Below are 65,992 nucleotides of genomic sequence, written 5' to 3'. Positions count from 1 at the left end.
ATCAGATCTCTGCCATGTTGGTATCCTATGCGAATGTCAGCATTTCGTTCCCCTTGCCGGGCAACCAAAGCAACGGGTGAGTCCTGACCGGCCCTCAGCAGGACCTGGAATGAGAAGCAGTTTCCGCGGGCTCCTAGCCCCGGGCCAGGGAAGTTCCGGGAGCCAGAACTCGGCCGCTCCGTGCTCAGTGTAAGCTCCTATAAGAGTAGGCTCCAAGATGCAGTCCCCGTGGGCTCAGTTCCGGGAGCCAGAATTCGGCCGCTTAGTGCTTGGTGTATGCTCTGATAGGAGCAGGGTCCAAGAAGCAGCCTCCGCAGGCTCTGCAGCCCTGGGCCAGGGCGGTTCCGGGACAGTTCTGGGAGCCAGAACTCCACCGCCCCGCACTCGGTGTTCGCTCTGATAAGATCAGGTTCTAAGAAGCACCCAGGCACTGAACCCTAGCAATCTGTCTGCAAGCCGCAGGCGAATGGTAGCCTGAAATTACCTGTTCTATGGCTGAATGAGCTGCGGTCAGTTGAAAACAGGGATGGTGACGTCAGCTTTCCAACATGGTGGCTGCTGGCCTCCTCTGTGGTCTGACCGGTGTGGAGAACCGAGATGGACCGCTTCCTTCCCCCGTCTCGAACCCAGAATTCAGCCCTGAGTACGGTGCTTGCACGGCTGGCAGAAACTGCAGCGCTGTATCCCTGCGTCGCTATCTCCTCGTTTCCCAGCACGCGCTGCAGACTCTAGCTGCAGGGCGATTTGCTGAATAAGCAGTGTTACCCTCCGTGCGACAAACCTCTCGTGTTTGAGTCCCCGTAGCCGATCCTCGTGCGATGGAAATCCTTCCTCCAGGTTCCGGAGCACTCCACTATTGCTGGAAATTCCTAACAAGATATCCTTTAGCCGTCCTGACTTGTCATACTCCCACACAGTGAAGCAGCACACGGGGGCAATGCACTCCCCTCGCCGCCATCTTCCTCGATCCCCTGCCATTTATTATTTCTATATACAATTAAATGCGTCTAATACCATAGTTTCTTTCTGATGTATGTTTGTACTCATTGCCTTATTTATCTACTCTCTTTTTAGTTACAAAGTAACATATTTTGAAACAATTTTTTACCATTGAGATTTTTAAAAGTCTCCTTTTTATTTTTTGGAAGACTGTAGGAATATATTATAGAAAGAAGAACATGGATTGTTCTATAATTTTCATCTGTATTAAATGATTATTGCAGAATTTTTTATACCACTAAGCATCAGTGTGCTTTAATCACCATGAATTATGTCCTTTTATCTATTATTTTAAGAACTTCTAGAATCCAGTTGAGTAATAAAAAATGTCTATAATTTGCAAGGCTAATTTGTATCAGAGATGACATTTTATACATTATGAAATGTATAAAAAAGAGCTATAAAATAGACACATTGTATACAATATTTTGAATTCTCCAGAATTCTCTTCAAAGTAATTTTTGTTCCATTTGGCATATAAAGAAGCAACAATAAACATATTGCCCATAATATTCTGCCTACTGTGCAACAGAATTGGAACACTTGTTCTTTTGTCTCCTGAATTCTTTAATATGTACTGTCACTACTTTGTTCCAGGTAATAAATTTGACCTTTTCTTGTGAGAAGTTTATATCTTAAATTGAATTTCTCTTTCATTCTGACCCATTTTAGGAGGATCTTTGAAACAGACTGGCTTTACCAAACTTTAGTGAAATATTTCCTTATAAGAACACTTGGCATGGTTCGATATTTCTACAGGTACGTGGTTCTTCCTAGCAGGGATTTTGAAGCTAATAAATTTGAACTGCTTTAAATTCATAACCCACCTGGCCACCCTACCCCTTCTGCCAGACTAGGCTAGTGGGCCACAAGTAGCTTCAGGATACTCTTTAATACATAAAAAAAATGTAAATTGTTTCAGTTTTAATTATGTGGTGGCTAACACCAGTGGCAGGGCAGGGAAAGACAGAAAAAGTGAGAGATTGATTTGATTTATTAAGGCAAGATACTTTAAAATACAAATGATCTGGCATTCATTAAACCTGTGTATTCCCAAAGAAATGAGAAAATTTTATTTTGGTATTTTTTTCAGTATTCTGAAATTTTACAAAAAACCTGTGGCATCTCATAAGAAATGAGGCTCACATGTAACAAGAGCATTTAAATATTGGTTTTCAAGTGGCTTCTAATGCTGTGTCAGATCTTGACATCTTCTATTTCATAGTGCTGAAAACTCCTTCATGAAATAGAGACAAGGAATTGATATAAGTGTCCTGCATAGTTGTTATTATCCCCTTGGATATTCATATGAATACAACATGTTATTCCATAGAAGTTTGTCAGAACCATATGTTAACATTATAGTTACTCTCTACCCTTTGTGAACTGTGCTTCCACGCTGAGAGCTTTAAAGTCTTATTGAGCAGCCTCAGAAAAATGTTCATAAATGTGATTACTGGCAAAAGTGTGATGATTCTCTTGACTATTCTCACTTTTTCTCATTCTTTGAAATATAGAATATAGGAAGCCTGTATTTATTAACCTTTTCTACTCAATTTTAGTCTATTTAATCCAGGTCCACTGAAATTGGGGTTAGAAAAACAAAGTTTTCTACTTTCTACCTGTGGGGCATTTGATTTCCCAATGTATTAGTTTCTTCTTCACTGGAGTGAAGACAGAAATATTAATACTTCCCACCTTACAGGTTTAGTAGGCAGTCCAATATAATGGTCAAATACAGACTTCTTAGTCAGAAATTTTACATATGTGACTTTGGCAAACTATTTAATGCATTTGAGCCACAACCACTTTATCAAAAAAAAAAAAAAAACAAAAACAAAAAAACCAAAAAACAATAAATAAAAATGTGTAGCACCCTTGAGAAAAATCAAAATGAAATTTGTATAGTACTTAACAAAGAGCCTTTATAAACAGTAACATTTTTTATAAGTATATAATATGTAATCTTAATTTTTATAATTTATAACTGGATTATTTTTTAAAATTATGGCATTTAAACTCATGTATAAAAAAGAGCTATAAAATTAGTTGAATATTTCTGACAGATAAAGTAGATATGTAGTTGACATATTGGTACTTCTGGATGAAGAAAATCTAAAGCAACCATCAAAAATGAAGTGGAAGAATTTGAGATTTTGGAAATGCATATGAAGTGGGGCACGTAGGTGAAGAAGCTCATTTCACATTTGGATCTCAGTAATATCTGTCATTTCAAGGATAGAATTGACAACTCCAAGGGTCAGTTTGTGGATTAAATGAGATAATATACACAAGCATCCCTCATATTTTTGCCTTTTATTAGCGGCTCAATAAATGTTGTTGCTTTTGTCTATAAGTTGCTTGAGGGGAAAGACCATGACTTTTTCTCTTTACTTCTCAAACCCAGTGCCTTTACAGACTAGATGTTTAATACAGTTTCCTAGCAGTTGCAGTTTATTCACCACTAAATGGATTGTACTTGTTCAGACAGTATAGTTGATTTCTTTGTTCTATTCTATTTATTCAGTCAAGCCACACCAAGCAGCTACTGTGTGATGGGTACTGTGCTAAATATTAGATACTCTAAAATGAATATGTCAAAACAGAGTTCCCACCTTTGAGAAAGTAATAATAGCGTAGTATGAGAAACACATATCTACACAAATACTTGCAATATACTTGCAAACACTGCATGTTATAGATGGCTCTCTTGGGGCTATAATCATTTATTGTATTGCTGTTACTTTAATAGAGCTCCAAGTTGTTTGTTACTATTTAATATATGTATTATAACTTCTTGGCCCTTTTGACTTTGGCAGAATAGAAAGTAATGGTTAGTTTTGATTTATCTTTCTCATTTACAAACTCTATCTTTTCCCCACAGGCATTTTTATAAATATTTTTAGGAATAATTCAGATACACTATTTTTTTTTTGAGATACTGGTTTTCCAATTTGTAATAAAATGCCATAGACAAGCTTTTTGGTATAAATGAACATTTTCTTAAGACAGATGTCTTGATTCATAATTATACAAATAATATTTGTGCCTAATATTCATATTGTATTTAAGCAATCCAAGCACAATTTCCTTTTGAAAATCAAAGTGCATAAAGTTTTATAATGTAATGCACTCATTCCCTGCCTCAACCTTGGCATTTCTCAAAATCTGCTTCTGAGGCAAATCTTTTCATGTCTTATTAGTTGTCTCTAATAATTTTCTCTGTATTTATAAGTAAAATGCTTGTTTTGCTTCTTAATTTATCAACTTAAAAATTACTTTCTGACTTCTTCCTTCAAAAGTTGAAGATTAAACTCTTGAATCCACACATGTTATGGTAGATGTCAGTTTAGTGCTTTAGCCTATAGTATTTGTGGACTCAGATTTTACACCTTGCTATGTTCACACACAAAAAACTATCATCCTTAACTGACTCTGAGGTTGTCCATATAGCTTGCTTTTACATGATATTCTGGCACAATTGGTGCAAGGAGAGGCTTATAAAAGCATTGGGACAATTCTATATGACCTCTCTTGGATTCCTGCCAATTCCTTGAGAATGAGTTCAATACAGCCTACTGAGAGATGAGCGACTTTGTGAACTGAGTGGTGTGAACTACATCCTTTTTTCAACCTTCAGGCTCTTAGATCATCAGACAACTGACTGAAGACATGAGTGAATCCATTTGTTATAAGCAGAAAAGTTCCACCTACCTGTGTTAGCATAAAATGTTTTTAGAAATGTGTTTTGGGATGAAATATATTCCATCATTTCACTCTCCAAATATGTTTTTATTAGATGATTTATTCTATCTCCTTCCTCTTCCCCCACCTTGTCTCCTGCTCTAACCCCCAATTGTTACTTTCTATATATGTGCTTCATTCTGGGACTTCTAGATTTACTATTCTACCATTACCAGGAATCTATGAATTTTTATTTTTGATTCACTCCTTTGATTTGGAATTTGGAATTTCTGTCCAAGTGTGCATGTGAGATATATACTCTGATGGCTCAAAAGTTCAGAATTATATTTATTATATATCAACTGACTTCTTATTTTGATTTCCTTAGTTGGATTTTTTTCTAAAATATTTGAAAGCATTTTTTAAGCACTCATAAAGCTTTTTAGACATCCTACTATTATTCTTAGTCTTATTTTTTTTAATACAACATTTTCTCCAAATATTTGAATGAATTTAGATTTTTTTCCTCTGGATTTATTCATTGTACCATCCTTGAAAAAGGATGTACCTTCCTTTGAAAAAGTATCCATGGTGAAAGGTAGAATGGACTGATACCAACACGACAGCAAAAGTAGAATACTTTTGCACAAAAGAGTAACAGAAAAGTAAAAATAAAGTTATTTAAAAAATATATAAAAGAAATACTTTTGTCACATATGGGTTAGAAATAACTTCTTAAGCAAAATTTTAAAAGCATAAACTTTTACATAAAAATAATGATTTGCGGATGTCTCTTGCGGCTGCAGCGGCTGGAGGAGGCGCGCTGTGGAGGGCCCTCAAAGCTGGCTCTCAGGACAGCCCGGGCCAGCTGTGCAGGGCAGGTGGGGGCAGCGCTGTTCTGCCTCATGCTGCTTGGCCTTGAGCTGTACCTGGTGCTGGTGGCGGCTGCCTGGTCTGGCTGGCCAAGGGGCTACTGCAGCCTGGGGCATGGCAATCCTTTGCTGTCAGCACGCCGGGAGGCAGCCTACACTGCTCCTCTCACCTCTGGCCAGGTCAACAGTAAACGAAACCTCCTACAGATTCGGACCCTGCTCCAACGACCCGACCCCGCCAAACTGCTCCTCATAGGCAGCAACCCGGGCAAGCCTGGCCCTCAGCAGTCTGCCGCCACACCTGTTGAAGCGCCCGGGTGCCACCTGCCCGCCTGCACCTCGCTGCCCACGGCCCAGTGGGTCCAGCAGGCTTAACCCTGACTCCTCTCCTCTGATCCTCCAGTAGGCCTTCGCACTGGGATGGTGGGAATTTATCCGATGCCTTTGTAAAATAACCCCTTGAGGAAGCTATCCAATCCAGCAGGGCCAATATTCCTTGCTAGGAGTACTGCCCACAGTATACTAGAGTCGTTGTCACAAGAAGACTGACCTCTCTCCTGGGAACTCACAGATGGTGTGTAACCCAGTCAAGGTGAAGATGGCCCCTCCAGATTGCAAGCTAACTCATTTTCCAATACCAGAGCGGTTAATAATGCAACACTGCCCTCACCATTAAGTAACGTCCAGACCCATGTGCTGGGAGGGAGACTGTAACTGAACGTCCTCAAAGAGAGGAAGAATAGGATTGTGGAAGAGGAAAACCAAATATTTATTGGTGGTCAGAGAAGGCAAATCTGATAGCAGTGGGAGTGGATGTTCATTTTTTGAGCTCCTGGGGACCAATGGAGTCCCTGCTTCTTTTGAGCCTAAGCCTGGGTCTCTAAAGAGAGGTCTTACTTCCCAGAGCTCAGAACACCACTTGAACAACCAATCACTTGCACCTCTTCTGTGGTCTCCCTGACAAGCTTGTGTACAGGTGGCATTCTTAGCTCCACCCCCAATGTTCCTATAGTTCTTCCCTAGGCATCTTACAGATCTAGAAGAGGAGTGGTTCCACTTTCTCCCCCTTCTCTAGCCCAGCTTCCTCCTGCTCCCAGACACTTGGAGAAGCCAGCCAAGAAAACAAGAGGAGCCATGTCAGCATTCCAGTTCCTGGACTCCACTGGTGGCAGAGAAGGAGTCCCAGGGAGAGAGGGTTGTAGACATAACCCCTCGGAAGCAATAGAGCTCGTGGACTTCCCCATCTACACCTGGCAGCTCTAGACAGTAGAAACAGAAGGTCCGGCTGCTACCTTCTAGATGAGCGGAACAGCTGACCTTGCCTCCATCTCCTCAGCTTGGTTATTCACTCACTGCTGAGGACCTTGACCTAGAAAAGAAAGCTTCGCTCCAGTGGTTCAACAAGGTCTTGGAGGACAGGCTGATGTTCCTCCAACCTCCATCAATGAGAACCCACTCAGAATCGTCCCCTCCAGCCTCAGGTACCAACCACAAGCCTAAAGAAGATGCAGAGTCCCTCAGGCCATCCCTCCCAGAATCTGATGGAATGGCAACCACCATGGCCCCTTCATCTCTGAAGACACCCAGCCTTTTGGCCTCTCTTGGATCTTCATCACCAGCCACTTTCTTGGGGCTGGCCCCTGCTTCCTTCACAGCACCTGCCGCTGACACTAAGTCACCTCCATCCCTTCAAGCCCATACATCTGCCAAAGAGAGGGGGGTTCCTGCCCTGTCCTCCACCCCCAAGCAAGTCATGATGTTTGGCATGTCCATCAGCTGCCCTCTGATCCTTCTCTGGCCTCCCCAGCTATGTCTTCAGATTCTCCCCTGTTCAAACCCATTTTTGTGACACTACCTAAAAGTTAGAGCCAGAGCAAAGACCCCTTACCATTCTGCTCCTTCATCACAGCCATGCTTCTTCCAACTCCATCTTCCCCAGAATGACCAACACTGCCATCCCAACTTTTAAGCCCATCTTTGGTGACCTGGAGCCACCCATGCTGTGCCCTTGCCTTCTCCCTTTTCCTTCAAGCCAACAACTGCTGCGACTGCTAATATAGCCCTAGCTGCTTGTCTCTTTTCTGGCCTGGCCACAGCCACCTCTGCCATGGCTTCTGCCACCGCTGCCAGTGAGTTCACAAACTCTGCTTCCAAACCTGCTTTTTGCTTTGGGGTCAGCAGTGTGGCCAGCACTGGGAGCAGAATGACTGGCAGGCTCCTACCTCTCAACTCTTCCCCTTTGAGGTGTCCCCTGCCTCTGCTGCCAGTTTTTCCTCAGCCATGGGCTCTATATTCCAGTTTGGCAATCCTCCCATGCCAATGTCCACAGCAGTCACCACCTTTGGCCAGTCCCTGCCTTGTGCTGTTGAGAGTGCTTGCTTCGGCAGTAGCAGCAGGAGCAGCAGCAGCAGCACTGATTACTTCAGTGGCTTTAGCAGCTCCCTGGCAAGCTCAGTCCCAGCCACCACCAACCAGCCCACACTGACTTTCAATAACACGACCACTGACCACTCCTGCATTCAATATTCCCTTTGTCTGGAATGCCAAGCCCCATGTCCCAGCATACCCATCAACCACCCCTTTCCCCCTAGCCCATATTCAAGGCTGCGGATGGGCAGCAACAGAAGTCCTCCAAGCTAGGTCTTTTTTTTATCTTTGCCTTAGTTTCTTTATTATTATTATTATTATTAGTTGTTCAAAACATTATAAACCTCTTGACATATAATATTTCATAATTTGATTCAAGCGGATTATGAACTCCCATTTTTACCCCATATACATATTGCAGAATCACATCGGTTACACATCCACTTTTTTACATACTGCCATACTAGTGTATGTTGTATTCTGCTGCCTTTCCTATCCTCTACTATCCCCCCTCCCCTCTCCTCCCCTTCCCTCCCCTCCCATCTTCTCTCTCTACCCCATCTACTGTAATTCATTTCTCTCTCTTGTTTTTTTTTCCTGTCCCCTCACTTCCTCTTATAATTAATTTTGTATAACAATGAGGGTCTCCTTCCATTATGATGCATTTTCCCTTCTCTCTCCCTTTCCCTTCCCCCTCTTGTCCCTGTTTAATGGTGATCTCCTTTTCATGCTCTTCCTCCCTGCTCTGTTCTTAGTTGCTCTCCTTATATCAAAGATGACATTTGGCATTTGTTTTCTAGGGATTGGCTAGCTTCACTTAGCATAATCTGCTCTAGTGCCATCCATTTCCCTGCAAATGCCATGATTTTGTCATTTTTTAGTGCTGAGTAGTACTCCATTGTGTATAAATGCCACATTTTTTTTAATACATTCATCTATTGAAGGGTATCTAGGTTGGTTCCACAGTCTAACTATTGTGAATTGTGCTGCTATGAACATCCTTGTAGCAGTATCCCTATAGTACGCTCTTTTAAGGTCTTTAGGGAATAGTCCAAGAAGGGGAATAGCTGGGTCAAATGGTGGTTCCATTCCCAGCTTTCCAAGGAATCTCCATACTGCTTTCCAAAGTGGCCGCACCAATTTGCAGTCCCACCAGCAATGTATAAGTGTACCCTTTTCCCCACATCCTTGCCAGCACTTGTTGTTGTTTGACTTCATAATGGCTGCCAATCTTACTGGAGTTAAATGGTACCTTAGGGTGGTTTTGATTTGCATTTCTCTGACTGCTAGATATGGTGAGCATTTTTTCATGTACTTGTTGATTGATTGTATGTTCTCCTCTGAGAAGTGTCTGTTCAGGTACTTGGCCCATTTGTTGATTGGGTTATTGTTATCTTATTGTTTAATTTTTTGAGTTCTTTGTATACTCTGGATATTAGGGCTCTATCTGAAGTGTGAGGGGTAAAAATTTGTTCCTAGGATGTAGGCTCCCTATTTACCTCTCTTATTGTTTCTTTTGCTGAGAAAAAAACTTTTTAGTTTAAGTAAGTCCCATTTGTTTATTCCTGTTATTGACTCTTGTGCTATGGGTGTCCTATTAAGGAATTTGGAGCCCAACCCCACAATATGTAGATCGGAGCCAACTTTTTCTTCTATCAGACGCAGAGTCTCTGATTTGATATCAAGCTCCTTGATCCATTTTGAGTTAACTTTTGTGCATAGCGAGAGAAGGGGATTCAGTTTCATTTTGTTGCATATGGATTTCCAGTTTTCCCAGCACCATTTGTTGAAGATACTATCCTTCCTCCATTGCATGCTTTTAGTCCCTTTATCTAATATAAGATAGTTGTAATTTTGTGGATTGGTCTCTGTGTCCTCTATTCTGTACCACTGGTCCACCGCCTGTTTTGGTACCAGTACCATGCTGTTTTTGTTACTATTGCTCTGTAGTATAGTTTGAAATCTGGTATTGCTATACCGCCTGATTCACACTTCCTGCTTAGAGTTGCTCTTGCTATTCTGGGTCTTTTATTTTTCCATATGAATTTCATGATTGCTTTATCTATTTCTACAAGAAATGCCATTGGGATTTTGATTGGCATTGCATTAAACCTATAGAGAACTTTTGGTAATATTGCCATTTTGATGATGTTAGTTCTGCCTATCCATGAACAGCGTATATTTTTCCATCTTCTAATATCTTCTTCTATTTCTCTCTTTAGGGTTCTGTAGTTTTCATTCTATAAATCTTTCACCTCTTTTGTTAGGTTGATTCCCAAGTATCTTATTTTCTTTGAGGATATTGTGAATGGGGTGTTTTTCCTCATTTCCATTTCAGAAGTTTTGTCGCTGATATACAGAAATGCCTTTGATTTATGCGTGTTGATTTTATATCCTGCCACTTTGCTGAATTCATTTATTAGTTCTAGTAGTTTCTTTGTAGACCCTTTTGGGTCTTCTAGGTATAGAATCATGTCAATTGCAAATAATGATAATTTAAGTTCTTCTTTTCCTATTTTTATGCCTTTAATTTCTTTCGTCTGTCTAATTGCTCTGGCCAGTGTTTCGAGAACTATATTGAATAGAAGTGGTGATAGAGGGCATCCCTTTCTTGTTCCAGATTTTAGAGGGAATGCCTTCAATTTTTCTCCATTCAGAATGATGCTAGCCTGAGGCTTAGCATAGATAGCTTTTACAATGTTGAGGTAAGTTCCTGTTATCCCTAGTTTTTCTAGTGTTTTGAACATAACGGGATGCTGTACTTTGTAGAATGCTTTTTCTGCATCTATCGAGATGATCATATGGTTCTTTTCTTTAAGTCTATTGATGTGGTGAATAACGTTTATTGATTTCCGTATATTGAACCATCCTTGCATCCCAAGGATGAATCCTACTTGATCATGGTGCATAATTTTTTTTGATGTGTTTTTGTATCCAATTCGTCAGAATTTTATTGAGGATTTTTGCATCTAGGTTCATTATGGATATTGGTCCCAGCATACCCATCAACCACCCCATCACCCCTAGCCCATATTCAAGGCTGCAGATGGGCAGCAACAGAAGTCCTCCAAGCTAGGTCTTGCCCCAAACTTTGGCAGCTTGTTCACTTTTGGGAACTACATGGCCCCTGACCCATCTGTAGTGCCAGCACCAGCACCTGCCCAGCTGGCTTTTGGCAGCTCAGCACAGTCAGTTTTGGGCTTAAAAACCATGGCCTTTGGCACCCCTGGCAGCATGCAGCAAGCCTTTGGCAGCACCATGGCAGTTTTGGTGCAGCCACCACCTCTGAGCTACCACCCAGACCACCTTCAGTGGCTCCAGTGTCTCAGTGTTTGGACACTCAACTCCGTTCCCTTTCATGTTCAGGGAATGGGCAACCCCAGCTGCCAGTGGGGGCTTCGGGCTCAGTGTGGCTGCCCCAGAACCCAGCTCTACATCTGGGGCATTCACTTTTGGAGCTGGACACAGTGATACCACAGGCACCACCACCCGCTTTGGGGGACAGGGCTTGAGTCAGAATGCTCTGGGCACACCCAACCATAGCACATCCTTTAGCTTCAATGTGGCTGGCACACCTCAGAGCAAACCTTTGTTTGAAGGCACCCCTCCACACCTACCTTTGGGCAGCGCACTCCAAGTGGTGGACTCTGCACAGTGGGCAGCAGCCTCTTCTTTGGGGCTTCCTCAATACCCACCCAAGTCTTTGTTGGAGTCAGGACTTTTGGATCAGCAGCTCCTTTATTTTCCTTTAGTATGGAATCCAAGATCCCAGGGACTCCACCTCCACTGCAGGCCCAAAGGTAGCACATCCACAAGAAATAGCCCCTGTCTTCCTTTTCCCTGCTCTTGCCAAAATCTGGACCTTAGCACCTGCTAGGAAGTGTCTCTGACTCTTTGTGCTATAAAACAGAACTACCCTAGATCTCTGGCTTCAGCCACCAGGGTAGTGGTAGCAGCCCTGGGGACCTTTCCCTTCTGGAGGAAGTGGGAACATCTGGGCGGGGCAGGCCGGGGCAAGGCCAAAGCCCAATACCTGTACTTGAACAGTTGCACTGGTGAGGCTAGAGAACTAAAGAGACATTGTAAATACTGTCTGCTCACTTCCCTGACTCCTTTAGTGTGTCACTTAGTCAGGTGGCCTCGCTTCCCACCTTTTCCCCTATAGTCATCCTTGCCAGAGGGTGTGCAATTGCACTCACTTAAATCTCTGTTACATTTGGTGTGACTGGGGAAAATGGATTATCTTTAGGCTTTACCTGCTTGGTTAGTGTATGAGAAGTGCTTCTCTTTCTCTCATCCCTTTTGGGGACTCTTATTTCCCCATTGCTTGCTGCTTTGTCCCTTACTCCCCTGCAGGATTTATTCCTTTTTAAATGAACTTGAATTTAGCTTCACCTTGGAGACTCCAGTAGGTGATGCTCCTGCTGCCTCCTTTCACCCTGCCAAGTCTGAGTGAAGTTTTATCCTTCTCCCTCTTCCAATTTGGCCCCTATAAAGCTTTATGGCTCAAGACTGTTAGTCTGGCAGAGCCATGAGCAAAACCCATGCTCCAGGAGAAAAACTCATGCTTTCAGCTGCCTTCTCCAACCTTCTGGCTTCACTGGCTATTGTCTGCCTCCAAGATTTTATGCCCCACACCTTGTCCTGTGTTACTTTGTTTGAAGCCCATGTCTGTTGCTCTTTGAATAGAGTTTGGAGGAAAAATTGTGTGTGTGGCAGCAAGCTGGTAGTGCCGGACTTAACTGTCTTAAGTCTCCCGGCCTGCCTAATCAAAATGGCACCACTTGAGGGCCACATTGCTGACGCCTGAGTTTTCCAGTGGTGTTTGGATTTTAAGGGATGGCAACCCAGGGGATGGGGCCTTGGGGAAGCAAAGACCCTTTCCTACCACCATTTCTCTTCCACCACTAATCTTCTACCTCCCTGACCTCACTAGGCAAGGTGACTCCCCCCTCATATGTCCAAACTATGCCAATGAACCCTTCCTTGAACTCGTACCTTAGTTTTTTCCCAAACAGGGCCTTCTCCAGCCCTTCCCTTCCCTTTTCTCCCCTGGTTCCAAAACCACACTCCCCAGGGCCCAGAGCCTTGCTGCCATGCCCATCTTCTTTGGGAGAAATATGAATGTGTGTGTCCAAATTAGAATAAAATATGTAAACATTTTTTCACAAAATACAATTTTTTTTTGTATTTAAATAAAATCACTGATTTGCATTTCTCTGATGCTTAGTGATATTGAGCATTTTTTAAAATGTATTCATTAGTCATTTTTATATATTATTCTGGGCACTGTGTATTCAGTTGATTAGTCCTTTTTGGGTTGGATTTTTTGTTTGTTTTTAGTGATCTTAGAGTTCCTTTTTTTATTCTATAGATAAAACTTTTAATAATGTGCAGCAGAAATCAGACAGGCTCATTCTTCATTCTTGCATTAAAATAAAAGAGTTCCAATATTACAATTTATTTACATTTGCATAGTGAAGAGCTAAAGTGTCTAAGTGGCTATTTCACAGTCATTTCTAATAAAATGTACAAAAAACAAACAGAAGTACCAAGAATATAGGTTGGGGGCCTTTATGGCATAAGAATGGGCTTGGACTTAGTCTGTAATCCAGAATCCAGAGGTGCAGGATGCCCTATGGATCAGGGAGTGAAAAACTCAGCTTCAGTTTCTCCCTAACTTTCACTTAGGTTAACAGAGGTGGGTGAGGAAATTTCCCAACAAACTACTGTCTTCCCCAGAGGTACAGGAGCTAGACTGCATGTGTGGTGACAGCAGAAAGGACCCCTGGGGAGTGTGTTAGTGGCTTGGGAGACACAGGGTGAATGTGTGTTGGCAGATCCCAAAGGCTAATTGTGACTTGGGGTACAGTAGCCTAAGTTCCATCATCACCTGTAACTACCACATTTCTGCTGCAGGGCAGATAAGAAGGACACAGCAGAGGTAGGGAAATAAGGACCCCCGGATGACCCAACTGGTATTTAAGGAATATTTATTAGTGGCCAGTAAATTTGCCCAAGGATTAGAAGAAGATATCCTTTAAGGCAAGAAAAGAAGCAATACATCAGGAAAATAAATGGAAAAAACAGTAGCATAGGGAGACCAAGAACAGGGAGAAGGCTCTCCCTCCTCCCCAGGCTTTGGCCCAGAATTGCTGAGTTGGAGGCAGGTATGCTTTATGGCTGCATACATAATGTGACTCCCCTGGGGCAAGAAGGGACCTCAGAATGAAAGCAGTGCTTTGGGATCCCACCTGTGGTTCTAAACCCCCAGGCCTCACTACACACCAGTAGTCTCTCTTTGCAAAAGAGTTGGGATTTCCTTAGAGTTCTTTAAAATTCTGAATGTCAACACCTTTTTGGTTATACCATTTATAAATATTTTCTCCTATTTTGTAGATTATCTCATTGTCTTGTTTCCTTTGCTGTGCAAAAACTTCTTAGTTTGATGTAATTCCATTTGTGTATTTTTACTTTTATTACCTCTATTTTTGGGGTCTAATCTGAAAAATCATTGCCTACACCAATGTCTTGAAGTGTCTTCCCTGTGTTTTCTTGTAGTAATTTAATATCTTCCCATTTAAGATGTTTTCCTTTGACCCATTTTATTTTTTTGAATGTGAAACCAGACAAACACAGATGCATACCACATGTTATCACTCATTTATGGAACCCAATAAATCAACCTTATAGAACTATAACAGAATAGTGGCTCTATAGATGAGAAAGGGTAGGAGGAGGGAGGACAGAAAGAAATTCAGTAAGCTCCACAAAAACCATAGAATCACTCTTGGCTATTTTTTAGTGCAGTAGGGTAATTATTGGCCAAGAAAACCTATAATATATTTCAAAATGACTAGAAAAAAAGATAAAATTCTCCAAACATAAAAATGATTAATGATTGAAGACACAGAAATCCTCATTACCCTGATTCAGTTGACAACACATTTTATACTTGTATTGAATTACTTTAACATGTACCCCATTAAGATATACAGATTTTTTTAAAGGTTTAATTTGGTTAAATTAGAAGTTTTTGTTCACTAAAAGATGTTATAGAAAAATTAATAAATGACACATGTGAATAAGATTTTTGTAATGTTCAAAAGGAAATGAAATTAGAATATCAAATATTTAAGAAGTCATGCATTCAACATGAAAAATCAGTAATATCATCAGGACAAGGGATAAGTGATGTGAAAAGATTTAATGACAAAATAAAAATCTATAGACAGATTAAGAGATGCTCAAAATTGTTAGTAAAAAAATTTGAATTTTACAACTTCAGTGCAATATTCCCTGCTACTATTAGATCCTCCGAATTAAAAAGCTGAATAATGCTAAGCATAGGTCAAGATTTTGGGGTACAGAATTATCACACCCTGATAATGTAAGTTCAGACTGTGTAGTCATGTAGTGTAAGTTCAGATTCTGTAGTCATGGAAGCAGTCAAGACAAGTATACCAATACGATTTGATCCAGCAATGGTGGTCATTAGAGTGACAGGAATTCTAAATAGATTGATAGAGGCATGTAAAAACATGCTCATGGAAGAATATAGAGACAATGTTTACAGTGGTCCACAAGTGTAGCTGGATAAATAAAATGTGGGAGATGCTCAACATAGAATATTATGCATAAGATAGAAGTAATAGATTGCATGTTCATATTGTTGCATATGCAAAATTTAGAAGCATAGTGCCCAGAGTTAAAAGAAATCAAGTTAAATATACAACAAAATTAACTTTTTATAAAACTATCTCATGTAACCTAATCTCATCTCATCTCTATCTCTCCATTGTATGAACTCATTCCTTCTTATGCCTCCAAAGAAATAGGTACCTGTAACTAACAAATCACTTAAAGGCTTGGCATGACTTTTGATTCATCTCTTTTTCTTAATGAACTTTAGATTATTAGTTAGTGAACTTTTGATATAAACAAAATTTACTTTTTGTATGCTTCATAAAATTAAATTTTATGTTTGATGTTGCAATATACCATAAACTAAGACCATGAAAATTTCAGTAAATATTTACTGAACATCTATTATGTCCTAAGCACTATGGCAAATTCTGAGAATATAACAAAGAATAAGACAGGCAAAAACCTTGGCTTCTTGAAGGTTACATAAAAATTGTGTGTGTGTGTGTGTGTGTGTGTGTTGGGAGGATATGTAAATATTTACTCATGCTATGAGTACTTTTGACTATTTACTTTGGTTCTGGCACTGGGATTATAATGAGAAAAAGTGACATGGTCCTTGCACACTGAGTTTGCATAATTAATTGTTTACAATTTTGCTTGATATCAGTGAAAGTAATCATCTCTTTCATGAGATCTTTTAGAATTTTATTGGCAATTTTGATATTTCACTTATATTTATTCTCTAGTTGTTTGTCTGTTGAAACGTATCTTGTGATAAACTTAATGTACATCTATCTTAGGTTGAGACTTGTCTGGACACATTTGGGTATATTTGGTGGACTGTGGGCTGCTGCACAGCAAGTCTTTGAATATAATCTTAAAGATCTTTGAGAAAGAGAAATCAGCTTAAATATGTAGAGAAACTCAGTCAAATAGATAAGCCACCAAACAAATATTAATTTGTCTTTTTATAAATTTTTAGATGCAGATTTGTATAATCACATGAGAATACAGGCTATAAGCATTTTTCATTCAAAAAATTTGAGATATTGACTGAGGCATCCATAGGTTTTTTTTTTTTATTGTCAGGGTTCAAAGTATGTCATCAAGTGGGGGAGTCACTCTCCCCATGTCTAATCAGAACATAGGCTTTTGAAAAAGTTGTGGACTCTAGAGAAACAGTTTGTCACAGAATTACACATTGAACATCAGCTGAAACAAAAATGGTATCCAGTGAGGGCCAGAAGCTCCTTACTGGAAGCAGCTCAATGACAGTTCCCAGAGGCACTATGAGTCCATCTGTCCCTTCCTTCCTTAGCAGGGGTTACCACACTAGATGGTGCAGCATAGGAGGAGAGGAAGAATTTGGGCAGTGTCAAGTGGATTTAGACAGGATTTATTCCTAAGTACATACGAAACATCCCAGGATATAGATTCTTCTTGTCTTCTGTCTAGTTTTGAAAAACTTGTTTAGAAGTTAGAAGTCCTTGATCAGCAGGTAGCAGGCAGAAGAACAAACAATTCTAGAGATATATGAAGATTCTTATTTTTCCTTGTTGACTAAGGTTCATCAGTAGCAGCTGCTGGGAGTAGTACCAACTTTTCGATCTTCTACTATAGTATATACTAAGTATTCAAATAATTGTTAATGAGGGTATTTTCAAGGAAAAAAAGATTGGCTGTTTTGTGAAAATTTTAAGAAATACATAGAAAAATTTTTGAAAAGAGTATTTGATTTAATGTGAGGATTTGAAACTTTAAGAGAAAAACAAGACAAAGAGTTACCCTCCAGACAAGCCAAGGAAGTAGGTGACATTCTAACATAGTCTCCAAGGAAATTTCAGAATTATACTATATATGGCTGCAAGTGAGTATTAGAATCGTTAAACATAATAAATAAAGGAGAATACTCCTTCCATTTTATTCTAGGTCATAATGTCAGATCATAGTTTCAGTAAGTAGGATGGGCTTGTTTCAAATACACTTAACATAAGAAAAGGAAATTCATTTTGAGACAGAGGTAGTCAATACTGAGATTGCACTGTGACACCTCAGAGGGTAAAGTATGATGACATTTTTTTTTATAGGAGATAAAACTTTAAAGACTGAACTTCGAGTTCATAATGTCACAAAGACAATAAATGACACCTTTCATTAGAATGAAAGATTGAGGATTATAATAATTTTCATTATTTACTCCATACACAGTCTATTTGGCAATCTCCCTTTGTGTTTGATTGCCATGTTTCATGATTACAACCTGAGGAATGATGGTGCTATGTAGTAAGAGACAATAGGTAAATGTACTTTTACCCTTTTCTTAAAAAATAGCTATAATGTAATTGAGATTAATTTAGAAAACTTATTTTGAAACATACATGTATGTATAAATGCAAGTGATGAGGTTTCAAGGCCTCTTTAACCTCAATGACATCTCTACAGAGAATGTGACTCTGAAAGTCATATCCCTTTTATTGGATCTTTATTTTACAATGAAACATCACTTCCTTGTAATATGATAATAGACAACATTTTAAGCTAAAATTGGGTGCTTATATAAGTCCTTATTCAGGTCCTTCTTTCAGAAAAAAAATAAAGGAGGATAATTTGCAGGAGTTAGGAAGGTTAGGGAGTACAACACAGAGAATGAAATTAGGTCTTTAATGACTGGCAGCTAAACTCCATAAGATTTAGTAAAATGCCTACTGAATGTTAGAAGAATGTTTATAATGAAGGAAGAAATGGCATTTACTGAGGCAGCCTACATGATGATGGCATTGTAATTTAAGAACCAGTAAGAGGGGCTGGGATATAGCTCAGAGGGAGAATGCTTGCTTACCATGTGGGAAGCCAAAAGTTCAAAATGATCAGAGAGTGGGATGAACTTCAAGTTCTATTCCCACAAAAGGGTCTTTACAGAATATATTTCTATAGAAAGTCCTTCTGGCAAATATTAACAGAATTCTTGGCATGCTCCTTTAAAGAAAATAACATGGCCTAGATTTAACAGTTATCCTTATCACCTGATTAAAAAAAAAAAAAAAACTCTTAATAGTAGTTATTCTTAAGATGCACATAATCCAAACTATATTCATAGTTGCCTGTCCATCATAAGTCTGCTTCTAAATTTACCATCACGACTGACTTCTTAGATGTATGTGCTGTGCAATTGCACAGGGCCTTTGTTAGAAGGATTCCACACTTGGTCTAATGTTCAGCTGTTTTCATCCTGAAATTCTTAGTAATTTTTGAACAAGGAGCCCTGCATTTTTATTTGGCAATAGGTACTAAAAATTCCCTGGCCTCCTTAATCACTATTTATATTTATATATTATATCCCCAGTTGGAAACCAGTAACTGCATACTCTCCTGAATTGCCAAGAATCTTTTAAAGAATTAGAAGAAGCAGAAAGTCTTGTTAGGACTGGCAGTATACTAATGATGAGATTTCATCACTTTATTCATTCTGGGTTAGTATCAAAAAATGGCATGACATTATGACCTCACATTCTCCTTAATAAGGACATCCTTTTCTCTCCCCTTTCCCATGTTATCAATTTTCTCTCTCTCTCTCTCTCTCTCTCTCTCTCTCTCTTTTACATTCCATTTGCTTCATAGATAGTCTTAAGGTATGAGGATTTCATTCTTTCCTCTCCACTAGGGCCATCTTTCCCTCTTGCCCTGCTTTATAGAAGTTTCATGTTTTTGTTGAATCTCATTCTTCCCTAAGGAGGCCACTTAACCTAGGTTTATTAATTCTTTCCATTTCTACTTATTCTCCTCTTGTATTCTCATTATTAGCACTGTTAGGATATTTCTCCAGCCAGCTCAGGCCTAGATTTCACCTTAACAGAATACAGATATTATATGGAACCTCAGAAGATCAGCATGGTTTAAAGCATAAACACTTAAAGTCTATGAAATGGTGGTTGAGCTGGTTGATTTCTATGACTCTACAATAGTGATAAATACATTTATGCTGAAAAATTAGTCAAACATGTTTAAACTATTTATGTCTGAAATTTCCAAAATTTTGGGGACATCATCTGATCTGGGAGTACTAAAAAAATTATAAAATATAAATTTTTTTGACTTTAGTGAACCCTAGATAAACCCCTATATAATTACATCAAGCAATCCCAATATCTGATATTTTTACATAAATCAATTTTAGAATTTAAAACTCTTGAGATCAGTGCTACATTTTAAAGATACTACATATTTTTATTTTTTTGATAATGGTTAATTGGGTATTTATTTTGTAATTCTAGGTTCATTTTTCTCTATTCTACATGGCCTGATACTTTTCTGGATTTTCATCAGCCCGAAAGCAAAACACAGCTCCAGTATGTCAGATTAACTGTAAGAATTTATCCCATTCAAGCCTTTTAAGCTTTTGGGAGTTTAGGCTGAAGCTATGAAGGTTCACATTTCACAGCACATGGCATTTATTTTGAAATATTGCTACCAGACAAACCTCTACTCCATCTTCTTCCTCCACCTACTTGAGGATTTCCTCCTCCCAAACCCCACCATACTGTATCAACCCCCTGATTTTTTTCCTAAAAAGAAAATCACATATGATTTTAGCTATGAATTTCAAAATTTTCACTCTTTTATTCTTTAGAACAATTTAGCAAGAAACATTTTATTATACTTCAGTATGATTTTATGAATTTTATGTTCTATACTTACCTAAGCAGGTATTTATATGTTTTCTCAGAAAGATGAGTCAGTTTTCTTTGAATTTCAATTTGTTCAAGGTGGTTAAATGAGTATTTTTCTCATTTTGCATTAATTTATTTGATATCTATATATCAATTGATCTATCATCTTTATATCCCTTCTCTTTCATTCACCTGAAAATCATTTTTCTTATGGCCAACTTGATATTGTTATCACTGAGTCTTTCAGATTATGTAATCTAATCCAATCTCTTCATCCTATGGATAGAAATGAGTTGACATAACCTGAAGAGAAATTAAGCATTCTTCTAAAGAAATTAATACCTGGGATGAAATCAGACATTGTTGCTTTTTATGACCATTCTACCTCTTTGCTGCTATTTTTACACAAAGACTTATTATTTCTATTAAATGAGGGCAATAAAGAAGGCAGAAAGCTGAAATAGAAAATTTAAGTCTATACACACTACTGAAGTCCAAACCTGTTATGGTTTGGATCTGGAATGTATCCCAAAATCTCATGTGTTCAGAGATGGGGCTTCTGGTTAAGTGGTTGGATCATGAGAGTTCTGACCTTATCATTGGACAAATCCATTAATGGACCCCTGGGAGGTGGGATTTAGTTGGAGTAAGTAGATCACTGGGGACATGCTCTGGAAGAGTTTATCTTTTCTCTGTTCTACACTTTTCTCTTTCACTCTGCTTTCTGGCTGCCATCAATTGAGCAGCTGTCATCTACTGATGTCTCCACCATGATGTTCTGCTGTGCTTCTGGCCCAAAGCAATGGAGCTGGTCAACATGAAATGAAATCTCTGAAACTGTGAGTCAAATAACTCTTTTCTCCTATTGCTCTTCTCAGATATTTATTACAGCAATGCAAAGGTGACTAAAACACATCTATACTTCAAGTTTATACTTAAGTTTGAGTGCTCTCTAACCTTCATAGAGATTTATGTCTTCCTTTTCAATTTTCCAAGTTTGTTATTCTAAATACCTTTATATTAGTTAGGGGTATAATCACAAAGAAAACTACTGGTTATGCTTCAAAAGAAGCAAATAAATTTATTGGAATTATGTTATGAAGATCACATAAATGTTAGAGAATCAGGTTCATGTAGAAGACAAGAACTGTTGAAAAGGAATGACTTCCCTATGGTATGAAGACTGGATTTTTTTTTATTGGTGGGCATTTGTTACTACAGAATACCTTACTCTGTGCTGCTAGACTCAATTCCACTGTAGCTGCAGTGAATTAACTCTAATTCTAAATGTTATTTCAATACCCAAACCCTCAAATAACTCTCAGACCACATATTGCCATTCCAATTAAGCCTTTATTGCTGGCCAATGGCAGACACTCTACTCTAAAAGTGAGATAGTCAGAGTGATATACCCCTTTCAGTTTGGCCTCATATTTAAGCCAAAAAACCAGAAAAGGGACATTTGGGGGTTTATCCAATGCAATCAAGCCAAGTTACAGAAGTGGGAGATTTCAGTCAGGCGGCGGGAGGCTTAGCCAATCAAAATAAGCCTAGTTACCCCAGTTACAGAAATAGGAGTTTGCAGTTAGATAGTTCCTGTTCTTCCTCTTAGTACTGCTTTCATAGTGTCCCAGAGGTTTTGATATATTGTGTCTATGTTCTCATTTATCTCTAAGAATTTTTTAATCTCCTCCTTGATGTCTTCTGTAACCCATTGTTCATTCAGTAGCATATTGTTTAGTCTCCAGGTAATAGAAAATTTTTTATTTTTTATTTTGTTGTTGATTACCAATTTCATTCCATTATGATCTGATAGAATGCATGGCAGTATCTCTACTTTTTTTGTATTTGCTAAGAGTTGCTTTGTGGCATAGTATATGGTCTATTTTAGAGAAGGATCCATGTGCTGCTGAGAAGAAAGTTTATTTGTTTGATGCAGTTTGAAATATTCTATACATGTGAGTTAAGTCTAAGTTATTGATTGTGTTATTGAGTTCTATAGTTTCTTTATTCAACTTTTGTTTGGAAGATCTATCCAGTGGTGAGAGAGGTGTGTTAAAGTCACCCAAGATTATTGTGTTGTGGTCAATTTGACTCTTGAACTTGAGAAGAGTTTGTTTGATGAATATAGCTGCACCATTGTTTGTTATTGGGACATATATATTAATGATTGTTATGTCTTGTTGGTGTATGGTTCCCTTGAGCAGTATGTAATGTTTATATTTATCCCTTTTGATTAACTTTGGCTTGAAGTCTACTTTCTTTGCTATGAGTATAGGAACCCCTGCTTGTTTCCACAGTCCATGTGAATGGTATGATTTTCCCCAACCTTTCACCTTCACTGTGTATGTCTTTTCCTATCAGATGAGTCTCCTGTAGGCAGCATATTGTTGGGTCTTTTTTTTTTTTTTTAAATCCAATCTGCTAGCCTATGTCTTTTGATTACTGAGTTTAAGCCATTAAAATTTAGGGTTACTATTGAGACATGGTTTGTATTTCCAGCCATATTTGTTTATTTTTGTTATTTAACTTGACTTGTTTTTCTCTTTGACAAACAAAAATAAGTATTGCAGAGGATGTGGGGAAAAAGGTACACTCATACATTGCTGGTAGGACTGCAAATTGGTACAGCCAATAAGGAAAGCAGTATGGAGATTCCTTGGAAATCTGGGAATGGAACCACCATTTGACCTAGCTATCCCTCTCCTCTAATACCCAAAGGACTTAAAAACAGCATACTACAGGGACACAGCCACATCAATATTTATAGCAGCACAATTCACAATAACTAAACTGTGGAGTCAAACTAGATGCCCTTCAGTGGATGAATGGATTAAAAAAATGTGGCATATATACACAATGGAATTTTACTCAGCATTAAAAAAGAACAAAATCATAGCATTTGCAGGTAAATGGACGGCTATGAGAAGATAATGCTAAGTGAAGTTAGCCAATCCCAAAAAACCAAATGCTGAATATTTTCTCTGATATAAGGAGGCTGACTCATAGTGGGGTAGGGAAGCAGGAGCATGGGAGGATTGGATGAATTCTAGATAGGGAAGAGGGGTGGGAAGGAAAGGGAGGGGGCAGGGGTTTAGCAAGGGTGGTAGAATGTGATGGACATCATTATCCAAAGTACATGTATGAAGACACGAATTGGGTATCAACATACTTTATGTATAAACAGATATGAAAAATTGTGGTATATATGTGTAATAAGTATTGTAATGCCAAAAAAACACAAAGTACATGTATAAAAGCATGAATTAGCATGAACATACTCTATATATAGAGATAAGAAAAATTTTACTCTATGTGTGTAATAAGAATACTGCATGATCAATGTGATTCTGCAACCTGTACACTCAGAAAAAATGAGAAATTATATCTCATCTGATTCAATGTATGATATGTCAAGGTCATTGTACTATCATGTGCAACTAATTAAAACAAACAAACAAAAAAAAAGAATTGTAATGCATTCTGCTGTCATTTTTTTAAAAAATGAAATCAATAAAACTAAAAAAAAAAAAAAAAGGATAGTTCCATGTTCTTTAGGATTTCCACAACAAAAGGAAAAAACAACTTGCCCCAGTCATGACCTTTCTAATTGGCATGGCTATTTCACAAAATGGAGTTACTAAACAAAATGGAGTCACTATAGTCAAGACTTCTGTCTCATCATAAATAAGATTTTGCTTTCTTTCTCAAGATTCCAATTCCTGGGTGGGAGCATCTACTTAGCTGTGGTAAAGTATTATGGCCATGCTCTAAGTTGTGCTAAGACTAGCCACTGAAAAAATATAACTATTGAACACTTGAATTGTGGTAGTTTGAACTGAAATGGACTATACATGCAAAATGCACAATAGATTTCAAAGACAGTCTGGAAATATAAAAACAGTATAAAAGATATCAATAAAAAAGATCTCTACATAAAAATTTATGTGGATTGTATACTGCAATGACAATACTTAAATATATCACTATTTTAATATTATGTTGATAATATCTTTATAAAATTATATTAAGGTTATTTTAATCCTTGTGGCTTCTAGAAAATTTTAAATTACATATGTGATTCATATTTATAGTTCAATTTGTATTTCTATTAAATAGTGCTTTGTGTCCTCATGTTTTAAGTGAGATATTATCATACCCCTTGGGGGATTTTACCAAATAAAAAGAGGATTCACATTCATCCACAATCAGTTAAGCCAGTTTGTCATATTGTGGTTACTACCTATCTCTTTCTTGGAGCATGCAAAACCATTATACACAAGTTTTATCATTTATATGAATCCTTCAATGTATGTTATAGTGCTGAAATCACTGATCTTCATTAACTGTTGCTGAATTTTCTGTTTATGTTTGTGACATTATAGGAAGACCTAAATATTTTAGAATCCATAATTGTAATAAGTTACATACAACAATAAAATGAGCTCTTAGAATTTGAGAAATAGAAGTGTTATGACAAGGTAACATGTGTACTGTCATTATATCTGCATCTGTAGAAGAAGGTTGAGGAAAGAATGCCTGGTTTTCACAAGATACTTTCACTTATAATACAACCTATTATGCTTGACAGTCTTATGTAGAAGGTCTTGTGTTCATTCTATAGATTGGCTAATGGGGAAGCTCACTAACTTTGTTAAGATTACTGTCTTAGTCCACTTGTGCTGCCCTGACAAAACACCACTGATTGGGTAATTTGTAAACAATAAAAATTGATTTCTCATAATTCTGGAGAGTGGGAAGTTCAAGATCAAGGTGCCATCAGTCTGCTGTCCGGTGAGGGCTGCTCTTGGAGTCTAGATATTGACTTGTTTTATATTCTCTGAAGGAGACAAGCACTGTGTCCACCTGTGGCAGAAGGAAGGGATAAACTTCCCCTTCTGGCCCTTCCACAAGGTGTTAATCCATTCCTAAGGACAAAGACTCCATGGCCTAATTACATTCTAAAGACTCCACCTCTTTAAAATGTTGTATTTGGGATTAAATTTCAACATAGATTTTGGAGTGATACATTCAAATCACAGCAGTTACAGAACCCCTTCAATTGGCAAGACTAGATTTGAATCCAGTTTTGTCAGACTTTAGCTCAGGTCCTTTCCATTGAACTCTGTAACTCATAAGATGAAATTTAAATTTCTTATGTTCATTTTTTCATTCTTAAAATGTCTTAAACAGATTACCTTTGGGAAAAATATCTATAGTGATATCAAAGACTACATGAATATCACAAAGAAATTTTGCTGAGAAACATTTAACCAGAAATACTCTGTCTTCAGTTTTCTTGTAAACTGGTTTTAAATTAGGGATAAAAGACATAAGGAATCATAATTTGAGTATTTTTTAGCCCTAATGCCTGAATATATCTTGAGATTTCTTGAAATTCTGAAACACAGCTGGGTAATGTATCTTGGCATAATTTATTTTTCTAAAGTCACTCACACCTGTTTCTATTTTCAATGCATTGGTTTTTTTGGATTTATTTTTCACAAAAAGCACTTATGCCTAGTCAGAATTCATTCAGCTCTAAATGAAGAAATCCCTAAGGTTCACAATGAATATGGCATCATAGCAATGGTTTGTGCTCTGATTAAAGCAAATTATTTTTATATGACATTCATTTAAACAGTATAATATTCATTTCACGTTCTGGAAGTAATTTTTAGTGAGGTTTTTGCCGTATCCATTAATGATGAAGTAATGGAGGATTCAGATGGAGATTTAAACATGTCTGGATTTAAATTTCTCATTAATATGGCATTTTAAAAACAGATAGCACTGTGCCCACGTATGATGAGGGGAATTTCTTTTTCAGGCTATAAGATCATATTTCTGTGCTTGTAACACATAAGTGTAGTCATGTACTCCTATGATAGAAACTAAAATCTATTTTAGGGATCTTATAATTAAAACCAGTATTTTCCAAAGTATTCCATTACTAGTTAATATATTTTCCCTCTCAAGGGAAAAGTACAACAAAAACCTTAAGTGAACTTTTGTTGGTTTAAATTGTTGGTTTGGAAGTAACAACAAAACCAATTCAAATTATTAAAACCTGAAAAAGATGATATCAACCGGAGATGCAAATCATCAGTTCATTTGCTTTTTCTCTCTCTGGCCTTTACTTATTACTCATATGTTGAACATTCTCTCAGGACAACTTGCACACAAGTTGTAAGGTACACATTCTTGAGGTTAGCAACCAGAAAAGATAAAGGCTTCTTCCTCTTCCAACTCAAGACTGAAAATGCTATTGAAAATGCTATTGAAGAGCTTTGATGGACTTAGGTTGGGTCATAGGTCCACTATTAGATCAATGTTTGTGCCATGAAATGTGGATACATGTTCCCATCTGTGACCAATAAGTAGCAAGAGACTTAAGCAGAATGAATGTCTATGAAAATGATGTTAGAAGATAAAACTATAACAGGAATCAAAGCATTTGAACTAACTTCTGTATCATAGGAAATCTCAGAATCTTTGATATTTTTAAATGAATTATAAATTTATAAACATGGAGAACATTTTATGCCATATTTTCCAAACATTTAAATTGAAATCAGAGGCACTCTACTACTGAGCTATATCCCAAGCCTCTTTTTAATTTATTATTAATTTCAAAACAGAATCTCACTAAGTTGTCAAGGCAGGCCTTGACCTTGTGATCCTCCTGCCTCAATCTCTCAAGTAGGGAATTATTCATGAGCTACCACACCAAAATGGAAATTTTATTTTAATGGAAATTTGTGTGAGATTAGTATGTTACATGCCCACAGATTTAGTCACAGAACTAGTTTCTTTTTTGAGCAAATCATCCCTTATGAGTTCCTGCTACTGAGTGGAGGGTCTGACTAGGGTATGTGTATATAGAGTAAGCATGTGGGTGTGGGTAAATTAAACTGTCAGTCAAAAGTATCTCCTATTTTCTCACAGTTAAATAGTCTCCTTTAATAAGTTTGTCTCTCTGAGTGAAAGGTTTAATTAAATCACCTTCCTTTCTCTTCAAGTTGGCATCTGACTATATAGGCGTGGAGCTAGATGTATGGTCTCTTGGCAACAGGGTCTCAGCTTTTCCCTCTGGGTTCTTTTTCTTTCTTTCTTTCTTTTTTTTTTTTCGGGGATAGGGGAGGTACTAGGGATAGAATCCAGGGAATTTTTACCACTGGGCTATATCGCCTGCCCTTTTTTTTTTGTTTTGTTTTGGCTTTTTTTTTTTTTTTAATTTTTTATTGTTGGTTGTTCAAAACATTACAAATTTCTTGACATATCATATTCCACACTTTGATTCAAGTGGGTTATGAACTCCCACCTTCACCCCATACACAGATTGCAGAATCACATCACTTACACATCCATTGATTTACATATTGCCATACTAGTGTCTGTTGTGTTCTGCTGCCTTTCCTATCCTCTACTATCCCCCCTCCCCTCCCCTCCCCTCTTCTCTCTCTACCCCCTCTACTGTCATTCATTTCTCCCCCTTGTATTATTTTTCCCTTTCCCCTCACTTCCTCTTGTATGTACTTTTGTATAACCCTGAGGGTCTCCTTCCATTTCCATGCAATTTCCCTTCTCTCTCCCTTTCCCTCCCACCTCTCATCCCTGTTTAATGTTAATCTTCTTCTCGTGCTCTTCCTCCCTACTCTGATCTTAGTTACTCTCCTTATATCAAAGAAGACATTTGGCATTTGTTTTTTAGGGATTGGCTAGCTTCACTTAGCATAATCTGCTCTAATGCCATCCATTTCCCTGCAAATTCTATGATTTTGTCATTTTTTAATGCAGAGTAATACTCCATTGTGTATAAATGCCACATTTTTTTTTATCCATTCGTCTATTAAAGGGCATCTAGGTTAGTTCCATAGTCTTGCTATTGAGAATTGTGCTGCTATGAACATCGATGTAGCAGTGTCCCTGTAGCATGTTCTTTTTAGGTCTTTAGGGAATAGACCAAGAAGGGGAATAGCTGGGTCAAATGGTTCGCCTGCCCTTTTTTAATGTTTTATTTTATTTTAAATATTACAATGATCTTGGCAATTCACACATTTGATTCATTGGGGCATAATTTCTCATTTTTCTGACTGTACAGATTGCAGAATCACACTAGTCATGGAGTCACCTATATACATACAGCAATCATAATGTCTATTCTACTCTGCTGCCCTTCCTATCCCCCCTACTTCTCCCCTCCCTTAATGTTTTATTTTGAGACATAGTCTTGGTAAGTTGCTTAGTGCCTTGCTCAGTTGCTGAGGCTGGCCTCAAACTTGAAATCTTCCTGCCTTAGCTTCCTAATTGCTGGGATTACAGGCATGCACTGACATGCGCAGCTTCCTCTGGATTCTTTTTTTTTTTTTTAGGTGGACACAATATATTTATTTTATTTTTATGTGGTGTTGAGGATCGAACCCAGTGCCTCACGCACACCAGACAAGTGTGCTACCACTTGAGCCACACCCCAACCTCCTCTGGATTCTTGACAGCCTCTTTTGTGGGGTGTCTACTATAGTGCCTCACTTCATTTCACTGGGGCTTGCTGAGGTATGGCTGCAACTTTAGATCTTAATATTTGGCCCTATAGAAATTTCTTTCTTTTTCTAATTGGTGCTACCTCAGTTCTTTGTGCATATGATATCAAAATGTCTTTTTCTGAGTCCCTTATCAAGGCTATCTATTCCATAATAATAAGTCACCTCTGCCTTTCCTATGGTCACTCTATGGGAGGAACTTTGGTTCTTATTCAGCTGCTTTTCACATATTCCCCATCTTGCCCATCTTGGGACATTTGAGTAAATAGATCTGGAGCCATTTTTCACTACAGCAGAGTTGAAGATACTTGAGGAGTGTAAACTTTGGACTTCTTACTGTCAACTTTTCATTGTTGCTATCATGTATCCTGGAGCTGTATCGCCTACATCAGCATACGTTAATGCATCATCACCTATATCTCTTGTTTGTGTTCCTTATTTGAACCCCTCCTCCCTCCTAATTTCTCTCCACTAGCCTTCTTATTCATGCTTTCAATGCAGAATCAGCTCAAAAAGTTTAAGGATCATTTTCTTTTATTGAAAACTTAGTTCTCTACTCTGTTTTGAAATTTGGATGGAATAATGTGAGATCTATGTATTGATTCAACCTAAAGGACTACTTTGTCTTAGGTAGAATTTACTCTTATCCTGAGGATACCAATGATATTGACTGAATGGTTTGGAGGGTACACAGCAACAGAAATTTATAATTCATAAAAGCATATATGAAAAATTTCAAAAGAATGTTATCATTGCTATAAATTAGTCATAGCACATACTTTGGGGTATGCTGACCTAGTCTAATCTATTAATTAACTAATGAGAAAAGACAGCTCAAGAGGTATGCTTTGATTTTGCAATGTCAAACAAATCTTTAGAGGGTCAGGGCTAGAATTCAAATCTCCTATTGACAGATCTTCTTGTCCCCCACTTAACCTTTTTAATTTGTCTCTTGGATATGGTCCTTCATAACATATTGAATTAGTAGCATGAAGAGTTATTAACATCTTTGACCTTTCAGAAGATTTAAATGGAAGAGAGATGGAAATGAACACAGAGTGGAGAAGTTTTTTTTTCTAGATAATAGTAGACTTTATAGTATATATGATTTTATAGTAGTTGTGTTCAGTTGTTCTTTTGTGCTTTGCTTTTATAAACTCAATCATTTCTCACACCAATCCAATGATTTAAAAACTATTATTTCTTCAACTTTCCAAATAAGCAAGTTGATGAAAACTTGATTTCTGTCACAAAGCAAGTGTGAAGTGAACCTAAGTTGTCTTGTTCTGGAACCCATGCTCCATTATTTGTATTTACTGCTTCTGACATGGCTCTGGAGGAAATATCTAAGACTTCCTGTCATTTAAGTTTTACATTTCTCAGGGATCTTCAGATCCAAATGAAGGTGAAATAAACAATGGCTATAATTACTTCCTTAATTCAATTTTGGGAGCATTTCCTACAGTTCAGATAGGGATCCAGTGAGTTGTAGTTCAACATTAGTTGGATTTCCTTTTATTTCATGCCCCATAATTTAAGCTACTTTTAATAAAATTGGATTTAGGAAGTAGTGATATTAAGGGAAAACTTAACTGCTAAAAATGTAAAGTTTCAGTATTAGTTTATCATGTTATTTTAGAATGTCTAATATCATGGTTTAAGACCACCCCCAGCCCCACCAAGACCCTAAGCTTTCCCAGCCTCAGTATCTCTATGTGGATAACATGCAATGCTATCAAAGGAATGAATGCAGTTGAGATTCTTCATTTGAGTATTGTAGCTTGAAAATTGCTCCTGACAACCACCACCACGTAGATACCTGTCTGCAAACTTCTTGAATGCTGAATTTCAATTGTGATCAGGTGGTAAAGCTTAGGAAAACAAGTCAAGTTTGAATCCTTAACATTTCAGCGTAGGACTTTTTCAAGATATGAGCTCATCACCATTTTTTCATCCAAAAATGAAAATCAACTTTCTCCTTGTGGTCCAATTCTTTACTCTCCCTTCCTCCTTCCCTTGCTGGTCCTCCTTTCCTCTCTTCCTGCCTTCTTCCCTTCCTCTCTTCCTTTCTTCCTTCTTTTTCCATTTATATTTTTGGAAGAGTCATACAACAATGGAGGTAGAGAAACTATTTTAACAAATTATGAAATGTAATATGAGAAAAATATTATTGTGATACCCTGAAGAACTTGGATTTGGCAAACATGGCACAAATAACAGCACCATCTCTTATTTCCTATGCTTTTCTCCTGAATCTCATTGTCTTCATCTGTAAAATGGAAATAATATCTCTTCCTAGGTTTCTATGTGAATAATATAGAGAAAATAACTGTCACATTAATTTTTACTGTTTCATAAGATTTTCTTTGATTTGGGAGAATAAGGATTTTCTTTGATTAAAGTGGAGTTATTGTTGACAGTGTAAAATTTTGAAGAAGTGAATGGAATAAAGTCTTAATTCTGATTTTTAAATAATGAGAATAAATGCAGATTATATCATTGAATTTATTAGACAACTTTCAGTTTGGTAGCCCATATTATTAGAGCTTGTGTCTCTTTTTCAAAATAACTCAAATGTTACTTGTGCTTTCAAGATTTGTTCTTTTTTTCCTCATTTCTCAGTGTTAAGGATAGGCTGTGAGCTTATTTTGGGTGCTTTACTGTTAGAATTTCTGTAAAATTTGAATAGTTGTATTTTAATGGGAAAATTGTAAGAAATTAGTGTGTCACAAAATCGGGACAGAAAATTACCATAACTATATGCATCTCAAATAGCTTACTATACCTAATTTAATAAATTCTTAAATATGTGCCTCTTCCTCAAGGTATATCCCTATCATCATATCATATAATGTCAATTTTTTTTGTCATAATTATTTCAGTGTATTATCCTGTCTAAAAATACTCATATCTTAGCTGTACAGTATCTCAATAGTGTTAGCTTCTTTTTTAATATATACCTAATTTTTTTAAATTTCTTTTTTTTTAAATTTTTATTGTTGGTTGTTCAAAACATTGCATAGTTCTTGATATATCATATTTCACACTTTGATTCAAGTAGGTTATGGAAAACCATATCCTCAGAAGGAGATTGCTCTTTTGAGTCATTTACTTCTATTATCTATTCAACAAAGTGGGTTGGATGGACCCTGCTGCACCTGTCCCTTTCTCTGTAACTACCTGTTTTTTTTTTCCTATTCAGTTCCATTTGTTTGAATGGATATTTACTGAGTGCCCACACATCATTTCTAGTGGTACAATCTGGGATATGAATAAAAAGAAAATTCATGCCTTGGGAGAAACTTCCATACAGTGAGAGAGATAAACAATGGTTATTACTGTTTCATTGAGTTTTTTACATTGTTGAACTTGATTACTTACAAAGTTAGGCACATAGTAGGTGGTCAAATTTGGTGACAAATTACTACTTTATGTCTTTGTGTTTCAGAGTTTTCAGCTAGGAAGATAACAGAGTCTGCCTCATAGAGTTATGGTAAAGAATGTATCAGTTAAGTAAGTAAGTAACTGAACAGTGGCACTTAATTAATCCTCAATAAATATTAGCTGTTATTTGATTATAGTAAATACTGCAGTGCGTTTGAATGAGGAATATTAGCAGAGTGATGTTGGTCTGAAATGTGTGTTGGAGTAGGTAATAATTTTGCTTGGCATGGAAACGTAGGCACTATTCAAATAGGAGAATCAGGAAGTCATTTAGAAATGTGGGTAAGAGAAGAATTGGCAAAGTTCAGGTTTTCTGAAAACATTAAATCACAAAGAAGTTAAAAAAATTGTCACCAAATCTTCTAGTTCATAAGTAGAGTAGCCATTTGAACCCAGGTAGTTTGATTCAAAAGCTAAGGCTCTTAATCTCTACTGCATGACATCTTGTGTTATCTAAAAGAGTAAAGAAATGTATAGTGGATACTGAATGCCTTCAAAGCCAGTGGGGGTTGTATTTTGGTGAAGCAGATGTTAGGATTTGAAGGACAGAGGGGGTTAGTTTGGAGAGAACTAATTAGAAGAACAGTTTTTGAATTGTCATCATATTCTATAGGAGATGGGGATAAAATAGTGTTTTGCTAATGATATGATTGGTAACATTTGAGAATTAAACATATCTAGATTAATAGGTAGAAAAACAGGCCTAAAGTGGTGGGGTACAGAAGAAATAACAATAGAAAAAGAGCTTATTTAGAAGAAAAATGGAAACTTAAAGCTATCTTAAATCTTATGAAGATTTATTATGTAGAAAATGGTGGCCAGATGTTTTCCATCCCTAATGAGATACACCACAGGAAACTGCCTTAAATTGCATTAGGAGGATTGGATTCTATAAGAGAAATGTTAGATTTGAGAGTGGAAGGAGAAGAGTGGTTACAAAGGGAATGTGGTCCCCTTCACTCTTAGAGAAAGATTCCATATCTTAAAAGAAAGAAACAAAGAAACAAAAAAGGCAAAACAAATCCTACTTAATTTACAAAAATCTTTTAGGAGCTTCTATGAGGGTGGTCTACTAAACATTTTCCTGATAAAGGATATTCCAAAACCACCTCTAGTCAAAAGAATGAATTTCTTTAGAGGATAATTAAGCTTGAGATTGGGTAACTTAAGGAAGTTTGGTATTCCTTTCCAAGAAAATTTTTAAGAACAGGATATTATTTCTGTATGAAATGATTTACTTACCTTTCCCTAGAGATGCATCAATCATTTTGATGGGGACAGTCTTCTCAATAAATTTAATGTAGAAACTTTTAGCATCATTTTACATAGGAAAAACTAACATTTAATGACTTGGCATCAAAAGCAACTTATATGTGGTAGAGCCAATACCCAAACTCCCAAAATTGGGGAATCCAGTGCTAAAACACTTAGTTAAGCTACACCTTGAATCAAACTACAGGCTTAGTTGTGGTTACAGGCAGGCCCAGCATCAGGAACACAGAGCAGATAATCAATTGGGCTATTCCAAAGAACCTGACTTCCCAAATAAAGCAGTCAATTCGTGTATAAGTCAGTAGTCTGCTATCCTGATCTCTGAGATATTTAACAATATTCATTCATTCTGTTAACTATGGAAAAATGTGGAGCATATATTTATGTGTTAGGCCCTCTTCTAGGTGCTGGGATACAGCAAAGAATGAGGAAGGTTCTTGCCCTCAGAGTGCTTAGAATTTAGAGAGTGTAAATAGGTAATAATAATGATTACCAACATTTATTGACTCCGTTATATGTCCCAGACACTGTGCTCAGATTATATAACTTAATAGCATCCCATTAAGCTTTTTGCTATTAGCTGAAACATGGAAAAGTTAAATAACTTAGCTTATGTGAGACAACCAGACAGCCTGGTTGTCAACTTTATGCTTTAAATGATATTCTCATGATAAAAATTTTGATTAATGTTGATTTTCAAAAGATTCAACTGCCAACTCCAACTCTATAACAAAGTAAAAACAGGGCAAAAAGAGAGCCAGTGTTTTGGAAGAGCAAAAGATGTAGGCAATGTTAATTTTCATTGTCTTATTACAAAATTTGTTTGAGGAAAAGGATGTAGCTCAGTGATGCTTGCCTTGGCATATACCAAACCCTGGGTTTAGTCCCTAGCATTGCAAAAAAAAAAAAAAAAAAAAAAGAAAAGAAAAGAAAAGAAAATGCCTTTATAAGTTTGTAAGTTGACAAACAAATTAAGGAATTAAAAACAAGGAAGAACTAGCCATGTGAAAATCTGCCTGAAGAGCATTTGAGACAGAAAAATCAGCAATACCCAGCACCTGATGTGAGAGCGACCTCTCTACATTTATGGAATGCATTGCTAAGGTAGAATGATGGAATAATGGCATGAAATGACACTAGAGAAAATCGCAGTGACCAAATCATGTTCTATTAAGGCAACGATTCTTTTATCTCTTCTAAAACAATGGACCAAGGCATTGGAGGGTTTTAAGCAGGACCAGAGTGGGGTTTAAATTTTTAAAAAATAAGTTTGGCTTTTTATTGAAAAGAATACTGCTAGAATAATATTTTAAAAATAATACTGTTAGGAGTAAAAAGTAGAGGATCATTATTATCCAAAGTACAGGTATGAATACAAAAATTGGTGTGAATATACTTTGTATACAACCAGAGATGTGAAAAATTGTGCTGTATATGTGTAATAAGAATTGAATGCATTCTGCTGTCATATATAAATAAAAAAGATGAATGAATAAAGAAACTGTGATATATATATATATATATATATATATATATATATATACACACACACACACACACACACACACACAAACAAACAATGGAATATTACTCAGCATTAAAAGAGAATAAAATTATGGCATTTGCAGGTAAATAGATGGAGTTAAGAATATCATGCTAAGCAAAGTAAGCCAATCCCCAAAAGCCAAAGTCTGAATATTCTCTCTGATAAGTGGATGCTGATCCTTGATGGGGGAGAGATGGGAAAAATGGAGGAACTTTGGGCAAAATGGGAGACAGAAGGGGAGGGGGTATGGGAGCAGGAAAGATGGTGGAATGTGGTGGACATTATTACCTTATGTATATGTTTGATTGCACATAGGTGCAACGCTACATCGAGTACAATCAGAGAAATAAAAAGTTGTGCTGTAAAAAAAAAAAAGAGTAGGAGCAAGAAGAGCAGGAATGAGTCCACTGAAGATACACAGGCAATAGATAATCATAACAGTCCAGTGTAACTAGTCATAATTTTACTGTACAGGTTTGGAGATAAAGTTAGCCCTTTATGTCTGCGGATCCTACATCTGTGATTCAACAAACAAGATATCATGTTATTGTGTTTCATAAAATCTGTTGTCTAACAAATAGCAAGTAAGCCTGTGGGCCCGGTTTTTCCAACAGTATGTATCCACTTTATGTCTGTCACAGTTTGATAACTCACAATTTTTCAATTATGGTGATCTCTGATCTTCAATGTTATAATTATGATTGTTTTGGGAGTTGCACACATATAAGATGGTGAACTTATTTGATAAATATTGTGTATATTCTCACTGCCCCAACAATTAGCCTTTCCCTTATCTCTCTCCCTCTCCTTGGGCTGTCCTTTTTCAACAGTGTTGAAACTAGGCCTTTTTATAACTCTAAAATGGATTCTAAGTTCTATAGTGAAATGATGTATCACATGTCCCTCATTTTAAATAAAAAAACTAGAAAGCTGTGTGATGGTGTTTACTTTTATCTTAACTATTTCATAGGCTGAGGCAAAAGGATAGTGTGTTTGAAGTCCATCTGGGCAATGTAGTGAGACCCTGTCCCCACAAATAAACCAAACAAAAACAAAATAACAACAACAACAATAAAAAACAAAAAAAACAAAAAACCTTGAAGTGATAAAGCTTAAGTGAGAAAGTATAGCTAGCCTTTCTGCATCTTAACTTTTCATAGAAAAGTTCTTGAAAAAAATTTAAAATTACACTCCATTGAACACACTAATGACAAGAAACTGAAACAGCTTTATTGCTGACAGAGAAAATTTTGCTGGTCCACATGGAATATTAAACCTGCCACACAATTCCCTTAAATCAAAGCATAGTCCAGAGAAAAGCCCTTACTATCTTCAATTCTGTGAAGGCTAAAACTGTGAAAGACACATTTGAACCTGGCAGATGTTGGCTTATGAAGCTGAAGGAAAGAAGCCGTTTCACAATATAAGCATGCAAGGCAATACAGCAAATACTAATGTAGAAGCTGCAGCAAGTTATCCAGAAAATCTAGCTAAGATAATTGAAGAAAGTAGCCACACTCACAAATAGATTTTCAGTGCAGACAAATAGCCTTTCATTGGAAGAAGCTGCCATCCAGGACTTTCAAGCTGGAGAGAAGAAATCACTTCAAGGCTTCAGAGGATGGGCTTTGTCCTGTGTTAGGGGCTAATGCAGCTAGTGATGTTAAATTGAAGCCAATGCTTCTTTACTATGCTTAAAATCATAGGCCTTTAAGAATCATACTAAGACTACTCTACCTGTGATCTATAAATGGAGTGGTAAAGCCTGAATGACAGTTCATTTATTTACAGCATGGTTTGATGAATATATTAAGTCTACTATTGAGATCTGTGGCTCATAAAAAAAGTTTGATTTCAAAATAATACTGCTTACTGACAATCAGTCTAGTCACCCAAGAGCTTTGATGAAGATGTACAATGAGATTAATGTGTTTTCATGCTTGATGATACAACATCTATTCTGTAGTCTATTAATTGAGGAGTAATTTTTACCTTCAAATCTTATTATTTAAGAAACATATTTCATAAGGTTAAGTCTGCCACAGATGATCATTCCTGTGATAGATCTTGGCATTCAATTGAAAAATCTTCTGAAAAGAATTCACAGTTATAGATGCCATTAAAAACATTCATGATCTGTGGTAGAAGGTCAAAATATCAAACTTAACAGAAATTTGGAAGAAGTTGATTCAACTCTAATGAATGACTTTGAAGGGTTCAAAACTTTAGTGGAGGAAGTAACTACAGATGTGGCAGAAATCATGAGAGAACTAGAATTACAAGTTTAGCCTGAAGATGTATATTATTTGCTATGATGTCATGATCAAACTTCAATGGGTGAGAAATTGCTTTGTATGGATAAGTAAAAGTAAAGAAAGTTGTTTCTGGAGATGAAATATATTTCTGGTGAATGTGCTCTAAACATTGTTGAAATGACAAGAAAAGATTTAGAATATTACATGAACTTAGTTGATAGAGTAGTGACAGAATGTTAGAGGACTGACTCCAATTTTGAAAGAAGTCTATGTGGGTAATATGTTGCCAGAGAGCACTGCATGATATAGAGAAATATCTCATGAACAAGTCAATTAATGTGGCAGGCTACATTGTTGTCTTCTTTTAAGAAATTTTCAAATTCACCCTTACCTTTGCAACTGCTGCCTTGATCAGTCAGCAGCCATCCAACACAGAGGCAAAACCTTCCATCAGCAAAGGCATTACAACTTGAAGGCTTAGGCGATTTTTAGTATGCATAGCAATGAATTATTTTTATATTAAGGTATGTGCACTCCTACTTTATATGCAATGCTATTTATTGCATATTTAATAGGCTTACAGTATAATGTAAACATAACTTTTATATGCAATAGGAAACGAAAATAGTAGTGCAGCTCACTTTATTACTATATTCACATTATTGTTGTCATCTGAAATCAAACACAATTTATCTCCAAACTATGTCTGAATTTCAAATGTATAAATAGCTTCACTTGTAATATATGGAGGAAAAATTGCCAACTACCTTGACTAGCTCTAGAACTCTTATTTTGATAATGACTTTGAAGGGTTCAAAACTTGAACCCTTAATACTATTAAGTTAAAGGTGAATCAAATTTAAACTATTTAAATTTATTAATAGTTTTCTCTTTTCATAAAGTACTGATTAGCAGTTCTGAAATTAAATGCATATTTTAAGATTTAGCTAATGAGCAAATATTTTTGGATAGTGGTAGTAATATTTCTCACTGTTCAAAAAAGAATTGCAAATATGGAAGAAAGAATACTCAAATGAACTTCTGACATTTGATTGAAATTTGAGGTACAAAAGTAAATTCATACTTACATAGATAAAATAGTACTCTTATTATTTAGAGAGATAGATATTTAGAAAGAGATACAAAGCACTCAGATTTTGAATTTTAAGTCCCATTCTCCACTAAAATTATCCAGACTCATTGGAAACATGACTGATTCCAGAGTCAGGCCTAGAAGAGTTCATGATAAACCTCGAATATCTCTCTGTATGGGAAAGTAAGGAAGTATTGAAAAATATACATAGGAACATGTCAAAAAGCACAGATGTTGTTAGAATGGGATAGTGTTGGTAAAATCTAGGTTAAGTTGAATATCAAAATAAATATATTGATGGATTATAATTTACAGAATAAAATTAGAATCCATTGTCTATTTATACAACAAAATGAATAAATGATACATGTAGCTGTTTTGCTGTTGTAATGTTAAGAGCTTCCTGTGGTGTGTAGGAAGCCCATTGTCCAAAGTTTCTATTAAACAGGCAAGCTTGAAGGTTACAGCACTGGTGAAACATTGTAATTATCTTTCTATGCTCAGAATCATTTATCCTTGGGAGCTGGCATCTGAGACTCAAGGTTAAAAACTGAATGGCTCTGTGGCTAGCATAGAACCCCAGATCGAATATAGCGTCACCGTAGCAACTGGGCTATTTCAATTGGCACCTTTGCTTGGAGAATTTTCCCAGAGGGGCATCATCTCTATCACAGGACAGTTTCAAAACTGGTAATTGTCACTGCTTCTGACGTCTCCTCCTTTTTTATTTTTAAATTACAGTGATTGACTATTATTTGAAGTTCTTGGATGTCTTCTCAAAAGGTGTGGCACCCCCTTTTTACAACACAAAAGAAAATTAGTAGCAAAAACATAATTCCAAAAATTTATTATACTGTTTTAACATGATAGCATATTTTAGTTGAGTATTTGTTTAGCAAGCCATGCAGAATTCACAGGATCATTCTGACTTTCTTGAATGTACTAAATGTGATTATGTAACACCATAAGATCCAGACCATAATTATTTCCTGCCAAATGTCCATTAGATGATTTTTAACTTTCTCCCAATACCATTGAGAAGCATTACACTTTGCTGCTGTAACACTAACATTTGTAGTTAGCATGGTAGCAAAGCCTCTGTCTGAATTTAATAGTGGCAAGTACATTTCCTATATTAATAACTGTTGCTTCCAAGGTATTTAATTTATTCTCTAACTTGTCATCAATATCTGCCTGGTTTGGCAGGTTGGAAGTGTTCTGAGCCAAATCATTAAGAAAGTGAGCATTTTGAATGCTTTTGGATAAGGCTCTAGTGGAAGTCCTGGAAGAGACCAAAACAGGTATCAAAGAGACTGTTCCAAATACAGTAAGACCGAGAGCATGCCAGTGTCTTCCTAACTGGACATGAATCTGTTGTAGGGCTTAATTCCAGTATCAGAATACCAGGGCTCTGAAATATTAGCTGTGGTCATAATAAAAGAGGGTTGATGTAACACAAGTACTTCCCATCCTCTATTTTACCTAGTAAGTAATGCAATTAGTCAGACAAATTATGTAATATTTTCCCCCTGTCCTGTTTACTTGTATGTTTCCATAAATTGAAACCTAAGGGAATTTTACATAGGCTCACAGGTCATAGTAGGGAGCCACTTGAAAGCTCTTGTTCTCAAGATTAGGTAGGAGGCCGCCTGTAAAATTAATGAAATAAAGTGTGACTATTTACTAGTACCATAGATCTCTTTGTATGCCACCACCACTGAAGGTCAGAACATTACTTATAAATCCTCCAAGGGTCATGAATTTTTTATGTGACTGTCCCCTGTCAACTCTGTAAGACCAATACAATATATATCTACTACTGCCATATACATTATGCCATACTAGCTAAATGTTGGCATACTTCATTCATTTAGGAAAGGCATCAATTCTCTAGTTATGTGATTAGGACAGTAGGGTATTGGTGGATGCTCCATGAGAAACACAGTTATGTCATTGGGAATTCCCATTTTTATAATTGTCTGTATATATATTGTCACATCCCAAGGGCTACCTTAGGTCCCCCATGTGCTTTCTTAGATCCTCTGAGTCCACTTTTAAATAGCCAGTATATTCATTGTGGGACCAATATGTAGGAACACTCACACTATATCCAATATAATTATGAACAGGGGTAATACATTTATCTGAAAAGCCTTCCACCTCATGTGTATACCATTAGTAAATACTGAAATGGAGTCTCCAGTTCACCCAGCTAAGTGTACTAAAAGTGGATCTGGGAAGTAAGTCCAATAGGTTTCTCCATGAACCCTACTATTTATGAGTATATTAGACTGAAAGGAACTAGAGGCCACTAACACTCTATATATGATTTATTAAGAGGAAAACTATGAAACAAAAAATGAAAGTGGTATTTTATATTTGTCTCAGTCTGGTGGGATAAAAATACTCTGAAGTAGGAACCAGGAAAACTAGAATCAAATATATTATTTTTTCACTTGTTTTTTGTTGGCTAAAATAAAAGAAGCCATGAAAGACAAGTTGTCCAAAGCCTTTCTAACTCATCCACAAGAAACCAACTTAATGGAGCATTTAATATTAGTTCCTTTTGACTGTATTTACTAATAAAAGTGATTTGGAAATGAAAGCTTCTTGAGACATCATACATTTTTTTTAATTTTAAGAATAATTTTATATTGTATAAATATAGGCAATAAAAAGCCACAAACAAATTAAAATCTGAAATAGCAACTTAATATTTTGATTGAGAATTTTTAATCTTTTGTTCTATAAATGAACACTTAGTAACCCAATGATCCTAGGCACATTGGTGAACACCTCTAAACATTAATTTCCTTATTTTTTAGTGAAGATTATATCCCACACTTGGGTAGTTTTGATATTTTTAAAAAAGTGATGCATATAAAGCAACATATGAGTGTCTTCCACACCTTGAGTATTCAATAAATAGTACTTATTATTCCTAATATTAATGTGAGTACGTAAGTTTCATCCAAATTGGGAACTTATGTGGTGAGACCTGCAAAAATATTGTGAGACAATGTACAACAGTATAAATACTCTAACTTTTTGGATATTTTGGGGTATATGTTATTTTAAATATGTAGCTTGAGTTATGAAATTAAGAACATACATATTTACAGTGTTTTGTAGTTTTGCTTTTTTTTAAAATGTGTGTTAATGGGTAAACAATTTATATTTATATTACACCAGCAGAGTTCAAGATTGCCTCTCTCAATTCTATCCACAAATACATATTGAATATTTATTATGTTCTAGGTCTCTTCTAAAAGTGAGAGTTTCAGAAATTGGCAAAACACACAAAATCCTTTGCACTTTTACAGTTTACTCACCACATGGAGCTTATGTTCTTGTGTTGACAAATAAATTCAAAAAATAAAAGAAATGGAGAAGGCACAGGAGAGAAATTATTCAATTCCAATGTGTTTGTCTTATTTGAATCTTGATTCAAACACATGAAATTTTTAAAATATTATGTATTATTGAAGTATATAACTTGATGTTATAAAATACATATATATGTATATGTATAGTAAAATGGTTACCATAATGGGTAAATTAATTTGTAATCAAATGATTATAAATGAACATATCTGTCAATGCACATAGTTACCCAACCCTCCCCATGGCAAGAGCTGCTATAATCTATTCATTTAACAAAGTGCTGAATACAATTTACTATTACTAATTATGGTCTTCATGTTGTACGTTAGATCTTTTGACTTATTCATCCTCATATTTCCTACTTTTCATACTTTGAATTAAAGTCATCATATTCACCTGCTCCACCAACTATGACTCTGAAAAACTCTGTATTTTTCCTCTATCTGTATTTATTTTACTTTTTTCTTTTTCTTTAGATTTCACATTTAAGATTTTGAATTATTTTCCTGTGACTGACTTATTTCAATTAGTACAATGCCTTTAAGTTCCATCCATATTATGGAAAATGGCGGGATTTCATTTTGTAGGAATGAATGATATTCCATTATGTGTATTGTGTATCTCCATAGTTTCTTCATCCATTCATCAATTGATAAATGTCTGAGTTGTTTTCATTTCTTGAAAATAGTGCTGCAATGAACACAGTAGTCAAGATGAGTAATGAGAATGTGCATGAGTTGGTAATTGCTGAACATGGGTGATAACTCCATGCAGTTCATGATATTTTGTCTATTTGAAAATTCTTCATTAAATCACTAAAAATTACAGCCATCAATTATTAAAAGTAATTGTTACTTTATTTTCCTTTGAATGCCATTAAACATAGATATTTTCTTCAATTATGAGCCATTTTTACTGATGTTTTCAGAAAATATATAGCACATTTATCATTATTACAAATAAGTATGTCTCATACAGCTATGCATTTTATTCTACATATCCTTATTTTTTAACAATTATAAAGTTTTTGGTTTTTTCTCATCAATACTTACAGTAAAATTCAAGAATTTATTTAGCAACTACTGGATATACAATCTTATATGTCTAGGACGTGCTCAAATTTTTATTTCTGTTGTGTAGCCATCCTCTGGATATGCATGGACAAGGCTTTTGTTTTCTTATGATTTTCTAAACATATTTCTCAGCAAAAAGTCTAGTGAGAGAAAAGATTTCAGGAAGTTCCTAAACATTGTTGGATTAAAATTGCTTTTCAACATCCTGAGGATTTATGCTTATACCTTTTGGGAACAAATTGTTCTGACTCATTGGCTAGTTCTACAAATTGCCAAAATGGTAGAGAAGACATAAGTTAGGCTACTCTGGGCACCTGAGATACCATCATTTTTTCTTTTTTAACTAGTGAATTTTGAGTTTAGTTAAAGAAGTTATTTTATTCACCATTTTAAAACCATACAATTAATTTCATACCTAGAAAATATGAGTGCTACATATTTTATCCCTTTTCTAAACAAGCAGGAACTTATGCACTTTTGCCAGGAAAATTCGAGTGAATGTATGTCCATTCATACAGGAATCAAAGAAGGAGTAATTATGGTTATTGTAATGAAAAGCAATGGAAATAAAAATATGAACAAATTATACCATTTGAATGTAAGTTTTAAGAAAAGACAAAAGGGAAAAGGTATAGTTGTCAAGCAGCAAAACAGAAGCTGTGGAAACTGGATAGGAAGGACAATCTTCTATGTGAAAAGAGACTAGAGGCAGATAAATAATCTATCTTCTCATTCAGAGACTGGATTTCTCCCTGTTTATGTAGAAGCAGGAATGAGATCTGATAATAGGAAAAAAATATTATTCATAACAGTAATAAGACTCAACATTTATTGAGTGCTAATTATGAGCCCAGAATTAACTGTGTTATACATTTTCTATGACACAGAATTAACTGTGTCATACATTTTCTACTATAATTCTTATCCTGAGTACAATGTTTAGCAAGGACACATACAACTCTGAGTCTTTTACTTGTGCTTTCCTAGTGCTCAGGGATCAGGCACAGGTAAAATCCCAGGGTTTGCTACTTTCCTCATCTGCTGTCCCTTGTCCAAGGTGACTGTGAGTGCTGTGTATATTCAAATACTTCTGAAAAAAAGTTTCCAAGAGGCTACTCCAAACACCAAGAGAATTCCAAGGGAGGCAAAAAATAGGCAAACTTCCGAGCTAATCCCTCAGTGAAGTACCAGACAGGTAAAAATTCACAGCTATTATTAACAAGGCCCATAGGGGGTTGTAGACTTATAGGCAATATTGCTACAATACTAATTAAATTTAATCTGTAAATTTTGAATTTGTTATAATGTGCTATAATGTGCGGGTGTATCTAAAGTTAGACAATATATGATCCCCTTCCAGTGTATGCACTCTGAATTTTTCAGGAAATGGATATTATTATTATTATTATTATTATCATTTATGGAATAATGTGCTTTTTCTTCTCCAACAATATTATATTGAAGGCATAGAATGGAATACCTACTTCTGAGCAAGTTGAAAATCATTTATTTTGTAACTCTTAGTTCACTAAATCTAGAGTTAACAACTACTCTTATACATGACCGATTAACCAAAAAAGATACATATTGTTTCTGTTCATACCATTTTCATGTTCCTCATTATTATATTCATCCGCAGGAGCAGATTTGCCTATCAGTTACTTAGTAGTGAATTCTGAGGGATAAGAATCAGATACTATCCCCAAATACCACTTCTACCAGCTTTGTCAAGATGTCTAACATATTCTTTGGGTTAAAGCACTAAAGACTTTCACCAAAGGTAAAAACAAGGTAAATTAATCATTTGTATTCTTTCTTAGTCATAATTGCCAAGTTTGACTAATATTCCTATTGACCATGGAATTGACTATTAGAATATAAAAAAATGCCAATCCCTAAATCTTCAAAGATGAGTTGGAAATCTGAATAGAAGCACTTGTGTTTTTCATTCCAGTGGATCTAGGGTGTATTTACTGATAAAACACTGGGAGAGTGAGAGAATAGGAACTAGTGTATTTATTTTGGGTATGAAGGATTCAATACTTGAATTAAGAGCTTACACATTATTGGAAGAGTGGAAAAACAAAGGGCAGAAAGCTAAACCTGAAAATCAGGGAACCAAACACCAAACAAATTGAAGCAGTGGAAATAAAATCATTTAGTTCCGTTATGTGCCATTTGCGGTTAGACATTCCTCTGAAACATATGTTCTGTATCCAGAGGGTCAGGGTTCAAATTCTGACTCCATTACATAGCAAATATACTATACTGGACAAGTAAGTTTTGATTTTCTATCTTCCAAATTTTCTGATAATAACCTACCATTTTAACACAGATATTGTGAAAATTAATATTGCATTAAAGCACTTGATTTTGTGCATAATGCACTAAAGACTCAATATCTACTGCCTAATATAGGACACAATTTAATAAATACTAATAAAAATAAATGAGATGCTATTATTTTATACTATAGAAATATCTGAAAGCATAAGTCTTGGGGATGTTAACAATAAACTACTTTTGTTAATTTTTCAAACAGTGAATCTTTCCATACAACAAACTAACATGAACTATAGTCACTTATTTAATGCCTTCAGCTCTGTGAAAAATATGTTCAGGTGTCCTAATCGGCTATAAGTAAAAACCCTAGAACCAAGATACACCTACTCCTGCTGCCTACCAGAATAGCTAAGTCAGCTGACATCAATGTTGTGCAAATTTTAATAACAATCAGAGAGATTAATTATTCATGTTGATTGAATTACACTACTGATGATCTTTCATTATAAAAAATATTTCAATCCTTAATTATACTATAAATGCAAATCAATAAATGTAAATTCTTTTCTTTTTAAAGGTATAATTTCTGCCTGAAGTTTAGATTTACGAATTTCAAATCCATCAAAGCAACTTTTAATTAGTCAATTTATCAGAGAGAGATTCTGCAAAACAGTGTTTCTCTCTCTGGAGCACAGAGGACAGCCTCAAAGCACAATTTACATTTCTATATTCCCAAGTATATGATTCTACTTAGGCACTTATGTAATACAAACTAAACCTAATTTAATTAGCTAATTTTCTGTGGCAACTGATATTGTATAGGTAGCTAATATCCATGAATAAACTATAACTTATCATTTACTTCTCAATAATCAGTAAGATTCCAAAGTATTGTTACTGTGTTAGTTTAGGTACCACACTAATTATTTCATTTTTAAAAATTCCAAACTTATAGAAGTACTAAAGGAATGGGATTAAGGGCTAGTATTATCTATGTATTTTATCATTTACTATCACAATTTCATATTCATTAGTTTTTGGATGCCATAGTTTTTGAAAACCTTTGTGGAAAACTAATTTCCTCTTGCTTTGTATAGATTCAGTATTTTTGGTTTTGGTAGCAAGAAAAATTTAAAATTAAAATGGTCCTACTTTTCAAAATGCATTTTCCAAAATGTATGTAAGTAAATTGATTGTGTCTATATGGCACTGATATGCTATTAATTCATTGGTGTAGAGTATTTGAGCTGTCTAATTTTCTATTAAATATGCAGATTTTGTTCTACATTCATTTTAAATATGGTTTTAAGTATTATGACAAAAATGCCATTATTTTAGGAAGTCATTATATAATGAGTTATTATGTTTCCTTTAACAAATGTCATAAAATGATGTGTAATAGAAGTAGTATTTCAGTCAGTGAATCAAATTTAAATATGTCATATTCTGATCCCAAAGTGCTAGTTACTGGAGACACAAAGTCAGGAAAGTCATGTTCCATGTCATTAAGTTCCTCATATCCTAGTTGAGAAAACAAGTTTATAAATATATTATGACAAAACTGGTGAGCAAACTTTAAGGTGGCCCTCATAATACTCACTACCTGGTGTTCCTATTCTTATAAACAAGTCCTGTGGCTTGTTTTTATCTGTAAAAATAACAAAAAAAAAAAAAATGCAAAGGTGACAGGCTATGACACCTGTGAATTCATCATTGTTATGTAAATTCCTTCTTGCAACAAGGATTTTTTTTTTTTTTTTTTNCCCACCGACTGTAGATCGTAGCCAACTTTTTCGTGAGCTTAGAAGCAGGGTCTTCCCCACTGGACATCCAGATGAGAATCAAGGTCCTCTTGCCACCTTGATAATATTTTTTCATGGGCACCCAGCTAGGCTGTGCCCTGAATCCTGACCCATACAGACTGTTAGAAAATGTGTAACTTTTGAAGCTGCTAAATTTGTGGGAAATTGTTATGCAGCACATAACAAATTAACTAATTAATTTGTTAGATATCTTCATAAACAGCCTCTTATTGTTATAGGAGTCAGAGCACTTGTACTGAAATCAGATTTTAGGATCAGAATTTCTGTAGAATGTGACACTTGAACTTAGACTAGATATATCAGATTTATATGATAGGAAACCATTAATATAATTTGAACCAAGAAACAGATGATCAGATTTATATGGAAAATTGACTTAAAACATGTAAACAAGTTAAAACCAGTTCTAGCTTTAAGAACAAAGATTGAAAAAATGAGAAACTATTGGTTCCTCCCTCTAACATCCCTCAATGTTTATTCACTCTAAGGACTTCCACAAGGTTCTTGCATCCTTGTGTGCAATCTACTTATTTACCTAGCACTCTAAGGGACTGTTAGTTTCCCATGGGCTTAAACCATGTCTTATTCACTTTTGTTTCTTCAGAGGCTAAAATGGTACCTGAGATATATGATTTATTTTGTTGTATGATAAATTGTTATTGGCTGAATAGACCATGCAGGCATGACTCAGGTGAAGTTGAGAGTAAATTTAGAAAAGAGAGAAAGGGCAAGAATTTCTACAAAAACTTGAAACAAATTATAAAGCAGTTGATTTTTCTCCTTTGTATAAGACTGTAATATAATGAGTATACTACTTTTATAATTTTATTTAAAACATTGTACCTTAAGCAAGAAAAAGGGAAACAATAGACACTAAGGAATTTCAAATCAAGCAAAATGTATCCAACAAACTTTGAAGTTTATGATAGGAGGTAATTATAAGGAAATCACAAATAGACCAGTAATAAAGAAATCTTCTAAAAATAAATTTTTATTATAAACTTCTGGGAAGTTGTTATAGTACATTTGAACCTTTTTCTATTTGAATAATATTCTTAGAAAACTCACATGACAAAGTCTCATTCTCCCTTACTCTTTTTCTTTGCAACTGCTCTGGTATAGTCCAGCCACTTTTCCTTTTGCATCTATATTATTGCACTTGCATCCTGCCTGACACCCTCAGGTAAAAACTGGAATAATATTTTGGAAAGATAATGGATTTTAAGTCAAACAGACACATTATTGAAGCTCAGCCCTCTATCTCTTGGTCAAATAGACTAATTCCTTTAAATTTCTCTTAATTTTTGAGAACATACCACCAATTTGTAAGAATTATTGATTATGTAACCTGTATATAACCTTAATTGTAATAAATATAATCCCTGTACATTAATAATTGCTTCTGATTTTTCTCCAGTTAAGTCAATGCAAATGGAATAGGTAGATAATTCCCAAAAGGCACCCTTGGTAGCATAGGACAGAAGCAAGACTAGGATCTACTTAGGCTTCATCTATGATCTTGTCTATATTTCCTGGGTGACTTTGGCCATGTTATTTAATCTCTTTAAGATTAAATTTATTCATCTATAAAGTAGAGATGTTGTGAGAATTTAATGATGAGAAATGAATGTTGAGGATCTTAACTGTAAGCCTGAACTAAGTATACACTAAATAAAAGCTTTGAGAATATCTGTGCAGTGATGTTTCTAAAATCTAATAAAGAGTAAGAAATGAAAAACTAGTTCATGACTTTAAGGAGTTTAAAAACTAAAGCAAAAGCAAGAGGGCTATGTCAAATTTTTCCTAAATATATTTTTAATCTTATTATACCTTTCCTTTAAAAATATCTAAATATTCTTAAGAAAATATCAAGTACGCATGAAGAACAGTTTTAAAACAAAAGTGTCCAGAGAGTAAGCATACCAAAATGGGTCTTACACAGTTGATTCAATAAACCGATATGTGTTGAAATTCCCATGGATAGAAGCAAAGAGGCATCCTACGAAGGCATAGTCATTGGCGCCAGAGCTTTTTCCCAGTCTCATGTCTTTGTAATAATATGACAGAAATTCTTATTTTGCAAGGTTTTTAGTTGTGTTAAAAGATAGGACAAGTGACACCTACCAGTACTTCAATTCTATCTCATTTCTCCCACTCCTAGCCCTTCATAGAGAAGAGGGGTCCATCTGTCTAATGCAGTTTAATTATAGCCAATAAGATCATTCTGACCTTGTTGACATGAAAACAATCTTCTTATAGCAATGAGAGTTCGTGTTGAAAACTCTTGGGAAAAAAAATTGACATGAATCTTTAATTCTTCTTAACATTTAAATCCTTTAACCAACCAATCTCTTCTCTTGAATTTTGTCATTCTACTGATCTTTGTGAAATCTGATAATACAGTTGAGTTTCTCTATCTTTAAATATACAAACAAAAATTTGGATGGAAATAATGTACAGTCAGCTTTTGTGAAATGCCTGGTATGTCCTTAATCAATATTTAAATAATAAAAATCTAAAGAATTATCTGCTTATGATACTATGCTAAGACAGCCAGCTATTAATTCTTTTGATATTCACCCATTAATACACATTTACCAAATATTTATTAAAATATTTTCATATGCTACATATTCTGGGTATTAAAGATAGAGAATTGAGTAAAATAGACAAAAATTCATGCCTTCATGTGTCTTATATTCTGGTACAGAGGTGTAGATATAATTTTAACTGCAGTTAAAAAATAGAAACGTGTTTTTTTCAAAGCACATTTTCTTCATGTAAAATGATGATTATATAGGTATATCTTCACTATTTTCTACAGATTGTGAAGTTGAATTGTTTTTCATAGACGTTATAGAACAGAGAAACAGAATCATGCATATATCTAGCAAAATTTTTTTGAGTAATTAGCAGATAGTTGGTACTGAGCTGAGATGCTGAGAATGCAAGATCTAATAACATGTATATTACCCTCAAGTTTTATGCAGATTGGTGGCCAAATAGTTTAATAAATTTTTATAAAATTATTCCTAACTTTGGCTAAGAACTCTCAATGTAACATGGTATGAGGGAGATTTGAATCATTTAAGTTAGTGTTCTTCTATGTTCAATTGAGCACAGCATTAAATAATAAGACTAATAATGACCTTGTTATCTATAAATCATAATATTTAATATCTAGTTTATACCAGCTACACTGAAGACAATCATGAAATGTGATAAAAGTTGTTTCCTTTCTTTAATATTAAAAATGGCATTATGGATTTCGAAAAATTTTTTGGCTATCGTCCAATCTAAACTAGTGCTGTAAATGGGTAAAAATGAGTATAAGGCATTCCACTATTGTCATGTATGTAAAAAATAAATAAATAAAAATAAATAAACTTGTCAAAAGTCAGAAGTAAGCTTTCTATCATTACCATCATTAATTCTAAGAAGTTCTAGAAATGAAATTATACACATATGTAATTTTAAACTTCTTGACTATGGTAAATTTAAGAGCAATTTAACTGTCACAGCAGGAATCACAGATAATATAGAATAAAAATATGAGAACAATGAGATACCATCATTACTGATAAGTACAGTCTAAAATTAGCTGATGTAGTGAATTCAAGCATGAATGCTCAGCTGTACCTTCTACCTTTGAGAATTGTTTACCATAATCCAGTTTCAGAGAGCTTATTATTAGCTATCACTTTTGCAAACTTTAGTCACTGTTGAGATGAATTTTTCTTGTATACTTTTGAAACTAGTTCTCTCATAATTTCATATTAAAAGATTGTACATATTTGTTGAATTATATATTTGTGAAAATAATTTATATGGTTTTAGTGTCATTTATGTTAGTACATGATATTACACACAGTAGGTGTTCCAGAAAGATTTTGGAATCAGTGAAAAATGTTAGTTCTCTCACTAGAGATTGAACCCTGAGTGTGCTTTACCACTATGCTACATCTCTAATCCTTTTTTCTGTTTTTATTCTTATTTGTTCTTTTTAGTTTTGAGGCAAGATCTCACAAAGTTGCTGAGAGTAGCCTAAAATTTGTGATCGTCCAGTCTCAACCTTAGGTTGTTACAATTGTAGATGTGCCAGTGGATCTTGTCTTCTTTCACTGTTTATTATTATTATTATTATTATCATTTCACTATTTATTATTACTCTGTATTTCTTTGTCTTTCATATTCCTATTGAGCGACCCCTGCTCCCTGACCCCCAATATTCTTACCTTGTTGAATAGTCAGTGGCAATTTAGATGGAATTAAGTGTTTTGTGCAACAATAAAGTGATCACTTTTGCTTCAGGTAATAGTTAAAATTTAAGAACCCTCTTTCAGAAGAATGCACATATTCTATATAAACAATATTTGCTTATTTCTCAACAAACTAAATGCCATCGCTTTCCTTTCCAAGTTCATCATTATATTAAAAAGTCATAAGTTTCTCTCTATATATGATATAAATTGTAATGCATTCTGCTGTCATACATAACAAATTAGAATAATAAAAAAGGTACTGTGGTACTACTGTGTTCATTTAAATTATCCCAAGAGATGAGACTTATTAGAAAAATATGTAGCTTTTAAAGGGTTTTGTCTACAAATAGGTTAGGAGACTCATTATATTGGGATAATATATTGTGAAAAATATGTAAATTTGGGGGTATTTTATAGATTCAAAATGAGAAGGCAATAACAAGTGGAGGAGAAATTGAGTAAGTGGCTCAAGGTAGCAGAGTTATGTTTGGTAAAGACAAAGGGCTCTTATAATTCAATTTTATAATTCAATAACACAATGACAATGAGGTACAGTTTATATATTGTTTTTAGGATCAAATTCTGTCAATTCCCATTCAAACAAATATTTCAAACTAATTTGTCATGAAGAGTGACTTTCTGGAGTGAACTTTCATACGTCACTGTGACTTAAAAAAGTTTACAAAATGGTTCTATGTGATATTAAATTCTGACACTTGCTCCAGAGGACTTGTAGCAACTTTCTGATCTTATTTTATCTCAAAATTATAATTTCTAAGTTGACAGTATTAATATTCAACAATAATACCTCACAGTGTTATAATAATTATAAGGAATCCATGTGCTAAAGCATGATTGTTCTACATAATTTTAGTTTGATAATTTGTCCCTAAATAAATCAGAAATGTGTTTTTTTTTTTTAATTTTGTGAGTGTCAAGCACAAACATTTTACAGTAGCTTAATTTTTTATTTTAGCCAGGTTCTTTGTACTCAAAGCAGAAATTGATTCTGCTGTTAGATGATGTATGATATGTAAGAAATACATTACCTATAGGCAAGTTCCCTTGAGGGTTTTTCTGAGAGACTAGGACAAGATCTCATATTTATTTTCAAGAAAGTACTATTTTATTATTAAAATAGTCCATAAATTGAATCAATTCAAAATCACATAGAGGATTCATGTAACCTTTAAAATAAAGTGCTTCTTTGTGGAGGAGGATTAAATATTAGTTAAATTATATAATACCTGCCACAAAAATAAGTGGGATTACTAAACAAATAATTACATTTTAATTCAATATGCATCTCAGAGTTGAAATTAATTTTACACAAAGAGATTTATGGTATGGTTTAAGATATGAAGGAAAAGTGAGGAAACCCTAAATGTTGTTTTCATTTCATCTCAACAAAAGAATGAGACAGATGAAATCAAAGGCTTGCTTTGGTAACATCTGCTCAATTTGAAAGGCTAATGTATGGGGAAGTTGGCTCAGACAGAACTGTGAACTGTTCAAGTAAAAAAGCAGAAGGATCATGGACACAGGTAGCATTCTAAGAGGAGAAATCTGGAGGTGTTGATAAGAATGGAAGTACAGGAATTACTTACTTGTGGAAAATTAATAAATAAGGGGATATTATGGAAGGTAATTGGAACCTTAAAATGGCAAAGAAGTTATTTTCTTCTGAGATTTATAGTTTATTTATATTGTCATCTTATTTGGTATAGTTTTTGTTATTCTCTATGGCCCCTTTTAGCTTATATTTTTGTGACTTTTAAGAGGTATGATATTTATGTTTATGTTTATATCTTTATTGAAAAAAAAACAAAATTGAGTATGCTGTTTGAATGTCTCTGAGGACTGGACAGTTTATGCTTGGGCCCTTTTCCTGATTTATCACACTATTAGACGTAACAAGAGGGAAAATGATAGGACTGCTCCTGAGTTACAGGGCAAATATCTTGAAGCCTCCTGCAGGCAGGTATGTGGGAAAAGTTTTGCTAAAATACTAAAATGATCCCACTCCTATAGATGGAATTGTGTATAATTATATGATTCTATGTCATTGTTTTCACATTTCCAACAGGCAATATCAAAAGTATTTAAATGTCTCACACAATTATCATTATAGTCAAATCAGTTTTCTTTAAAACATATGAAAAGTTAAAAATAATTTTCCCAGTTAAGAATAGCCTTGGAAATATTAAATATATAAACTTTATTTTATATATATACATATATTATTATCACATATATACATATATATACACACACACACCTCATATATATTATTATTCTATCAAGGGTATCTGGTCATACCAGTAAATACAAATCTAGATTATGGATGTCTGATTCATAGTTTGCTGTAATTACTTACATATTCATTCACCTGTAGGGTGTATACTTAGGTTTTATCCCTCTTATTAGTATTGTGCAGTTGACTTTGATCATCAAATATATAACCACATTTTTGTACCTGTATGCCTTTGGTTGAATTTCAAGAAATAACATTTCTAGGTCAAAAAATACATAATTTAAAATAAATTTTGATATAGAAATTCAGTATCAGAGGTAGCAATCAATATAGTATAAAAGCTCTCTATAACATATCTTGACTAAATTTTCTAAAATATTTTGTTTCACTTTTAAATATCCAACATCTCATTAGCATTGAAGATGATCATAATATGCCACATCAAAATATGGCACCTTAGATGGTAGAATGTGATGGACATCATTATCCAAAGTACATGTATGAAGACATGAATTGGGGTCAACATACTTTATATACAACCAGAAATATAAAAAAAAATTATGCTGTATATATGTAACAAGAATTGTAATGCATTCTGCTGTCATTTAACTTTTTTTAAATAAAAAAATATGGCACCTTAGTATTTGGGTTATTTGAAATTAAAAGGAATTGAGAAGCAGCAGCAAATCTCTGTCCTCTCTTTTCTTGCCTAAAATAATGTAGATTTCTCTTTGTAAAGATGATAAAAATTTATGCTTGCAAATGCGTTCTCCCATATCAGGAAGACTGAAAAGAGCACCTAAGTTGATTCTGCATAACAGAAATGTTTTTTAAAAAATATTTTTTAGCTGTAGATGTACACACTACCTATTTAGTTTTTATGTGGTGCTGAGACTTACAAATGCTAGGCAAGCACTCTACCACTGAGCCACAACCCCAGCCCACATAATAGAAATTTTAAATGAGTCTTATTCACTGTACATTTTCTAGTCACTTTCACAATATTTATCACTCTTTGTTAAAATGGTACTTATGCTCTGAGAATATCCACTTTGGATTTTCACTTCTCTTCTGTGAAACCCCATGTACACAGATTAAAAATAAAATTTGCATGACGTTATTGTTATTCTGCATTTTGTCTATTTAATTTGTAGGCCTCAGATATTGTCATCAGAGGGTAAAGAATATATTTCCTCCTTTGCAGCATAAAGTTCCTCCTGTGTGATGCCACAAGGTTAAATGAAGAACGGCAAAGTGAAAAAAAAGTAAAGAGCTTTAAAAATAAAGTTCAAATTGAAAGTGTCTTATTAGCTTATCTCAAGATAACTATTATTCTAGTCTACTGCAAGATCTAAAGTTGATAATAGATAAGAAAGAAAATACTTTCCTCCTCCTCTCACTTGCTTTCTCCCTTGCTTCCTTTCTCCCTCTTATTTCCTGCTGTATTGAAAAATATTCTTTTTTCTTTTTTTTTAAGTGTAGGCAGAGATGCAAAGGTTTTAATCCTGCTTTTTGGAACCCTTGGACATTTGCAGTCTTTAAAAATATATTTATTTATTTATTTATTTATGTTGGGCTGAAGATCGAACCCAGTGCTTCACACATGCCATTGAGCATGCTACCACTTGAGCCACATCCCCAGTCCTGTATTGAAAACTATTCTTAAAAGCACCTGAAATTTTTTAGGTGCTGGATTTTAAAAAGACAAATTATGCATGCCTTTTTTTTTCTCTAGAAGCTTACAACTGGTGCTATAAAAGCAGTGCAACAAAACAAACAACAACTTTAATAATAGATGCCTCCTTTACTGAATAACTTCATGGATGGCAAAAAGGGTCATTCCATTGCAGTGGTGTTTCTTGTGCAAAGAACAAAAGTTTTGGAGTCTGGCAGATGAGAGTTTGAAGTTGGCCTCATCCACTTGTCAGTCATCCAACCTGAGGAAAGTCTCTTAACTCTTGCTGAGCCTCACGATCCTCATTTGCAAAACAGGGAGAATAATAAAATCTCTTAGACATTTTTGGAGAATAAAGTATGTTTAGAGACTGCAAATTTGTGCAGCCAACATGGAAATCAGTATGGAGATTTCTTGAAAAATTGGGAATGGAACCACCATTAGACCCAGCTATCCCTCTTCTTGGTCTATACCCAAAGGACTTAAAAACAGCATACTACAGGGACACAGTCACATCAATGTTTATAGCAGCACAATTCACAATAGATAAACTGTGGAACCAACCTAGATGTCCTTCAATAGATGAATGGATAAAAAAAAAAATGTGGCATATATACACAATGAAATATTACTCAGCAATAAAAAAGAATAAAATCATGGCATTTGCAGGAAAATGGATGGAGTTAGAGGAGATAATGCTAAGTGAAGTTAGCCAATCCCCCAAAACCAAATGTCAATTGTTCTCTTTGATATAAGGAGGCTGATTCATAGTGGGATAAGGAGCAGGAGCATGGGAGGAACAGATGAACTCTAGATAGGGCAGAGGGGTTGGAGGGGAAGAGAAGGGCCATGGGATTATTAATGATGGTGGAATGTGATGATCATTATTATCCAAAGTACAGGTATGAAAACATGAATTAGTGTGAATATACTGTGTATACAACCAGAGATATGAAAAATTGTGTTCTATGTGTGTAATAAGAATTGTAATGCATTCCGCTGTCAAATATAAATAAAAAATTCAATAAATATAACTATAAAAAAGAGAACATTGCTTAGGGCCTTTTTTTGTATTTATTAGATGCTATTTTATTCTTTAGTTTCGATATGTTTGAAATTCCCCAGAGAACACTGTAGAATGTTAGGAGTGGTGAGACTTGAAAGATTAAAAATGATTCTTTGTCTAAAAGTTAAAGGAACAGCCAAAAGTAAACAAAACTTGGGGCTTCTAATAAGCAATAATTTCCAGGAGTTAAAACAGTGACTAGTTCAGAGTCATACAAATTGAAAGTAAAAAAACTCAGAGTACAATGCATATATATGATTAAGATTGATTTTTAATAGTTATCATCTCATTTCAAAATTCATATTACCTTAGAGACAGATAACATCTTACTTCTAGTACTCAGTTATAATTTTGTGTTACTGTTTAGAGACTCACTAAGATATTTCCTGAGTAGATAGTCAGAACTTTAATACTTTATGTTAAAGTTGGAAAATACTACATCCTTTGGAGGGAATACCCTCAGAAAGAAGGATACATTTGGATCGTCAAAGGACTAAAGAAAAACCTTGTGGTAGACTCTTATCCTATGCTATTGCATTACTCTTTTCAAATCCTATAATAATAATAATGCATATACCAGTGGCAATATGTCTCTTTTGAAGATAAAGTTTGAGGTTTAGTGAGAAAAATAATAATAATCAATAAAGCCAGCATTTCAAACCCACTGAGTTTCTCATCAAAACCCATGATTTTCCCATTATTTCATAATACTTTTGAGCCAAGACTGACAAACTAATGAACAGTTCTGTTGGAGGCAAACATTGCTGCTCCATCTAGGTTTAGTCCCTATCATAAAAGTTATATACGTTTTTAGAACCAGAAGAAGTCAGTAACGTATGAAAGGATCACAATCAAAAAAATAATTAAACCTAATGGTTAAGATGAGATATTGACCTTGACATCTATCACAACAGATTTCGTTCAGTTTTGCTCTCTCCATTTTCCTTCATTCTCATTGTCTCCACCAGAGGCATATTACTTTGGTTTATACCTTTTAAAATTTTTATTTAGCCATGTGTACTTTATGAAACATACTGACCTCTTCTTGTCAGTTTCTCTGATCCCAAAGGCAATCCCCAAGTAAAATTAGAGAAGACTAAGGGTTTTTTTTTTTTTTTTCCCCCTGGGATTGAAGTCACAGCACTAATTTTAGGTAGATTGGTGGAGAAGATGAAGGCAAACAGGGAGCTTAAGGGCATGGCACCATCATTGGGATGGCAGTTTCTCTCCTGCATATGCTACGTACAGTAAGTCTTAATGGGTAAGAAGGAAGAAGTCTGGGTAGGGCTTTTCATTTTAGGGCTTCCTGGACCAGTGTTTACTATATATATTCCACTTTTCTGTAAAAATCTGTTTATTTTCTGATTACTTTTGTGGAATAAGTGCAGTCACCACGATCATCCACAATCAAAGGTTGAAGACATTTTTTTTTTCATATAAGGAGGAAACAGAAAAGAAATAGTCCCCAACCTAAAGGAGTTGATTATAGAGTCAATCAATATCCATTCTTCCCTTATATACCTTGTGTCTTAGTGTATAGAACTGACATTTAGTGAGTGCTGTGGAAGGTTATGTCACTGTTCACCATGCAACCTGACTTAGTTCCTGTAATGCCACAGCATGTGAAGATTATAATGTGTTTTCCTGTTTAACCAAGAATAGCTATGTGACTTTCTGTAGTTCACAAAATTCTGGCAGACATGACATATCTCCAAAAACGGCCTTAAGAAATAATATTTGGTTCACCAATCTCCCCCGCCCCCCCAATCTTTCCCTCTTCCTCCGCCTGCTGGGAATCAAACCTAGGGGCTTGCTTATGCTACAGGAGCACTGTGGCACTGAGCTACATTTCTAGTCCCACCATTGTTCATTTTTCTCTGCATTAAAGATCATGGGAGAATACGTTGAGATAAAATCTCCATCAAATAGGTTCAATGGTAACAACATTAATCACACTTTTGATGAGCTGGGATTGGACACAGGTGTGAGTAAAAGGTATGTATTTATTTTGTGTGTTACTGGGGATTGAACCCAGGGGTTGTGCTCTACTACTGAGCTATATCTCCATCCATTTTATTTATTTTTTTTTTCATTTTATGTTTTTGAGACAGGGTCTTGTTGTGTTACCTAGACTGCCTTCAAACTGCCTCACCCTCTGGAGTAGGTGAGATTACAAGCTTATGCTCATGCCCACAGTCAAAGGTATATTTTATTATTTTTAGACATTGAGTTTTCAGGCTTATCATTGCAGCCTAACTTCACTAGTCCTGACTGACAGAGCACCTAATTAATATTTACTGATAAATTAAAAAGAATGAGCCAGTTTTCAGGGTCTAATGATTTTAATTAACTTGTTATTTCCTATAGAAAGTTCAAAACTGAATACTGCATTTTTTGCAAAAAATTGCAATCTACAATTAATATACTCATAAAAATAATTTATAGAGTATAAATATGTTATAAATAATAATTACACATTGGGATCAGTGGAAGTTTCATTTAGCAGTTACTAGCCAAAAGGGTCTAGAGAGTTCCACAATTAGAATGTGAAAATAAAGGTATTTATTTGCTAATTGTTTAAATATTCACTAAGTGCCTACTGTGAACCATGCAATTTTTTCAACATTTCCTATTATTCAAAAATGTGGCATGTACATCTGCTGAGTGGTTATTTTTTTCTTTTTATACCTGGTCCTGGAAGGTTAATTCTACACTGTCATTTAAGGAAGAGATTGTATTTTTACCCATTCCATTGTTTTCCTCACCCATACAGGATAGATTCCTTCTGGGAGACATTTACACTTAAAGACATTCTGATTATTAAAGCAAATTTGATAGTTTAAATGTTAGCTGAGAGGGTCATTAAAGTTTACATGTTCACTGATAAGGGACAGCCAATTTACTCTGCAGAACAGAAGTTTATTAAATCAAGGAGTCAAGAAAAGTCAAAGGTAGTAGATCCTGAGGACAGATCGTTGGTTATGGGTATCCTGGGAATGGAAGGCTCTGGTCCTGAATGGAACAGAAGAAGTGGAAGAATCAGCAGGAAGAAAATTGATAATTTAGACCAATGAATCTATTTAAGAATTTTGACGTCCCAAACTGAATTCTATTGAGCTAATCAGAAAATCAGAATCAGCTTTGCATGGGAATAAGCGTAGTAAACAATTCTAGAAAATTAGGAAGGCGAGATACACATGGTGGTTCTTTTGGATGTGTCCTGGAAATCCCTTGGGCATCTACTATTAGATGGTGTAGTGTTAGAGTCTATAAACAAGTCAAAATAACACCTGGCATTTTGCCAGGGGAATGTTAGAGTTCATAAACAAGTCTGGATGGTGCCTGGCAAAATGCCAGAGGGAGTGGTTTGAGAAGTAACAAAAGCGAGCTATTAAGTGTGGAGATTCCTGATTGGTTGACTGCTGTATCTAGTTTATGTTAATTAGATAAGCTGTGTGGAATGTATAAATACCACTCCTGTCCTACAATAAACGGCTCCTACTCCTGCTGTATCAACTGTATACAAGTTGTTTGTCACCCCCCCGGTTATTTTGCTGCAGCCGGACTGCGGCAGTGTAGCAGGTCCTCCTTTGGCCTCCCTGTCTAGTCCCCCCTGAGCAGGCAGGCTTTCATGATTTTCCCTACAGCTAGGGGCGACACTGATATGATCCCTAGATATGGCTAACAATCTCTTTGCCAGGGAATTCACCAGAGAAGTTCTACCCACCCCTCTCAGTTCTTTTCAAATTTTACCTGTTACAAGTGTCTTTTCTGATGCCTTGCGCTTGATATAAAATTTTTATCAAACAATTATAAACTTTCAAATACCACTATTAATCTCATATATCCTTTACAACGGCACAGGAAGTACAAAAAGGGTAACTTTTTTGAGTTTGAGATAACCCTCAAGACTCAGCATAATTCTATAAACATTATTATTATTATCTGATCTTAATTTCTTGCTTAATATATGATGATATAATTTTAAGGCTATGAGAAACATGGTTAAAGACATAGTACTTATTATTTGAAAAAGTGAAATTTATTCTGATGGTCAAAATTGAATTTAAAGTGATACTGGAAATCGGTATTTTTAAATTCCAGTAATATGAACTATCAGAGAATTTTTTTATGATTTGAAAAGACATTGTATCTTCAGAAACAAAATTCTCATCATCCTTTAGAAAATTCTAATATTTTAGAATGGCTTTAGTCCATTTGTGAATGTTTTTGTTTATTTCCTTGAGTCTCTATGCTTTTTTCCAGAGAATCAAACATGTAGACCTTTCCATTAAAATTTAAAGTAACACCCAAAAACATATTGAAACCATTATTGTTTGGTCCCTGACAGTTGCTGTGGTCATGACCGATGTATTTGTTTATCTTGGTAACTGCAATCATGTTATTGAAGGACAACAATCATTTAAATACTCTAAACTGAAAATAACATGGTTAAAGCCATGTTTAATGTTCATATGTGTTTTTATTTTATTTTATTTTATTGGCATCTTGTGTACAGATCCATCTGTTATATGGCAGAGTGCCTATATAGAAAGTGGTATGCCAGTTTCATTGTGGCAATAATGCTAATTAAGAGTGGATCACAGGGGACAAGCTGCCTAATGTTACAAGTACCATCTCCTTGTTGAATCTTATCTTTGTTTCTGGATTGCCCCACTGGGTATGTAAGCCTTCTTAAATCAATCCACTTCCTGTGTTTTCTTTCTTTCTTTTTTCCTCTTTTTGCTAGGGACTGATTGCTTGGACATAGGCTATAAATACAAAATTAAGAGACATATTGAATGGCCAGACTTAAAGGATATTGTAAGCAATGCACATTAACGCACATTTGAAAGAAAATCATCAATGAAATCACATACATTTTAGGAAGATAATAAGTAATTTTACTTTAGGTTGCAACTTTTCTTCTTTTTCTTTCTAAATTATCTTGGAATGCTTGCTACAAATGCAGAGCTCAAACATATATAAACAGAACAAGCTATTAAATGCATAAAGACATAGAGACAAATGAATAATCAATAATTTAAATCATTATAGGCACAAAATTGATCAACTGAAAATGCAACACACCAGAGATTAGATTCCTATACTATAGGTTAAAAGGTCAGGAAGAAATTGAATGAGGTGTCACTGACTTGGGGAAATATAATCATAAAGACTGCTTTAGACACTGAAGGCTAAATAGTACTGAAATTACTCATTTATTTTAATGAGTTTTAGAAAGTCAATTGAAATCAGTATAGATTTATAAAGCATTTATTTGTGCTAGATTTAAGTCATGGGGAGCTCTGAGGAACAGATTAGAATAAACCGCATGATGGCCCTAAGGAACATATAAAGTAAAGGGTTAAGTTTCAAAAAGAAGCTATTACTTTTGATACAAGATTGAATGGTATTTATGCTAAATAAGTGGAAAAACATCTTCTGAAGGCATAAAGATTTCCTTCAGAAGAAATCTTTGGTATTGTTTCACCAAGGAAAATTTCAAAGAAAAGGTTACAGAAGAGTCATGTCTAAAGAAACAGTGAATTTAGGGAAACAGCAAAGAATACATGCATATGGAGATTCTTGTTCACAGGATAGCTGAGTGTGCAAAGGAGTGGAGGTTCGCATGCTTAGTAGCATGAATCACACTGAAGTCTTGAAGATTCTCTCAGTGGAGCATTGTGAGGGCAGTTGTGATACTTAGTGTGGGTAGTGGAGAATCAACATGCTAGTATAGACAGTTAATTTGTCAGCATCTGGAAAACCGCTTTGGACAGGTAAAACCTGAGTGAAAGAATTGAGGTAGGAGACTGTTTTGGGTAGAAGAGTTATTGGAATAGAATTCCTCTTTTGTATTACCTGTTATCTTTAAGGTACAAGTTTTTAAAGCCATCCACTTAAGTTTGTGTGAGCAGAATGTTGTAAAATGAAAAAGAAATATGAACATAAAATGCAAATTAACTAGATAAATAGATCTTAATAGAAGACTAAGATTTGTAAATGCGATGCACAACCTTACATACTCATAGAATGAGAAAAAGAGAGAAGCTTTATATTAAATGTAAATGATAATGATATAAAATCAATATATGCACTTATATTTCTTGATATAATAGCCACTGTGTGTAGTTATATTTTTTATACTTCTTAATGGGAAGTAAATATATCGTATATACTAGAATTTTAGATTTACAGAAAATGCTTTTGGAAGAGGAGATATATTTTTTAAAACTAGGCAAAATAACTTATTTTAAAAAAACCCAAGCACTCTAACAGTACAAATGAGGAAAAGGAAAAGATAAGAGTAGGTAGCAGTTAGTCAGGGATTGAAAAGAGGTCTTTAAAAATTCTGTCTGCTTTTTACCAAATTGTAGGTTAAAACTTGTCTCAATGATATCATTCTCTCAAAAGTGAATAAACTGCCTGAGAGAGTTTGTCTGAGCCAGAAGGTACCCAATAGAGACTGAGATGGAAGAATTAGATAATAGATGTGCTTAAACCTTGACAATGGGTAATTCTGTGAAAATTCAAGGTCTTCTACTATTGTTAATTAATAGCTTCATGAAATCCCACCTCATCTTTCTTGCTATAGGCTTTGTTTTTTCTGCTTCTCTATTCTCATCTCAGGTAAGCCAAGTGTATTAGAATTTTATGCATGGTGGAGGTGTGTCCATGAAGTCTATTTGGAGTAAGCAGATTTGATTTACAAGAAGCACAAATTGTATTATGCAAATGTTCTATTGAAATTGTCCTAAAATTGAATTTAAGTTACACCTTTCCACATGGAATTAGGCATTGAAAATAAGAAGAGGTCTGAAATGCACTGGGCACTGATAGCTCTTTGTGCTCCAGTTTTACAGCAAGAGGAAAGTATTGGGTTGCAAAAGCATTTAGAGGACAGAAACAAATGAAGAAGTATCTAATATGAAATGAGTGGCTGAATGACTGTTAGTAGCTGATACCGCCTTTGAAAAGCATGCTTTTCTCTCCATATTTAGGTAATCTTATTGCATATTTAAATCACAATTACCTCATTGCATTGCTACAATGCTCCCGTCCCCTCCTTAGGAGGGCACTTTCCATATGGTAATGTAGAAATTTCTTTCTACTCTGCTGATGAGGCCCATTTAACTGGCTACCTAAAAAATATCTTGTTTGTCTGAAGGTTATTACCTGCCTTATCTTTCTGGAGAATCTGCATTATTTAAGTTATAAGCCTCTTCATCATTATAATGTACAAATATAAAAGCACTGCATTTTAGGTGGAATTGACTATTATGAAAACTGTGATACTCTTTAAAATTTCAATTTTTAAAGTCATTTAAATTATGCCAATTTTTAATTTTTATTGGTGCATTTTAATTATACATAATAGTAGGATTTGTGTTATATTTTACATGCACACATTGGGACAATATAATTTGGTCAGTTTTGTTCCCTACTACTTCCCTTTTCCCTCCCATCCTCCTTCTCCCTGGTGTATCTCCTCTGCTTGTCTCCCTTCTATTTTCATGAGACTTCCATTAATTTGTTTTTCCTTTTTTTTCTGTCTAGTTTCCACATATGAGAGAAAACATAATGACCCTTGACTTTATGAGTTTGACTTATTTTGCTTATTGTGCTCTCAAATTCCAATAATTGTCCTTCAAATGATAAGTGAAATTATGCCAATGTTCTTTTCAATTAGATATAGATATCATGCTTTTCTTAAAAAGAGGCAGTCTTCAGAGTATAGCCCCCATTTTTATCCTTTCTCTGGATCTCTCTGAATTTGCTTTTGTGGGCAATACAGCCAATGAAGTCCTCTCTGATATTTTGGGATATGAAAGGACACTTGCCATCATCTCTATTTCTCCTGTAGCTGCCGGTGATTCTTCTATTGCTCAGGGATCTTATAATCAGCGTTACTATTGGGGAAGTCATGCACATATGAAGAATTCGATATGGGAAAATAGTTCAGGAATACCTAACACTCTACCACTCACCAAAGATGTTCATAACAGTTATAAAAAAGACATTTACTGACATATGAAGGAATAAGGTCTTTATTAAATAACAAACTATTCAAGTCCTTCTAACATCAGGGAGTTTTGTCAAACAGGGACATTGTTAGTTTAGTTGGTAACATCAGATCTTTATGGACATAATAATTTTATTCCTCCATAGAATTATTTTCTACCTTTACACAATGGCAATAGTGCAAATAACTACATGTTGGTAAATGTGCAATTTCATTACTAGAGAGGAAGTTCCAGGTACTGTTCATTAACTTAGTTATTCAGAGTCATTCCAAGTTCCAGGCCCTGTTCAGGAACTATGCTTACAAAGATGAAGCACCTGTTCTCAAGAAGCTCAAGTTCCCATGAGGAAAAGAGATGCACACACAAATTATCATGTTGTATGAAATACTATATATACATGCTGTGAAGCATGAGAGTGCAATTCCTGTTGTCTTTTACCTTTCCACATCTATTATTTTTTCATCATCCATGCTCTCAAATTTTTCATCACTGACAGCTGTGCTAATTCTTTTGGTAGCTGCTCTCAGAGTGTTGCTGAGTAACTATAGGAAAAAAACATCATTGTAGGCACAACTGGGAGACTCTATTTTGATCAAAGAGGTTGGGCTTACGAATTTAAACATTTGAAGGACAACATAATACTTAGTATTCAAGAGTTCCTTTCAAAATATCTTGGCAACTTTACTGTCAAAGCTAACTAAGAATAATGGTTATTCTTTTGACCATTTCCTTTCATATCTGTGTTCCTGCCTGACACAATTGTCTCATTTTAGGATGCTGGTAAAGAGTAGGACCTCATGACTTGGGTGTGATTCTGGTCTGTTTCATAGCATAAAGAGTTGATCCCTGAATTTTCATGAGCATAGATGAGCTATAATAGAACAGCACAATGATACACTCAAATGACAACTCAACAATGCAGTTACCATATTAACATTCCCTCCTTCCCTCTGCCATTTACAAACAAACATGCAAAAATTTTCTGATTTCGTGTGTCTCTTTGCAAATCTCTTCTAAGTAGTATGCCTGGTTCCTGACACTAGCTGTATTAAGCTGGCTAAAACTTTATTTTCTAGTCTTCAAAGATTTTTTGCCATGTAAATGTGTGTTTACATAGAATCATAGATTCACACAGTAGAGAAAGCAACGTGTTTCATTTCAGGTTCTAGTCATTTTGAGACTGTAGAGAAGAAAGAGAAGGGACCTTAACCTTAAGAGAGTTAAGTGAGGCATACATTAATGTCTAAGAAGAGTAGGGAAGGCTGTTCCAAAGCCCTGTAGAACTCAAGAAGGCTTATGACTCTATCATTAGCTTCACAGTTTCCTATAGCAATGACACTGATTGGATAGTGCCTAATTGTCTTAGGCTGCTAGTTTAAATAGTGATCAATACTCTCCTTTTATGTATCCTGTTGGTTGTAGAGCTGACCATTTTTGAGATAAGCTAGGCTTTTGAGTGTGAACTACACCAAAAGTCTGAGAAGTAAGTATTCAGAGGCCTAATTGCAAGAGAGAGTAATTAGCTCTTTTAAATTTTACCAAGTCTACTCAAAACAGAACATTGACTTCTAGTTCAGACCAAATATTATTTTCAACTTTCATCATCTAAATGACATCTACAACCTGTAATAATCTTGAGACTGAAAAATAAAAAAGCTCAGTATATTGCAAAGTAATGTTTTCATGAGGGAAATGGGAAGGCTGAACACACTATAGAGCATGAATATATATGCATTTCCAGCACATCTTTCCATTT

At 35.2% G+C, this 65,992-nt stretch overlaps 1 pseudogene; it reads left to right on the top strand.

Moving 5' to 3' along the window:
* The first annotated feature begins 6,111 nt into the window (after positions 1–6,111).
* LOC107145740 lies at positions 6,112–11,726 on the top strand (annotated as a pseudogene).
* The last annotated feature ends 54,266 nt before the right edge of the window (positions 11,727–65,992 follow it).

The sequence above is a fragment of the Marmota marmota genome, unplaced genomic scaffold (assembly GCF_001458135.2).
Source record: "Marmota marmota marmota unplaced genomic scaffold, marMar, whole genome shotgun sequence".
NCBI lineage: Eukaryota > Metazoa > Chordata > Mammalia > Rodentia > Sciuridae > Marmota > Marmota marmota.
The sequence above is the reverse complement of the archived record's forward strand: the minus strand, read 5'-3'. Positions and strand labels throughout refer to the sequence as shown.